Here is a 72089-nt window from a genome sequence, read left to right on the forward strand (position 1 = left end):
TATGTCACAATGGGTTTGGTATAGGGTAGAGGCATAGTACAGGAGGTGAGATTCAGACCTGGAATTTTGGTTCCTGTGTGAAGCTTTGGCCTAAGTGAAGCATGGCAAAGATGTACTGTGGTTGGAACTGGATGATCTTTGAGGTCTCTTCCAATCTAAACCATTCTGTGATTCTAACTAGCATTTCCATTTAAACTTTCCAATTCTCCAGTCCTGCACATGAATGGCTCTCTTTTGTCCATTTCGGAAGAAGTAAGAGAGCAAAGGTAAAACAGCAATCTGTCCTGCTTTAAACCAGACACAGGGACTCTGAGGGTTTCTTTTTCCTCAGTAATGTATACATAATGACTTCTGCTCTGAAAAGCCTCCAGTTCACTATGGAGGTGGAAAAAATAATGAAAGCCAGTGTTGACACTATACTGTCACTTGTCATCGGGTAAGACATCTCAGTATTTGGTAAGCTTTGAATATAAATTGTGGTATGCTTGGTCCTAAAGTTAGTGTACAATTGTTGAAAGGCAGAAACAGTCAAATATGTCATGCAGGAGATAGGAATACAAAGTAAGCATTTACACACATGGTCGCTCATACCAGCTATGAAACACCCTATAAAGGCTCAGCAATCTTTCTGAAAAACAGAATAACACCATCTTTCTGAAAAACAGAATTACTTCAATGTGACAGCTGCTATGTAGTCTTAGCTACCATGTCAGCTGGTTTTAACTAACTTTTGCAGTTCGTTTTTTTTTAATCTTAGCCAAAATTGTATCTTGAGGCAGAGGACGTAGGACAGGACAAGGGGAAGCCAAGGGGAGTCAGTGTGATTGTCGTTTGGCCCTTTAGGCTGCCTTGGAGTTGCTCCATATGGCACTTAGATGCTCATGTCTGCAAGGAATCTTTAAGCACACTGCTAAGGGCTAAAGAAATCATCAGGACCCCTGAATTTAAAGTGAGTTTAAAGATCATTAGCTTCTTTTTTTTTTTTTTTTAATCGCCTGTTTGAGAACGCCTATTGCATTTCACTCTCTGATTGCTGAAATATGCTATGGGATGTTGGTGGGCTTCGAAATACTGGTCTTGTGATCTCTTTCCTTATTTGAAAAACGACATCTCCTTTCAGCATGGCTGTTCTCATCTTTAAATGTATTATTTCTGCTGTGACATCAGTTCTGATTAGAGTTGGCTTCATAGCCAAAGGCTCAGAAAAAGCAGGCTGGACTTCCATCGAAGCTGTGATAAGATGATGTTTTGTCTTACTAGCTACCTTACCATGTGTCTTTTTGTATTTATCAGATGCTTAGGAGCCCCAAAGAGCATAGTTTTCATATATATCCCTTCAGAACATGCAGAAATAACAGAAGCCCAAAGCATATTCACTTGGGTTATCCTATTGTGTTTCCAAACCAGTATTAGAAACCTTGACCCTGATACTAGACAGACAATTAAATCCTTTTTTAACCTTTAGAGAATTCACATTTTCCCCCAATTTCCACACACATACCCCCCACCCTCACACACACTCCCCCTTTCTTTTAAATCAGATAAATGTCTGCTAGCTTCTTGTCAGTGTGCGAGGTTTCTTCTCCAATCTTTGCATAGAGTTGGTGAGTTTTCACCTAGGAACATATGAGAGGCAGTCCTGGGTCTAACTGGCAGGAGTGAGGATGCAGAAGCTGCAGGATACTGCAGGGTACTATATTTACAGAAGGTTGCAAGTTGTCCTTCATGGTTACAGCCGAGCCCACACAGTTTTAACACTGAAAAGAGTAAACATCTCAGCATTACTCAAAGTTACAACCAGGCAGAGGAGTCCTTGATGCTCTGACTCATATATCCTTAAGAAAGAGTGGAAGTTGCCAGGGATATATGAAGATACATGTAGAAAAATGTGTTGTAGAAATGGAAGGAGAAAAAGAAGGAATGTGTGGAGTGGGATATACAATGGCACTGCTGGAAAGGCACTCTTGAAAGAAGGTAACTCATGCCAGGGTTGGGGCATCCCTCAGAGTCTGAAAGCTGTGGGGTACCTATGACACCCCCACAGGGCCTGCAGCTTGTGAAAGAAGCCTAGAGGAAAGGAAACCAAATAAGTAGCAAATAGCAGGAGAATGAAAACTTTACTCACACAGCTCCACCTTCCTGCACCTCCTATCACCTCACCTAAGGGACTGGAAGGGAGGAGCCTGTTAACAGCAATATCAGGGCTAGGAAGCAGGGATAAGAGGTATGTCTGAAACAGATTTTGTTTTACACAGAAGTGAGACTTTTCATAAGTCTTATTGGAAGAGAAGAAAGGTTCCCTTCTCTTATCACTACTTTTGTTTTCATAGAATAGAATCATAGCATCATAGAATCAAGCAGGTTGGAAGAGACCTCCAAGATCATCCAGTCTAAGCTATCACCCAGCCCTAGCCAGTCAACTAGACCATGGCACTAAGTGCTTCAGCCAGCCTTTGCTTGAACACCTCCAGGGACGGGGACTCCACCACCTCCCTGGGCAGCCCATTCCAATGCCAATCACTCTCTCCAGCAACAACTTCCTCCTAACATCCAGCCAGACCTCCCCTGCCACAACTTGAGACTGTGTCCCCTTCTTCTGTTGCTGGTTGCCTGGCAGAAGAGACCAACCCCAACCCCACCTGGCTACAGCCACCTTTTGGGTAGTTGTAGACAAATTCTTTTCTTATTCTCAAAGACTTTATCTACGAACAAGAATTCTGCAAGAGGAGGAAACTATGCTGCATTCTTACCAAGGAATCACATCAAAGATACTGGGAAACCTTACACACTTTGGTCAGGAAACCTAGCTCATGGAACAGAAGACGGCCACAAGGTAGAAAAATGTGCCCTTTTTTTTTTTTTACCTCTGTGGAAAATTATATTTTTCACAATCTGTTCATTTCAAAGTCACAAATAGTAAATCAATTTTGCTTAGAAGTCTGACTCCAAACCATTTATGTAGAATATTAAAGATTTTTCCTGAAGAAGCTTTATAGGAAACCAAACACAATCCTCTTAGAAATAAAAATGTGATGTTATGAAAGGAGAATTAAGTAGTCTGTGAATGATTCCTTCCCCTCCAGATGGAAAGAAAAAAGATAGAGTGTTGAGAAAGCCTTCATGGATGGGCTGATTCTTCAGCTACAGACATAGCAAGATGAGAATTTGGATAAAAGGCTAAGATATAATATCTCAGTATATGCAGTCTTTAATACCAGATTGGACTGAATAAAATGAGCCTTTCATAAGCAACTACTTGGTCTTTATATTGCTCTGTGTGGTTTAGGTGAGACACTTTAAAAATGGTGTTCTGGGAAATAAAAAATGTACCACATATTGAGCATGCAAGAATATCTTCTCACTACAGTGGCTTAATTTCTGTTATTTCCCTCAGTACTCAGAGTTTATAGGCATAGTATTCACAAAGAACACATTTAATTCATAGTACAGATTGTCATGACGAGTGAGTGGACCACAAGATGGATAAAGAACTGGTTTGATGGCCACACCCAAAGAGTGGCTGTCAATGGCTCCATGGCCAAGTAGAGGTCAGTGACAAGTGGATTCCCTCAGGGATCAGTCCTGGGACCACTCTTGTTCAACATCTTTGTTGGTGCCAGGGACAGAGGCATTGGATGCAGCCTCAGCAAGTTTGCTGAATGACACCAAGCTGTGTGGTGCAGCAGGCAGGCTGGAGGGCAGGGATGCCAGCCAGGGGCTGCTGGACAGTCTGGAGAGGTTGGCACATCTAAGGGATGGCAAAGGGCTCAGGTCCAGCCAGCATGGGTTTAGGAAGGGCAGATCCTGCCTTTCTAACCTGATCTCCTTCTATGATCAGGTGACCCGCTGGGTGGATGTGGGGAGGCCTGTGGATGTGGTCTATCTGGACTTCAGCAAGGCCTTTGACACTGTCCCCCACAGCATACTCCTGGCTAAGCTATCAGCCCATGGCTTGGATGGCAACACTTTGTGCTGGATTAGGAACTGGCTGGAGGGCTGGACCCAGAGAGTGGTGGTGAATGGTGTCACATCCAGCTGGCGGCCAGTCACTAGTGGTGTCCCTCAGGGATCTGTGCTGGGCCCCATCCTCTTTAACATCTTCATAGATGATCTGGATGAGGGCATCGAGTCAGTCATCAGCAAGTTTGCAGATGACACTAAGCTGGGGGCAGATGTGACTGAGTTGGAAGGCAGAAGGGCTCTGCAGCGGGACCTTGACCGCCTGGACAGATGGGCAGAGTCCAATGGGATGGGGTTCAATAGCTCCAAGTGCAGGGTGCTGCACTTTGGCCACAACAACCCCATGGAGAGATACAGGCTAGGGTCGGAGTGGCTGGAGAGCAGCCAGACAGAGAGGGATCTGGGGGTACTGATTGATACCCACCTGAACATGAGCCAGCAGTGTGCCCAGGTGGCCAAGAGAGCCAGTGGCATCCTGGCCTGCATCAGGAATGGTGTGGTCAGCAGGAGCAGGGAGGTCATTCTGCCCCTGTACTCTGCACTGGTTAGACCACACCTTGAGTATTGTGTTCAGTTCTGGGCTCCCCAGTTTAAAAGGGATGTTGAGATGCTTGAGCGTGTCCAGAGAAGGGTGACGAGGCTGCGCCAGGGGAGGTTTAGGCTCGAGGTGAGGAGAAAGTTCTTCACTGAGAGAGTCATTGGACACTGGAATGGGCTGCCCGGGGAGGTGGTGGAGTCGCCGTCCCTGGGGCACTTTAAGGCAAGGTTGGACGTGGCACTTGGTGCCATGGTCTAGCCTTGAGGTCTGTGGTAAAGGGTTGGACTCGATGATCTGTGAGGTCTCTTCCAACCCTGATGATACTATGATACTATGATACTACTATGAAACCAACCTCATGAAGTTCAACAAGACCAAGTGCAAGGTCCTGCATCTGGGTGAAGGCAATCCCAAGCATAAATCCAGGCTGGGCAGTGAGTGGCTGGAGAGCAGCCCTGAGGAGAGTGACTTGGGGCTGCTGGTGGATGAGAAGCTCAACATGAGCCAGCAGTGTGCCCTTGCAGCATGCAGGGCCAACCAGAGCCTGGGCTGCATCAGGAGAAGTGTGGCCAGCAGGGTGAGGGAGGTGATTCTCCCTCTCTACTGCACTCTGGTGAGACCCCACCTGGAGTACTGCATCCAGTTCTGGAGCCCTCATTATAAGAGGGATGTGGAGATGTTGGTGCATGTCCAGAGAAGGGCCACGAGGATGCTCAGAGGGCTGGAGCAGCTCTGCTATGAGGACAGACTGAAAGAGTTGGGGCTGTTCAGTCTGGAGAAGTGGAGGCTCCCAGGTGACCTTCTTGTGGCCTTCCAGGATCTGAAGGAGGCCTACAAAAAAGCTGGACAAGGACTTTTTAGTCTCTCAGGGAGTGAGAGGACTAGAGGGAATGGAGCAAAGCTGGAGGTGGGGAGATTCAGAGTGGACGTGAGGAGGAAGTTGTTGAGCATGAGAGTGGTGAGAACCTGGAAAGGGTTGCCCAGAGAAGTGTTTGAGGTACCATTGCTGGAGGTGTTTAAGGCCAAGCTGGATGAGGCTGTGTCCAGGCTGCACTAGGGTAGGGTGTCCCTGCCCATGGCAGGGGGAGAGAACAAGGTGATCTTCATAGTCCCACTGGCTGATTCTAAGGAAGACAAACTTTTGAAGAAAGCATCCAGATCTCAAAAATGAGTAGAGATTAAGTAGCCTATGTTAAGCAACACAGGAGCATCTCAGAGCTGACTGTTTCCTGCTTATGAATTTACCTTTTTGGGAGCTTTAGAAAAGTGTCCTTTTTTTAAAATTATTTTTTAAGGGAATGAGCAAGGCAATCTGATTGATACTTTTCTGAGAATGCAGCTTTTGTGCTATTACTTCTCTAGCTTTCAAACTCCAAGTATTGCAGTAGTCTGACAATGCAATGTAATGACTGAGTAGATTTCTTTCAGGTTTTTTCTAGTGTATTATACCTTTAATATATATATGTATGTAAATAAAAAAATATCTGAAAGGTAGGTGTCAACTGGATGGGGGCATGCTCTTCTCACTGCTCAGCAGCAATAAGACAAGGAGCAATGGCTACAAACTGGAACACAGAAGTTTTCAGCTCAACATGAGGAGAAACTTCTTTACAGTGAGAGTCACAGAGTAGCAGGGTGAAGTTGGTCTCTTCTGCCAGGCAACCAGCCAGGCAGAACAAGGGAACACAGTCTGAAGTTGTGCCAGAGGAGGTCTAGGCTGGATGTTAGGAGGAAGTTCTTCACAGAGAGAGTGATTGGCACTGGAATGGGCTGCCCAGGGAGGTGGTGGAGTTGCCGTCCCTGGAGGTGTTCAAGCAAAGGCTGGCTGAGGCACTTAGTGCCATGGTCTGGCTAATTGGACGGGGCTGTGTGATAGGTTGGTCTGGAAGATCTTGGAGGTCTCTTCCAACCTGCTTGATTCTATGATTCTATAATTGTATGATTCTATACTGGAGCAGCCTGCCCAGAGAGGTTGTGGAGTCTCCTTCTCTGGAGACTTTCAAAACCTTCCTGGATGCATCCCTGTGCAAAGTACCCTAGGGGAGCTGCCTTGGCAGGGGGGTTGGATTCGATGATCTCTGGACATTCTCTCCAGCCACTAAAGTTCTACGATTCCATAATTCAGTACTTTATGATGCAGTGTGCCAAAACTCATAATATTTCACAATAATTCAATAACTTCAAAATTAATATAATGACTAAAGTACTTCAAGCTTCTCTACTACATACATATATAAAACAGCTAATGTACATGTTTTCAGAATAAAAAAATTCTGTCACAAATGAAGTTTACACTATAATTTAAGGTCTTACTGAAATCCGATTGTCATGAACAAATCTCTAATTGGAATCTCTAATCTCTAATTGGATCCTGATGGATAACAAGTTAACCATGGCACAGCAATGTGCCATTGTGGCCAAAAAAGCCAAGGGAATTCTGGGGTGTATTAGGAAGACTGTGTCCAGGAGATCAAGGGAAGTTCTCCTCCTCCTCTACTGTGCCCTGATGAGACCCCATCTTGAATACTGTGTTCAGTTTTGGGCTCTCCAGTTTAAGACGGACAGGGATCTGCTGGAGAGTGTCCAGCAGAGGGTTACAAGGATGACAGCACTACCTTATGAGGAGAGGCTGAGAGACTTGGGACTTTTTAGTCTGGAGAAGAGATGACTTAGAAGGGATTTGATAAATGTTTGTAAATATCTGAGGGCTGGCCAGGAGTGGGGGGACAGGCTCTGCTCACTTGCTCCCTGGGATAGGACAGGGAGCAATGGGTGTAAATTACAGCACAGGAGGTTCTGCCTCAACACAAGGGGGATCTTCTTTACTGTAAGGGTCACAGAGCACTGGAACAGGTTCCCCAGAGAGGTTGTGGGGTCTCCTTCTCTGGAGCCTTTCAAGGCCTGTCTGGATGTGTTCCTCTGTGATCTGTGTTAGATAGTATTGTCCTGCTCTGGCAGGGGTGTTGGACTCAATGATCTCCTTGGGTCCCTTCCAACCCCTAACATCCTGTGAGCCTGTAATTGTTTGGGTTTTATTTTCTTTCTCCCAGAAGATTTAGTATTAGATACAGGTATTTTTGGTAGCAAAGAGTATTCAAACACATTTTAGTCTCCTGCTACAAAGCACAAGTACTCTTCACATGATTTTGCACCTTCTGCAGTGTCAGCTTTCTTTTTCTTGGCAGCTTCAACATATTACCCTGAAATAGAAATTTGTAAATAGTTGTTGGAAACTCCACCACCACAACCACCACTCCAATTTCTTCTGGGCTTTTCTCATTTTTTCTTGAACAGACTAATTCAAGCTCAGATTTCAAGAGACGCCTGGGAACTGATTTGTCCTGATCAGGCCAAATTTTAGGTACTTAGATAAGAAAGGGAACTTTATAAAGTTTTACAAATACCAGTCAAAAAGATTAGCTGGACCCAGTTCTGTATTTTCCTAATGTCTTCAAGAGATGACACAAAAATATTAGTGAAATAGAATGCATTTTAAAATGGTGCTTAACCTACCAAAGAGCTTAATGCTTTTGAATGCTATTAAAGCAAAGTAAATAATCCCTTTGAGTTCCAAAACTTATCAACTAATTATTTGAATAAACAGGCTGCTCAGGTTCACCTTGAGAAGAAAGAACTGCACAACTGCTGTAATAGTATTGGATATGCTTAGTTTGGTTAGTTCATTTGTTGGTGTTCTGGGGCCGTTTGAGTTAGATTTCTAGCTCAAACATTAAAATATTCACAAGAGAGAAACTTAGAAGTAGAAGCTCTGAGGGGGGAGGCGAACATTCTGGAGATAGGCCATATAATGGCAACAATATAATTTCATTGGAGCATCAAGACCTTTGTGTCTAGAAGCACATCTATAATGGTTTGGGTGTTACCTGCTCCCCCACACTTTGGAAAAATCAGCCAGACTAGACTCAGTTGATCTGGAAATTGGAGAATGAAGCTTTATCTTTACATCTCAGCACGATATACAAGCAAGTATTTACAATAGATACAGCTATAGACAGAAATACACAGGTTAAAAAGTAATACAGAAACACAACAGCACTCCCAGAAACCAGAGTCCCTAGGAGGGGCTCTCAACCACCCTTCCACCTTCTTCCCACTCCTCTGCTTTACCCCAGAATTTGCCTTATGCTCAAGGTGAGATTGGAAGATTGGCCAGGGGATTTGGAAGCAGAAGGATTAGTCAGACAGCAAGTTAGAAAGAGAAGTGCAGCCCCAAAACCTGTGTTATCTATATTTATGGTCTTGTTCTTATGCATCTCAGCAAGCCTATGAGAGCAGCAGACATCACCATTGTTTCCTGTTCAGAGCCTATCATCTAATTCTTCTCAGCAAAATATCCCAGCTAGGCTCAAACTAGCACAACAGCTTGTACCTGCCCCTTGCTGCTTCCGACGCTTCAGCTGCGCCCATTGCTATATTCCCTCGCTGCTGTTTTGGCTGCTGCTGCTTTTGCTGCTTCACCGCTGCTTGACCCCCTCCCCATCCTCTTTAAGGTTATTATATTTCTCTAGTAGTTTATTTCTCTTTATACTGTTATATTAAAACTATAAGAAATACAATTTCATCTTTCCCTGACTTTCCAAAAAAAAAAATCTGTGCTGTGGTGAGTTTATTCCAGCGGGGGAGGGATCCACCCTAACCAGGACAAGTTCTGAGAGTGTTTCTTTTTTTATTTTCTTGCATGGAAGCATCATTAATATCTTATAGAGAAGCTAGGAGTGAATTTTGTGTTTGCTTATCTCAGTAAACAAGACTTGAAAACAAATAATGGCATCAATAAGAGATGGATCAGTATGATATTAGCATCTTCTTTATGTATAGAAAACCAGGTGCACTTTGGGGGCAATAAGTAGCACATACTTTCTCTCCACTGTGATGAAAGGTTTTAATGTTTCATCATCTTTGCAAGGATAGAGGTGAGGCTGACTGGCCTGTAGTTTCCTGGGTGTTCCTTCTTGCCCTTTGTGAAGCCTGGAGTGACATCAAGTCACCATGGCACCTGCCTCATTCAACAGCATGCCCATATTTTCTCTAATGTTCCTTTTGCCTCTGATATACTTGAAGAAACTCTTCCTGCTGACTTTGGCATACCTTGACACCTCTCTCAGTAACCTGCTTCAGTCTTTCACCTCTCTCATTGCTAAAAGTTTCTTCCTTGTATCTACACTAAAGCTATACTCACAACAGGCTCAGCTGAAAAGTCTGCCCTCATCTTTCTTAGAGGCCTCCTTTAAGTACCATTCAGCCTTCTCCTCTCTGGACTGAACATGTCCAGCTCTCTGAGCATCCTTTCACAGAAGAGGTATTTTATCCCTTTGATTATTTCTGTGGCCCTCCTCTGAACCTGCTCCAAATGATTCATATCCTTATTGTGCTGAGGGCTGACTCCCTTGCAGCCTATGAAGAAGCCTGCACTAGAGCTGATATTTCCATGAATCCTATGGAGAGAGCGATGCCAAAGTAGATATCCATGTTGCGGCCCATGAAGGACATTGCACTGGAGCAAATGGATATGCAACTGCAACACTTAGAGAGCTCACATTGGAGTTGGCTTAGACTGAAAGACTGCAGCCTGTGAAGAGGCCCTATTCTGGATGAGGAGGTAAGTGTGTAGAGGAAGGAGCGGCAAAGAAAAGCTGTTATGTGCTGAGGACACGTCCCGTTCCCCATCCCCCCTCTACTACTCAGAAGGAGACAGAAGAGTCTGAAGAAGCTGAGCTTGGGAAAGCAGGGAGGAAATATGTTCTATTAATTTGTTTCTCACCACTCGCTGGCAATAAATTAGTTTTCCCTAAGCCAAGTCTGTTCTACCCACAAGAGTAAACGGTAAGTGATGTCACAGAGTCATAGAATTGTCACGCCAGTAAGGCACTTCAAGGATCATCTAGCTCCAAGATCCCTGCCATGGGCAGGGACACCTCACACTAGATCAGGTTGCTCAGAGACACATCCAGCCTGGCCTTAAAAAATTCCAGGAATGGGGCCTCCACCACCTCCCTGGGCAACCTGTTCCAGTGTCTCAATATACTCATGGTGAAGAACTTTTTCATAACATCCAATTGGAATCTACCCACTTCTAGCTTTGCTCTATTCCCCCCTAGTCCTATTACTACCTGACATCCTAAAAAGTCCATCACCAGCTTTCTTGTAGGTCCTCTTAAGATACTCCAGTCAGGCTCTTGTCATTGATGCCCAATGACAGGACAAGGGGCAATGGATGGAAGTTGAAGCATAGGAGGTTCCATGTAAACAATGTGTTTTCAATGTGAGGGTGACAGAACACTGGAACAGGCTGCCCGGGGAGGGTGTGGAGTTTCCTTCTCTGAAGATATTAAAACCCTTCTGGATGCACTGCTGTGTGATCTGGTACAAGTGATCCTGCTCTGGCAAGGGGGTTGGACTAGATGATTTTTTGAGGCCCCTTTCAACCCCTAATGTTCTGTGATTCTGTGATGTCAGTTTGATGCTCTCCCTGAACACCTTAAGAACACTTACATTTTTGCTGAGAAGGGTTACATAGTAGATTGGATTGGCTTTCCCATCACTGGAGAAGCTTATTCTTTTAGAATATGAGGCCAAGTTCAAAGTCAGTATAGGGAGATGATGATGTCAACCTGGCCTATGAAAATTCTTTTTAAGAAGTTTTGGGATACCTTTAAAATGGTAACAAGACTGACAATCTAATGCAACAGCCTCCAATAGAAGTGCTGGATGACTGTCTTAGGGAAACGAGAAAATACTACTTCTGCATTTGCAGTATTTTCTGTTCTTCTGTATTATTCTCTATGAGTGATGAGTAATTCCCTATGATGATGAGTAATATTATTTAATATCAGTCTATTAGTCACATGGTCTGTGTTTTTTAAATGTATTTCCCATCAAGGACGCAATTTGCCTATACTCATTATTTCTCATCCTATACAAGTTTTTTTCCCACAGAACCTTAAATTTGTCTTACATCTATCAGCTCAGGCAGCAAGCTGAAGTCTCTACTTGGGGAAACTTGCAGGGGACCAATTTTGGTTTTAGCAAGATCTGAAAAAAAACTCCACTCAGAAAATATAGGGAACACTGTGTGTGTTTGAAGATCATTTAGATATGGTGTTTGGGGATATGGTTTAGGGGTGAACTTATGTACAGTAGGGTCAATGGTTGGACTTGATGATCCATGGGGTCTTTTTCTGTGATTCTGTGTGAGTTCTTCATTCACAGTCTTCATCAAAGAAAATTGTTAAGCAGTTCCTTCAGTTACAGCTCATAAATGAAGCTGTAGAAAGGACCACAATACAGTAAATTACATGAACCTGTTTTGGGGACTGTAGCCAAACCTCCCATACCTGCTACTCTGTAGGACTTTTGCTTAAATGAAAAATATTCTTAATTGTTTGTGTTAACATTTTCTTTAGACAAGGTTTAAGGAACAGAGTAGAAAAATGAAACAGTGTCAGGGTGAACTACTGCCTGTCTCGTGTGTTTGTCGTAAAGAAGGGTAGATTATCAATCCAAAACCTAGTTAGGAGACTGAAGGCCCAAAATGTGAAGAAAGAGGGGCAGACAAAGCTATAAGAAGAGTCAAAGACTAATCATGACAAAGGGAAATGTCTCCAGTTCACAGACCAAATAGTCTTGCTGGAATACCTCTGGATAGCTCACAAAGGCCTATCATTTTCTTGATGCTTTTTAAACAAATCCTGTGGTAAACTGTTGCTGCACAGCCAGCTATAGTCAAGTATTTTTGCCATGGGCTTTCAGCAGGTTAATTTACCAGACGCTTACCTGTGAAACTCACTCTAGTATCAAGAGATATTTCACTTGGAAATGGGTCAAGAACTGGCTGGAGGGTCCAGCCCAGAGAGTGGTGGTGAATGGCACAACATCCAGCTGGCAGCTGTCACTAAGGGCATGCCCCAGGAATCAGTGCTGGGCCCAGTCCTGTTCAATATCTTTATTGATGACCTGGACCAGGGGATTGAGTCCAGCATCAGTAAGTTTGCAGATGGCACAAAGCTAGGAGCAGGTGTGGATCTGTTGCAGGGTAGGAGAGCCCTGCAGAGGGACCTTGGCAGGCTGGATGGGTGGGCAGAGGCAAAGGGGATGAGATTGAACAAGGCCAAGTGCCTCGAACATGAGCCAGCAGTGTGCCCAGCTGGCCACGAGAGACAATTGCATCCTGGCCTGAATCAGGAAGAGTGTGGCCAGTACGACAAGGAAGGTTATTCTGCCCCTGTACTCAACACTGCTCAGGCTACACCTTGAAAACTGTGTCTAGTTCTGGGCTCCTCAATTCAAGAGAGATGTTGAGATACTGGAATGTGTCCAGAGAAGGGCAATGAAGCTGGTGAGTGGCCTTGTGGGAATAGAAAGTGAGAAGAATAATAACAAATGAACGGTGGCCTTGGTTCCTAGCAGCTGCTGGCTACCTTATCTCAGAAAGATAATGGACATTTCATTAAAGAGGAAAACAAGGTGTGGTTTATGCAGACAGACTGGGCTGTTCTTGCCTAATTATGCTAATGTGTGAGTGTGTGCTCTAATGCCCAAGACTATATAATGAGAGCCAAAATGATCAATAAGGAGTCTCTGGCATAATTCACATTGAATTAGTCTGGAGTCCATGTGGCATTGCTTGTGATCACATTGATCTGTGAGGGCTTTGACCATGTCTTCTGCAGCAGTTGACAGCTGCAATGTCTGGCATCCCAACAGTGGGATTTGACCTTCCTCTAAAAGCTGTAAATTCTCCTGGTGAAGATGTGTGGACAGTAGAAGAGAGAGAGAGAGAAGAGGAAGTAGGAAGCTGACCGAAGCGGTCTCTGCCCCGGGGACCAATTGAAGATACGCACCCTGATCAGGTGAGCAGTCGAGGGGGAGAAGGGGATCCACGCTTGAAGAAGAAGCAGTGCGTGAAGCTCCCCCCAAATTTTTTCTCTATATGAGAGGTGTCTCTATGAGACATTGAAGGCTGTATTTTGCTGGACAAAGGAACGATTGTTTGATCCCCCAAGGGGCTTTGAAGTTGCCACCTGGGAGACGGTGGGAAAGGCCCTGAAGAAAAGAAACAAACCAGGGCTCCAAAAGAGACTGTAAAACTCATTCTTCCATGGTGATTGATCTCTGACACCCTGACATCTATGACAGAATTGCTGCCGCAATTAGCATTTGCAACTTTCGCTCCCAAAGGGAGCAGTGGAACTTCCACTGTTTGAGTCCCCTTCTCAACACCGCAACACCGCAAAGCTCCTGCTATGGCAAGGAACTGATCAACCAAAACAAAAGTGTGAAAAGCAGAGGAGAACTTAAAAGAAAAAGATCAACTGACAGGGAACCGGACACCATTCCGGAGTGCCCTTGTGAAAAATGGTTCCCGTGTCAATAAAAGAATGGCAAAGCAGAATATAAGAAAATGAGAAAATTAAAATATGTCACTATGTGAATGGCAGAGCAGGGAGTGTCTGAGCTAACTAATTTGGAGACGTTGGAACCTACGAGAGATAACAGAAAGCGCTGTGAAGAGATAGCCCCCTGTGAATAGGGGACATGAACAAAACAGGGGTGTGCCAGAGCTCACTGAGCAAGGCTAGGGATGAACGATAACAGAAACCACCATGAGCAGGGTAGATAAGAAGACCGTAAAGCAGGCAACTGTGATGACGCAAATAGCTGAGTCACAAAGACACTTGAGGAAGACTCGTTACTTCAGCCTCACGACCACCAGAGAGAACCCCAGGCGGATTAGCACGCATGCGCAACAGTTCCAGGAAAAAAATGCAACTGTTTTCGGGAAATGATAAAATATGTATTACACTGCTTTGTGAATATGTATGTGAGCGGGAAATAAAAACCCTGCAGCTGCATGTGTACAGTGCGCAGCTGTGGAGATAAATTCCCCTGCGCCCAGCGCTGCTCCTTGCTTGCCAAAATAAAACTCCTTAAACTTATCTCTAAGTTTTTGGTGGCTCAATTTTAACATCCTCCACTCTTCGTCCTCCTCCAGTACCGACAGCTCCAAGGGAAAGCAGTCCCTGTCTCAACCCTTGCCGTCCTCCACACCGCTGATGCCCGTGGTTTGCCCCTAAGAAGACAAATCCCAATCTCCCGGGTTGAGACACACAGCTGAAAGACCTTCCTGACAGACTCTAGAAGTTGGAAGGCTAAGAATGAGCCAGTGGAGAGAGTGGATGAGTACAATGCTAATTACTTGCCAGCACCCCCATCTCCTTTTCGTTAAATCCTACAAGGCTTGCCCCAGGGCTATGTCCCATGTCCCTTAATATCCCATTGCTCAGGACCGGGGCTGTGGGACCTGTGAAACGCTTCCAGGAGCATTTCCTGCGGTTACGGGGGCTCGGGGGGGAGGGCAGTGGGCTCCGTGAGACTGGAAAGTAATTGAAAGGGCTAAACAGATGATAAACAACTTACGGGCTCCTGACTCAGTTTCACTCAATTGTTACCGCAGCATTTATTTACAGCTCAGTTATTAATACCATACTTACTCCCTCTCAGCAACTACAATTTTTTGCAGCCTATACAAAAGGCAGAACACAGACCCCTTACACGGAGTTCAACTGTAAAGGCTTCAGGGATCTAGGCCATTTGCATATGTAAGCTATCAAACAGGCCTTTTTTGAGCCAAGGTGTTACAAATTACCATGACAATGGCACACAGAGCTGTGTTAAAGGTCTCGCAGAAGTGAAAATGGCTGGTCGAGACTACCGACAAAGGGGATGGCACCTGGTGGGTCCTGGCAAAGATGGGTCAAACCGTGGCAACATTCCAGCAGGAGACACCACAGCACCACCCCACTTCATCTCAGATCGCATCATAAAGTTTGCGGGAAAAAAAACCCCAGAGACTTAAAAGCTCTGAAGCAACAGGAGCTTGCAGGGTGAGCTGGTCCTTGGTTTAGCTTTTTTTTTTTCGGGTTTTCCTTGGCTCTTTTCACCTAGCACAGTTTGCGCCGTCCCTCCCCCCGCGGCGGAGCTCAGCGGGGCCGTTTTCCGCCTTCCCGATCCCTCACTTGGGCGCACGGAATGGCCTGGCACTGGGAAGTGCCCCACCCCCCCCCCGGCACCAGCTCAGCGGGGTCCCCTCCCCGTCTTCTTGCAGTTTATCTTCTTTGGCGGCTTCTGCAGAGAAGCACTTCGCATTTAAAGGCACAGTGCTGCTTTTGTGATAACGTTTTGTGACCCAAAATCCTGATAACGTTTTTGGCATTTGATTGTAATAGATTTTAGAGTTTAAGAGTTTACTGGATAAGAGATTAAGTTGTTAATTGTAATAGAATATCATAATTGTAATAGAATATTAAGTTCTGGAATAATTTTAGCAGGGTAATCGTGATAAGGCTTAGGTAATTAGAATAGAGTAGGTAATTAAAATAGAGTATGTTAAGTAATTGGCAGCTGAAACATAATCAATAGTTAATATAATGAAATATTATGGTAAGAAGTTGTTTTGTGAGTATGTTGATTATTCTCCTTTTGTGATGACTGATTCAAGGTCTTTTTCTGGGTACCTTGGTATTTCTAAAGATCTCTATGTAATGTAATATCTTCTTGGATTTCTTTTTTTTTCCCTCAGTACTGATTTTAAGTGGTTTTAACTTTTACTTAATTGATTTCTTGCATTTATAAAGTTAAGGCTAAGAGTTTATAATAGAGATATTATAGGATATAGGATAATAGGAACGTTATAGGATATTTTTTCTTAGAGTTTTTCTTTTTAAGGATATGGATCATGTGAAAACAAAACAAAAGAGAGGTAACATGGTTGTGATACTGGCAATGTTAACATGGCAAAGATTATTTGATTTAGTTTTCACACCAAATTAGGTGTTGGTTTTCTGTGGCATAAAATGATGCCACACTTCAAAAAGATGGCTTGTAACAGGCCACTGAAATTATTCAAAGATACCATCATGCTTATGCAAGTTTTATGCTCAGATATTTTACTTAGCACCTGCTTATGTTAATTTGACACCATTGCATTAAAAAAAAAAAAAAGAGAGAGAGAGAGAAAAAGAGAGAGAAGGAAATTAAAAAATTCTCCAGATAAATCACACAGAGAAGTTCACCCTAGAGAAGGCCAATGGATTTGTTAGCCTAGGGAATGAATGTGCTTGGGTTTGTTTATGTATGCTCACAGGTCTCTTTGATGGGTACCAGGTTGTCATGTTCAGTCTGTTTTTTGGCAGTGAGCAGAAGTCTTGCTCAGGTGGCTGCGGCAAGAAACCGAAATGTATACTGACATATGTATACTTAGAAATGGTTGTGTGTGCATAGGCTTTGATCATGCTTAACAAATTTAGGTATTTCACAAGCTTGCAGCAATTCTGTTTTAATGATTGGGCAACTGTAAAAATGGAAACCAGTTCAATCTCTGTTATTAGGGCCAAACCTACTCATTGGCAAATATGAGGAATACCTATCTTCTGTTAGCAATGTTTAAGGTGCTGTGTCGTTATCTTTTGTAAGAACCCTACAGTGAATAAGAAGCACTGCCTGCATTTTGAAACAAAAAGGGGGAACTGTGGGAATAGAAAGTGAGAAGACTAATAATAAACGAGTGGTGGCCTTGGTTCCCAGCAGCTGCTGGCTACCTTATCTCAGAAAGAATAGATAACGCACATTTCGTTAATGAGGAAAACAAGGTGTGGTTTATGCAGACAGACTGGGCTGTTCTTGCCTAATTATGCTAATGTGTGGGTGTGTGCTCTAATGATCAAGACTATATAATGAGAGCCAAAATGATCAATAAGGAGTCTCTGGCATAATTCACATTGAATTGGTCTGGAGTCCATGTGGCATTGCTTGTGATCACATTGATCTGTGAGGGCTTTGACCATGTCTTCTGCAGCAGCTGACAGCTGCAACAGGGCCTGGAGCACAGCCCTGTGAGGAGTGGCTGAGGGAGCTGAGAATGTGCAGCCTGGAGAAGAGGAGGCTCAGGGCAGACCTCATTGCTGTCTAAAACTACCTGAAAGAAGGTTGTAGCCAGGTGGGGTTGGTCTCTTCTGCCAGGCAAGCAGCAACAGAATAAGGGGACACAGTCTCAAGCTATGCCAGGGCAGGTCTACGCTGGATGTTAGGAGGAAGCTGTTGCTGGAGAGAGTGATTGGCATTGGAATGGACTGCCCAGGGAGGTGGTGGAGTCACCGTGTCTGGAGGTGTTCAAGCAAAGCCTAGAGAGGCACTTAGTGCCATGGTCTAGTTAATTGGCCAGGGATGGGTGATAGGTTGAACTTGATGATCTTGGAGGTCTCTTCCAACCTGGTTGATTCACTGATTCTACAAATGAGAAAGCAGGAGTAACAGGTGGAGCTGTATATTTACTCTTTGATAGCTAGTTTCAAAATATGTCTTCTTCATCAGATGTCTTATATTATTTAGAAGCATCATATATTACTTTAAGTGTTTACTGGAAATCAACAGAATGTCAAAAACGTCTTTAAATCAGTATATTGCATTGTGTTTCTTGGAGCTTGACAAATGGAGATGGTAAGAATAAGAAACAGAAAAAAATTCTTTAGCCCAAATATTGGCTTTTAACTCCCCAAGCTATATAATATATGGAGAATGTTCCCACTGGGTCTTGGATATGGGGATACAGAATACAAACCTCCCTGGAAGAAGGGGGAAGTAAAATTAGGGTGAGGTACATCTCACTAGTGTCTGTTTCCATGTTTGGACTAGGTGTTCTCATAGCCATTAAAGTGAGTTGTACAGGGTTGACCCTCCTGGGGGGAATGATCTTGAACCTGATCCCCAGGAGGTCTTGATCCCTCCCCAAGAGTGGGTCTGAACACTGCCAGGTGATGATTAGCCCACTCCCCCTTCCTGCCTATGGACAGGAAGCAGAGGGACTTCCTGTTCTTTCTCCCTGCCTGTCTGCTTGCATCACCATTCCTGTTCCCTGCTGCTTATTGTTTCACCACGTGGCCATCATCACCACGAGGTGGGCAAAACCCATTGCCATCAAATCTGATTGTAGATTTACATGTTTTGTACCTTGTTTTCCCTTCCCTATACCTTCGTAACTTCCTTACCTCATATACCTTGTATTTATTGTTAAACTTCTTTTAGCTTCCAAATTGCAGTGAGATTATTTATTTGGGTCTGCATACCTCCCTCTCTCTCTCCATCTAATTCCTTTTCATTTGGGATAGAAGGGGGATGAGGGAAGGGCATCCTATAAATTGTTATTGGTTCTATCAACTATATTTGAGTCTCTGGGAAATTGAAATTAGAGATACGAGTGGATATCAAGGGCTTAATGCATTAGCCTTCTCCTTGGCATCATCTGGCCATGATCTGAGATTCTACAGGCGTGTTCTGTGGGTTCCAGCTGTCCCTTCAGAAGGGCAAGGCTGCTCATAGGTCCTGTGTTGTACCTGCTACGTTCCTGGTGCTAAAGATGCTTACAGCATTTTAAATATCTTTAAGTCACCCTTGTATAGGAAATTGAGCTGAGACCCTAGCCAGTACAGTCAATGAAGTCTAAAGGTGTCTGCTGATCTCTACCTTAGGACAGTGTGAATGTTGTTTTTACTCTTACAGCGGGATCTCTTTTTTTTTTTTTTTTTTAATATAAGTATCTGCAGTGTAGCTATCTAAAATCAGAGGAGCTGATTCCCAACCTGCCAATCTCATGTTTGAGTGGGTACTCACAACATCTGTGGCTAGCTCTTGAAGATAACCTTTTATTACTCTATCATATGTCAAGACTGACTAGTAGTATTCCCAGACTAGATTTCCAGAATTCAGTTTCCAAGTGCAATGGGAAACAGCAATGTTTTATCTGCAGAGCCTTATGGAATGGGCTGTGCTTGTTTGTGCTCAGTTGTGACTGAAGTGCTTTTGGAACACTCAGGGAGAAATTTGTGTTCTTAGAGAGATGATTATCAAAATCTTGAGTCTTGTCAAATTTCATATGTCACCAGACTGAAGGAAAAGATATTTTTTTATAGCAATTGCTATGCTTGCATGTCAAAATCATATTTTCTCTTGTGAATATGGAGCTTATATACACAAGTTTTAATGTCACTTCTGCAGAAGAATAGTAAGAGAGAATCACTGCTTAGGCGAGCTGAACTGGCTACTCAGGAGGGATAGACAGGGCAGGTGGTGTGGAGGGTGTTTACTGTATGCATGGGATTAGTTTGACTCTACAGCCCTTAAAGTTAGTTTGAGAGGTCTGGGTAAGAGCATGTGGGTGAGGATTAGGGGGATGGAAAACAAAGAAGATGTGAGTATCTACTATCAATCACCCAACCAAGATAACAGCACTGGTGAGTTATTTTGTAGGCAGTGGGGAGAAATATCTGTATTGATAGTCCTTGTGCTTATGGGGTTTTTTTCACCTTCCTACATGTCATCTGTGAATACTCTGTGAATACTATAATGTCACTGCTGGGACAAGTAAGGGTGGAACATTCCTGAAGTTTATTGAAGATCTAGTGGTGTACTCCAAGGATCAGTGCTGGGCCCAGTCCTGTTCAATATCTTTATTGATGATCTGGATGAGGGAATTGAGTCCAGCATCAGTAAGTTTGCAGATGACACCAAGCTAGGAGCAGGTGTGTATCTGTTGGAGGGTAGGAGAGCCCTGCAGAGGGACCTGGCCAGGCACAGGATGGGTGGGCAGAGGCCAATGGGATGAGATGTGACAAGGCCAAGTGAAGGGTTCTACGCTTTGGCCACAACAACCCCAAGCAGCACTACAGGATGCAGACAGAGTGGCTGAGAGCAGCCAGGCAGAAAGGGACCTGTGGGTACTGGTAGATAGTAGCTGAACATGAGCCAGTAGTGTGCCCAGGTGGGCAGGAGAGCCAATGGCATCCTGGCCTGGATCAGGAAGAGTGTGGCCAGTAGGACAAAGGACGTTATTCTTCCCCCATACTCAGCACTGGTCAGGCCACACCTTGAGTGCCTCAATTCAAGGGAGGTCCAGAGAAGGGCAACAAAGCTGGTGAGGAGCCTGGAGCACAGCCATGTGAGGAGAGGCTGAGGGAGCTGGGGGTGTGCAGCCTGGAGAAAAGGAGGCTCAGGGCACACCTCATTGCTGCCTACAATACCTGAAGGGAGGCTATAGCCAGGTGGGGTTGGTCTCTTCTGCCAGGCAACCAGCAACAGAACAAGGGGACACAGTGTCAAACTGTGCCAGGGGAGGCATAGGCTGGATGTTAGGAGGAAGTTCTTGCCAGAGTTCTTGCAGGAAATGTGATGGCAGAAGGCTCTCTTGGCCATAGTGATCACAAAGAAATTAAGTTTTAATTTTGTGGTGTAATGAGAAAAATGTCAGCATTATTGATACCCTGAACACTAAAAGAGCAAACTTTAAGCAACTCGGGGAGTTATTTAGCAGTGTCTCTGGGGATCTGCTTTTGAGGGTGTAGGAGTCCATGAGATCTGCTCAGTTTGAAAGAACCACCTTTTAAAAGCACAAAGGTAGGCAATCCCATCATGTTGAAAGGCAAGATAGGGGGGAAGAAGACCATCTTGGCTGGACAGGGAACTCTTCTTGGAAGTCAGGTGGAAAAAACAGTTATCTCTAGAAGCAGTATCAAAGCTTCACAGATAACTATAGAGCTGTGGTTCACACAGGGAGGGAGAAATCGTGAAAGGCTAAAGCTCAGTTAGAGTTGGAACTAGTCAGTATTCTGTCAGACAACAACAAAAACCCAATGCTTTTTGAAATATGCTAACAGCAAGAGGAGGTCTTGTCCTGGAGTCCTGTATACCCCTAAATTCCTCTCCCTCTGTGGCTTGAAAGGGAGAGGAAAAGGTGCAAAAAGACCTGTCTCTCCCCCTGCCCTGCTAACAGCAAGAGGCCCTTCTGGCACAAAAGGTGCCCCGTGCAATGCCCGCGCTGGAATCGGGCTGTGATTGGCTGTGGTCTTTGCGCCTAGGAAGTGGTAACTCTGTTCTTTGTCTAGGAAGGGTATAAATATTGGGGGACTTCCTGCCTTGGGGTTCCCACCTTAGAGTTTGCTCCCGCCTGAGCATTTGTGCCTGCCTGAGAGTTCTCGCCCCCTCCTGGATAGATTCTACAGAAGGAGCCCCTGGCACTCTGCATCGAAGGATGCCTTCCCACCATTATCACCCTTTAAGCAGACTCAACAGGTCTTAAGGACTCTCCTATGGCTTCTGAAAGAGAACCCGGGAGGACAAGTAGCTGGACCACCCTTTTCAGCCAGCCTGACTGTGAATTATTGTGGCTCAGCTTTATTATTAAGTGGAAACACTATAATTTAATAATTAAAGCCTTTTCCAACTTCTGACTTCCAAAATAGTCAAATTATCTATGGTATCCTTGTAGATCTTCTCAATTGAAACTGAAACTGGTAATTAAAACTAAATTAATTTCTGTATATAGTTTTGGGGGTGGGTTTTCGGGAAAACAAAATAACTCTGTTTTTATATAAATTCCTGACTTGGCCACATTAATTCCCTGCCTCCACAACAGCTCTAAGGTAAATATAGGACTGATGACTGATGAAGAGGAAATCAGATAAAAAATGAGCATGAAGAAAAGAGAGACATTTCATGTTTTTGCTGTGCTTCACTTCTCAATGATCTTGGGCTGTTTGGTCCCATAAGTTAATTACTGCAAGAGCAGTAAATTCCCTATTAGAGACACTCAAATTATAAGGGGACTCTTCGAATATAAGCTGGATGTTCATAAATCCAAGAGGCCTAATGAGATTAATTCCAGAGTCCTGAATGAGTCAGAATCCCTCTCAATTCTCTAATAAAAAACACCTCTGGATACGAGCCAAATTTATTCCAGATTATCAGGACAATAAACAGATTTGTTGATTTCCACACAGCTCTTTCTCTGCCCCTTCCCCAGGCTGAGGCCAGCAGAATGAGTGGAGATCATGCAGGTGACCCAACTGCCCTCAATCAAGCTGCTTCTGAAAGAGCTGCATGGATGCAGCACCGTGAGTGTCTCTCTTGTCACTGTGTATGGCACTTGCTTAGTGTTGAATTCTCACTAGTGTATTTTGAATGATCACTGACAAGCATTTGCTCCATGGAACACACATCGTGTTGATTTCCTGATCTATTTCTTTTTAATTATAAGGTCGCATAGCATCAAATCAAATGTCTCACAGCAGCCAATGAAAACATAATTGCTTGTATCAGCAGAGGTTCTAAGTGCACAAAAGAGGTAACTATCAGGTTAGTTTGACAATGATTGCTTAACATCACTCAATGTGGATCAACATCAACTGCATTACTTTCATTTAAAATTTTATTTACTCAGCTCTGTATCATTCCATTTCTTTTGCCTGGGATTGAAGGCCTAATGACAAGGCTGAGCTTCAACCGTCCTTCCTTCCCCTGTCCTTTTTGTTTGTTTGTTTCTTCTTCCTTCGGATTGCCTGCCTGCCCTTCCTCACTCATGCCATTTCCTTCTTTCCACATACACTCAAGACAGACTCACACAACAGCCTGGGCTTCTTTTTTAATTTCTCCACAGTCTGCTTCATGCAGAGAAAGAGATAATGGCTCTGGATCAAGCCAGCTGAACTCCAGCTCCATCTCTCTACCAACAATCTAGAGCATCCCAGCAGAGCTGGAATTGGGCAGCACAAGTCTACAGCTCCATGAGCTGCATTGTTCTGCTCTGATCCACCTCTCCATCTTTGAGACACCGGTGTTATATAGACAGCTACTCACCCAAGAGGGCAGCTGCTCTATCTTTTGCAGCTGGCAAAGCCAAATTCCTTCTAGTTCTCCACGAGAGTGCCAACACCACCTTCTACCTAGACATTACCTGAAGAAGAAAAGAGTTGGCTCAAAAAAGTTGCAGTTAAGGAAACTCTGTTTCTGGACTGTCACCAGTGTGCATCCTCTCTCCTCCATCCCATAATGAGAGAGTGCCATTCCACCTGGACCACTGCCTGGACTGGAGGTAACATGCTTTTGTCACCCTCATGACAGTGATACCAGGAGACCTGTAGAAGAGTGGGACTGACACTAGTACAGGCACAAAGCATCCTGGGGCTCAATTCTAGGGCCAGTTCTGCTCAGTATTTCTATCCATGATCTGGATGCAGGAGCTGAAGGCACTGTCAGGAAGTTTGCTGACAATACTAAACTGAGAGATGCTGTCAATGCTCTTGAGGCCTCATGCCTAGCAGTGTTTAGAGGCATTTGGACAATGTCCTTAATAGTGTGCTTTAACTTTTTGTCAAGCCTGAAATAGTTAGACAAGTTAGACTAGATAATTGTCAGGCAGTTAGACTAGATAATTGATGTAGGTTACTTCTATCTGGATTTTCATTTGTATTCACTTTTGATCTTGCAGCTTCAAAAGCCACAGTCATACAGCATACATTCTCCTACACATACCTACACACAGTTATCAGAGATACCAAGAGTAGATTCGTCTTTTCAGATGGTGCCTGGGAGCTTACTCAAGTTCTTAGAAGCAGGTCCCATACCATCGTTTGATCTCCTCTATCGTCCCTTTGGCCTTATGCTCAGCTGTAGAATGACAAGAAGGTCCATACTTGTATCTGTGTCCAGACTGCAGTGGTGCCTACAAGTAGGCCTTCTGATATAGGAGGTGATGGTAGGGGATTACAAAGCATTCTTTTGCCATGTAAGATCCTTTCAGGAGATCATTGCAGTCAGCATATAAGTGCTGAATGTGTTATTCTCCTGCCTCATAGGAATGTGGTTCTGTCACCTGGCCTTCACTACTACATTATTTTTATACTTAAGCCTGCTATCCAGACTCTCTGTATAACCAGTGGTGAAATATAGTCACCTTAGGGGGAATGTATCTTCTATTCAAGGATGAGAGCAGACATTTTTGGAAGGTACCAGTCGGTCATAGTGTGCAGGGTTAACCCTCCAGGGGGAGTAACCTTGAACCTGACCCTAGGTGGTCTTGACCCCTCCCCAGGGGTGGGTGTGAACACCACCAGGTGATTGGTGGTTAGCCCTGTCTAAAGGCCTATAAAAGCAGAGGCACTTCCTGATCTCTCTCTCTGCACTCTCTGCCTCCCTGCTTACCAGCATCACCATCCTGTTCCTGATTCTCTTTGTTTTACCACGTGGCCATCACCCATGAGGCGAACAAACCACTGCCATCAAAATCAGGTTGTATTTACACATTTTGTATTTGTTTTCCCTCCCCTATACCTATGTAACTTCCCTATCTCAGATACGTTTTAAAATTTATTGTTAAACTTTTTTTTTTTTTAAATTTCCAAATCAGAGTGAGATTATTTATTTGGGTGTGCTTACCTTTTCCTCTCTCTCCGTCTAATTCATTTCTTTTGGGAAAGAAGGGGGAAGAGGGAAGGGCACTCTATAAATTGTTATTGGTTCTATCAAATATATTTGAGTCTCTGGGAATTTAAATTAGTACCCAGACACATAGAATCAATCAGGTTGGAAGAGATTTCCAAGCTCATCCAGTCCAACCTATCACCCAGCCCTATCCAATCAACCAGACCATGGCACTAAGTGGCCTATCCAGTGTTTCCTTGAACACCTCCAGGGATGGCAACTCCATCACCTCCCTGGGCAGCCCATTCCAATGCCAATCACTCTCTCTGGCAAGAACTTCCTCCTAACATCCAGCCTAGACCTCCTCTGGCACAACTTGAGACTGTGTTCCCTTGTTCTGCCAGGCTAGTTGCCTGGCAGAAGAGACCAATTCCACCTGGCTACAACCTCCCTTCAGTTAGTTATAGGAAACAGTGAGGTCTGCCCTGATCCTCCTCTTCTGCAGGCTGCACACCCCCAGCTCCCTCAGCCTCTCCTCACAGAGCTGTGCTCCAGGCCTCTCACCAGCTTTATCACCCTTCTCTGAACAACTTCCAGCACCTCAACATCTCTCTAGATTTGAGGAGCCCAGAACTGTCTTCAGAGCCTGTACAGCTGTAGAGTGACAAGAAGGTCCAGTTTTGTGTCTGCATCCAGACTTCAGTGGTGCCTTGCTTTTGCGACATAAAATGGTGGTGCTTTGCATCAAAGCATGGAACACTTCATATGCTGATATCAAGGTGGAGTCAAAAAGTGATGTTAAATGGTGCCCTGAAGTTCATGTAAAACACCAGTGGCAGATTCTGATGGAGAGATAAAATATGTGTGTGTTCTCCTACCCCACTTGTCAATCTCTGAATGTCTTCAAACATTCACAATTGCAAATAGGCATAGCATGAGAAGTGGGTGTTGTAGTCCTGGAAACTTGTTTACTGCTTCTCCAAGAGACCTTACAGCAAGAAGGGAACACTCTTTGTCATTTTCTCTATTTGCTTCCCTTCCTCTCTTCCTCCCTTCCTTTATCCTTACCTCCCCACTCCCCCCATTTCTTCTCCATTTCCTTCCTCCCTTCTTTCCCTCCTTCCTTCTCTTCCTTCCATCCATCCTTGGGGGCTACTATCTAGCCTGTTTTGCTGCTGTCTGACCTGCACAACGAGGATACTGACAATACCAATTTTCCTGAAGCCATTTGAACTCTGTAGGTGTAAACCACTCCAGAAATGCAAAGGATTATTGCTAAGTATTTTTGCCACTATTTTTAATGTCAGCTGTTCCAGCTTAAGCTCTGTACTTTAAGGGAGCAACGTCACAGAATAACCAGAAATTAGTGAACAAAGGGAAAAGAGATTAATAGCTCAGACATGTAGAACCTGCTTCTCTCAGCAACTGTGCCTCAGCCCCTGGACAAGCAGTCAGGTTCAATGTGTATGGCGAGTTTCCAGGGCTTGAGGGCTTGAATTGATGGGCTGTTCTTCAGAGTGCTGTCTCCCTAGGGCAGGAAAAACTGGAATGTAAACAATTAGATGGCTGCTCTGCACAGGGCTGTGTGCACTGATTAGGAGATCCTGCCTGACACAGAGGAGCGTCATTGCCTGCAGTGGTATCTGCTCCTGTCACTATCGGTGTGCAGCAGGTGACACTGGAGGATGAACCTGGGCTGAGATGCCTACAGAGTTAAAGGAAGGTGGCAGAGAAAAGAGGAAGATACGGCTGACAACTGTAACTAACCCTCCAGTGTCTAAATGAGGAGAGGCAGGGTGAGGCAGCTGCATGTGGAGTCAGTGTGTCACAGTGCAGCTACTGCAGCGGAATCAAATTCTAAAACAAAGATACCTACTTAAATCCTCTTCCACTACAGAAGTCTCCATCAGAGTTAAATATTGCAACCAGGTCTTGGTTTCTGCCTTCTACCTCCAAGAGCACCCCACAGTAATCAGAACTAAAAGACATATTATGAAAATCTCTATCTTCTTCACATCCTCACAGTCACCATTGTTACAGTCCAAGGAGGGATGAGGAAGAAGACATTGTATGAGTAGCTAGACCTAGACAAAGAGAAGTGTGGCTGCTGTAGGAAGCTTCTTTTGGGATTCACTTAAACAACACCTAGCAGAGAGCAACATATATCGGTAACACCTGACTGCTTGTGCCTCCTGGCCTGCATCATGAACGGTGTAGCCAGTAGGACAAAGGAGGTTATTCTGCCCCTGTGCTCAACACTGGTCAGGCTACACCTTGAGTGCTGTGTCCAGTTCTGGGCTTCTCAATTCAAGAGAGATGTTGAGATGCTGGAAGGTGTCCAGAGAAGGGTGACAAAGCTGGTGAGGGGCCTGGAGCACAGCCCTGTGAGGAGAGGCTGAGGGAGCTGGGGTTGTGCAGCCTGCAGAAGAGGAGAATCAGGGCAGACCTCATTGCTGTCTACAACTACCTGAAAGGTGGCTGTAGCCCAGTGGGGTTGGTCTCTTCTGCCAGGCAAGCAGCAACAGAAGAAGGGGACACAGTCTCAAGTTGTGCCAGGGGAGGTCTAGGCTGGATGTCAGGAGGAAGTTGTTGCTGGAGAGAGTGATTGGCATTGGAATGGGCTGCCCAGGGAGGTGGTGGAATTGCTGTCCCTGGAGGTGTTAAAAAAAAGCCTGTCTGAGGCACTTAGTGCCATGGTCTAGTTGATTGGCCAGGGCTGGGTGCTAGGTTGGACTGGATGAACTTGGAGGTCTTTTCCAACCTGGTTGATTCTATTATTCTATGATGCTGATGGTTCTCTGTCTGGGAGGCAGGTGCAAATAATGTTGACATAGTAGCAAACTAGGAAAGTATTTAGGAAACCCATAGGCAATGTCAGAGAATGGCTACGTCACTTGGGAATTGACTGCACTGAGCTTGTCACCCCTGTGGCTTGTCTTGGAAGACTGGTCCTTCATCCTTTTTTGTGTCATCTTTGACACTGCATAAGGCAGCCCTTATGAACAGTTCAATCAGCTGTGTATTAGACAGCTGAAACTAGAAAGTCACAGAAAAGCTGTGGAGGAGCAAGCGTTCACTCCATATAAATGCTATGGAAATTGTGAAATTTTAATGTATTTTTCCTCTTAATATTATGAAATTGGATTGCAAGAAATATCAAATGAAAAGCAACAACTAGAAGATATAAGCTGTTAAATTCTGTGGGAATATTGTTTAAGGAAGGGAGTAGAAGTAAACAAGTGTTTAATACTTTAATTTTCACTGATTTTTTTTTTCCAAGATCATGTCACACAATAAATGACACTTCCAGCAGTACAGATGTCTACATTCCCATGGCAAAAAAGATCTAATTTTTTTTCCCTTGCAGTTGTTTTCCATCCACATGTAAATTGAAGACATTTTGTTAGAATTGGATTAGGCTGTTTAAAAAAATACCAAAAGGGGAATTCTTGCCACCTTTCACAAAGACAACAAATTATTTAATGAAGGTCAAGATGAATTCATAAACAGAAGACACCACTGCCCAGGTGGCCAGGAAAGCCAATGGCATCCTGGCCTGGATCAGGAAGAGTGTGGCCAGTAGGACAAAGGAGGTTATTCTGCCCCTGTGCTCAACACTGGTGAGGCCACACCTTGAATGCTGTGTCCAGTTCTGGGCTTCTCAATTCAAGAGAGATGTTGAGGTGCTGGAAGGTGTCCAGAGAAGGGAGACAAAGCTGGTGAGGGGCCTGGAACACAGCCCTGTGAGGAGAGGCTGAGGGAGCTGGGGGTGTGCAGCCTGCAGAAGAGGAGAATCAGGGCAGACCTCATTGCTGTCTACAACTCCCTGAAAGGTGGCTGTAGCCTGGTGGGGTTGGTCTCTTCTGCCAGGCAAGCAGCCTGGCAGAACAAGGGGACACAGTCTCAAGTTGTGCCAGGGGAGGTCTAGGCTGGATGTTAGGAGGAAGTTCTTGCCAGAGAGAGTGATTGGCATTGGAATGGACTGCCCAGGGAAGTGGTGGAATTGCTGTCTCTGGAGATGTTCAAAAAAAGCCTGGCTGAGGCACTTAGTGCCATGGCCTGGTTGATTGGGTAGGGCTGGGTGCTAGGTTGGCCTGGATAATCTTGGAGGTCTCTTCCAACCTGGTTGGTTCTATGATTCCCGCCCCCCACCCTGTCAGTTAAAATTTACCAGACCAGCTCAGATGGCTTGGAAGTGAGATAAAGGTATATTTAGAGTAAAACTAAAATAGCAAGTCCATGTATACAAGATACTTCCATGAATTTACAATTATACACAGTTTAGAAATAATACAGCAATCTGGACTTCCCTCCTGAACAAAGAACAGACACCCAGAAGGGGCCCAATGCTGCTCTGTCTCTCTCTCCAGACAGAAAACAACCAGCAAAGCTTATGTGTTATCTGTTAGCCAAGGTTTGGAAAGCAGTCCTGTGGAGAGGTGTCGTGGATGGGGTTTCTCAGTGCCTACGCCGATTTGGCGGAGGGGAGAAATTAATTAATGCGAGAGGATATTTATAAAAATAGAAGTATTTATTAACTTCCAATGTTTCAACTCTCGCCACTCCCCAACCACTGAACTTTAATATTAACAGGGTTCTTTACACTGTTATGGAGACATTCTAGGATATATATCTACAGAACTTATTAATAACTGGCAAACATTCAAACGGTCCAACTATTAACAGACAGAGAGTTTCCCCGTGGCTCAATGCCGCCTGAGGACTTATACTGTTTGCCCAGCAAAGCTGAGCTGAAAACTGCTCTCTGCTTTATGGCAGAGGTAATAGAAATTACAGAGGCATCTACTCATGATTCTTATCAATTACTAATCACCCTCTGGGGCTGCATCAGCCTATTGCAAATGTCCAATTCTTCAGGATCTCTGCCTGTGGACTTTTAGGCTGGAGTCCTCTGGTGTCAGGGGAAATGGCAGGCTCTGGCCTTACTGCTTCTGGATCCTGTTGGCTCTCTCTCCTGGGGTATGCAGGCAGGATCTCCAGGTGCAGAGGCAGGATTCTGTGCAGTCTGAGCACGGGTCCAACTCTTGCTCCTCAGGCCGATCAAATGCAGACAAGTGGGTCTGCTCCCAGCAACCTGCGGCAATGTGCACACCAGGCACTCATACAAAGGCAGGCATAAGGCTGCAAGGAAGTACGCACACAGGCAGGCAGGCAAGCATGTGGCAGAGCTGCAAGTAATGTGGGGAAGGCTGCACGTGAGCCTGTGCACCCCTATTTATCAAATGTGGGCTGAGAGTTATTGGTCTCATTGGCCACTCGAATGAACCAATCAGGTTGGCAGTCAGCCCAACCCTACCACATTGGGTAAAACCCACAAGCCTGGACTCCAAATATGGGAATCACATGGGCCTAGCACCAGGCAGCCCCAGCTGGGTGTGTGGGGACTTACACAATCAGGTGTCCCTTTGTTCTCGTTTACCCCTGGTGCAGGCAGAGCCATGTCCAGGCAGAGCAGGCATAAATAAGCCTGCTTTCGGGCCTACAGGCCCCCCACAACAAGAGGGACCTGGGGGTGCTGGTGGATAACAAGTTACCCACGGCACAGAAATGTGCCCTTGTGGCCAAGAAGGCCAATGGGATCCTGGGGAGTATTAGGAGGAATGTGTCCAGCAGTCCAAGAGAGGTTCTCCTTCCCCTCTACTCTGCCCTGGTAAAACCTTATGGAGAGGGTCCAGCAGAGGGCTATGAGGATGATGCGGGGGACTGTAGCACTGCCTGATGAGGAGAGGCTGATGGAACTGGGGCTTTTTAGTCTGGAGGCACTGAGAGGGAATTCAATAAATGTTTATAAATATCTGAGGGCTGGCCAGGAGTGGGGGGACAGGCTCTGCTCACTTGCTCCCTGGGACAGGACAAGGAGCAATGGGTGTAAATTACAGCAAAAGAGGTTCTGCCTCAACACAAGGAGGAACTTCTTGACTGTAAAGGTCACAGAGAACTGGAACAGGCTCCCCAGAGAGGTTGTGGGGTCTCCTTCTCTGGAGCCTTTCAAGGCCTGTCTGGATGTGTTCCTCTGTGATCTGTGTTAGATAGTATTGTCCTGCTCTGGCAGGGAGGTTGGACTCGATGATCTCTTTGGGTCCCTTCCAACCCCTGACATCCTGTGAGCCTGTGAACAGGGAAAACCCCTACACTATATATAAAAACATAACCCCAAATTACAGGCAGTCACCTCAAAATAAATAATGATTTTTAAAAATCCTTGTTTAGTATGAGCTGGGACAATAATACAGCACGAGAGTTGCTTTTCACCTTTCTTTAATAACTACAGGTTCTGTACATATATACTTTAAAAAAATACTAAGAGAAAGAGAAATTAATAGGGACTTTGCTGTTTTCTCTGACATGAGAAGCTCTCAGGTCTGTCCTTCTTTGCACCTGTTAAGCCTCACTGAAATCAATAGGGTTGAACTAATGTAGTTGATTACAGAGTTTGGCTCATAACCTATCTCCTGTTAGCTCACAGCACTGTATCCCACAGGTTCCATTTATAGAAGTAGTAGCATACTCATTACTACTCTGGGGATCATAGTGTTGGCTGTTTAGCCAGACAAGGAACATGTTGGTGAAAATCATGGGCAGAGTCATGATATGGACCAATGTGGTTAAAGTTGTGCTCCCTACAGCCCTACAATCTGCCACAGTGTGATCCAGACCACACTGGAGAAGGGTGGAGCTCCTGAACACCTGCAATTCATTGATGACATCATTGTATGGGGTGAGACAGCAGAGAAGGTCTCCAAGAAGGGTGAGAAGATTATTAATATCCTTTTGAATGCTGGTTTTGCCATCAGGAGGAGCAAAGTGAAAGGGCCTGCCACAGAAATCCAGTTTCTAGGAGTTCGATGGCAGGATGGCTGATGCCATATCCCTATGGATGTGATGAGTAAGGTGGCCACTATGGTGGAACCCACTAACCAGAAGGAGACACAACCCTTCCTGGGGTTTGTGGGCTTTTGGAAGATGCACATTCCCAGGTGCAGCCAAATTGTGAAACTCCTCTTTGACGTTACAAGAAAGAGAAATAACTTTGGGTGGGGACTTGAACAGCAGGTGGCATTTGACCAAATCAAATGAGAGATGGTCCATGCCATGGCCTTGGGACCAGTTCTGACTGGCACAGAGATTAAGAACATTCTCTACACAGCAGCCAGTAGGAATGGTCCTAGCTGGAGCTTATGGCAGGAGGCTCCTGATGAAACATGAGGCCGCCCACTCGGGTTCTGGAGCAAGGCGTACAAAGGCTCAGAGGCCAATTATACCCCCACAGAGAAGGAAATCCTAGCTGCCTATGAGGGACTTAGAGCTGCTTCTGAGGTGATTGGAATGGAGTAACCACTCCTTTTAGCTCCAAGGCTTCCAGTCCTGACTTGAATGTTTAAAGGGAAAGGTTCAACTCTGCACCATGCCACAGATGCCACTTGGAGTAAGCGGATGGCTCTGATAACTCAGAGAGCTAGGATGGGGATTCTCGAGCGCTCAGGCATTGTGGAAGTCATCACCAACTGGCCAGAGGGCACTGACTTCGGAAAGACAACAGAAGAGAAGGCAGTGGCCCATGATGAGGAAGCGCCCCCATAGAGTGATCTTCCAGATGAGGAAAAGACATATGCTCTGTTCACAGACGGATCCTGCCATCTTGTAGGCAGCAAGCAGTAAAAGCCATCCAGCTGGCCCTGGACACTGCAGAGTGAGAACAGTGGCCAATGCTATACATCTACATGGACTCATGGATGGTAGCAAACGCCTTATGGGGGTGGCTGAAGGACTGGAAGAGAAATGACTGGCAGAGTAAGGGGAAGCCTATTTGGGCTGCTGACCTCTGGCAAGACATATCTGCATGCCTGGACAAACTGTCAGTTAAAATCACATCCCAAAGAGCAGAGCCACTGAAGAACAAGAGCACAACCACCAAGCTGACTTGACTGCCCACATCTCCCAAACAGACCTAGACTGGTAACACAAAGGTGAATTGTTCCTAGCTTGGTGGGCTCATGACTCTTCTGGCCACCAAGGAAGAGATGCCACATACCAATGGCCTCATGACAGATCCATGGACATACCCATGGATGCCATAGCTCAGGTTATCCATGACTGTGGCATCTGTGCTTCCATAAAGCAAGCTAAGTGCATGAACCCTTTGTGGTACAGGGGACAGTGGTCAAAATACAGGTATGGGGAGGCCTGGCAGATCGATTACATCACTCTGCCTCGGTCTCGCAGTGGCAAGCAGTGTGTGCTAACCATGGTGGAGGGAAGCACGGGGTGGCTGGAAACCTAGCCTTTACCTCATGCTACTGCCCATAACACCATTCTGGGTCTGCAGAGCCACATCCTGTGGAGACACGGTACCCCAGAGAGAATTGAGTCAGACAATGGGACCCATTTCAAGAACAACCTCATAAGCAACTGGGCAAAAGAACATGGGATCTAAAGGGTTTACCACATCCCATACTACCCACAGGATAGCTGCAGGAAAGATTGAGCATCACAATGGCCTGCTGAAAACCGCCCTGAAAGCTATGGGAGGTGGAACTTTCAAAAACTGGGAGAAACACCCAGCAGAAGCCACCTGGCTGGTGAACATCAGGGGATCAGTGAACAGAGCTGGTCCTGCTCAGTCTGCCCTACTGCCCATAGTTGAGGGAGATGGAGTTCCTGTGGTCTGTGAGAGGAATCTACTGGGGAAAATGTGTGGGTTGCTCCTGTTTCTGGGGGCAAACCTATCAAAGGGGTGGTATCTGCAGAGGGTCCTGGTCACACATACTGGGTAATGCTTGAAACTGGTACTATCGAGTGTGTTCCACAGAGAAACCTCACTCTAGCTGAAAAGGACTAAATCTCAGAGCTGGTTCCATGTAATCTTGTATCATAGTTGTATAATAATTATATTATAGTTTGTAAGTGATTATAAGTTATTTTTCTAGTTACACCCTCACCACAACACATCCAACAGAATCTACACCACATAAGCAGCAATCCAGAGGAATGCTACAGCATTGCATCACAACACGGCGTCCAGCAGAACCTACACCACACAAGCAGCAATCCAGAAGAGTTCTACATCATCAACAAGGTGTCCAACAGAACCCTGTACGTGTTTTTCCCTGATATCCTACAACAGAAGACTGGCCCTGGTTTCCCTCCAGAGGATGTCTACAACCATCTTACCTATGCCTGTTTCTCTGATGCCCTATAGTGAAAGACTGTTCCTGATGTTTTCCTTCCAGAGGGAAAAGACTTTTTCCTGAGTTTCTCACAAGAACTGTTCCTGTTTCTCTGATTCTTCTTGCATGTTCCTGTCCTGCTCACACCTCACTCACCAACCTGCACCAGAGAAGCACATTGCCCTGGGATACAGCAGGACACCAAGAAGGACTTAAGAACTCTTAATACATGGACACATTTTCCTATCTTTGGAAAAGGAGACTGTTTGCAGGAAGGTGGAAATGGTCTGACCAAGAGGTGGAATGTACAGGGTTAACCCTCCAGGGAGAGCAACCTTGAACCTGACCCTAGGTGGTCTTGCACTCTCCCCAGGGGTGGGTGTGAACACCACCAGGTGATTGGTGGTTAGCCCTGTCTAAAGGCCTATAAAAGCAGGGGCACTTCCTGATCTCTCTCTCTCTCTGCTCTCCCTGCATCCCTGCTTACCAGCATCACCATCCTGTTCCTGGTTCTCTTTGTTTTACCACGTGGCCATCACCCATGAGGCGGACAAACCATTGCCATCAAAATCAGGTTGTATTTACATATTTTGTATTTGTTTTCCCTCCCCTATACCTTTGGAACTTCCCTATCTCAGATACCTTTTTAATTTATTGTTAAACTTTTTCTTCTTTTAACTTCCAAATCAGAGTGAGATTATTTATTTGGGTGTGCTTACCTTTACTTTCTCTACATTTAATTCCTTTCTTTGGGGAAAGAAGAGGGAAGGGCACTCTATAAATTGTTATTTGGTTCTATCAAATATATTTGAGTCTCTGGGAATTCAAATTAGAACTGAGGCACTTTAAAATGCTGCACAGACATTAATTAATCAATCCACCTTATTGATAATTTTATTCTCTCCTAAAATGCTAGAGAATGGCAAGCATACAGAAGAGGGCACTGAAAACATTTTACTTCCTTATTTGTTCATTGTTACTGCAGTGTAAGGCAGTCTGATAACGTTCTGAAAGAATGAAAGTGCATAGGAATATACTGCAACAAAATTCTTGCTAGTGCTCTGCTGTCTTTCATAATGATCTGTGTTGGTTTGGGTGTTACCCACCCCTCACTCTTATGAAATCACCCAGACTAGACTCAGGTGAGCTGGAAGTTAAAGAAGGAAGCTTTACATTTACAGCTTAGCACAATATACAAGCAAGTTATTTACAACAGATACAGCTACAGACAGAAATAGACAAGTTAAAAAGTAACACAGAAACACAACAGCCCTCCCAGAAACCAGAGTCCCCAGGAGGGGCTCCCAACCACCCTTCTACGTTCTTCCCACCTCTCTACCTTACCCCAGAGTCGGCCAGGGGGGACAGGAAGCAGAAGGATTAGTCACACAGACGGCAGGTTAGAGAAGTGCAGGTAGCCAGAGTTACATTTATGTTCTTGTTTTTATACGTCTCAGCAAGCCTATGAGTGCAGCAGACATCGCCATTGTTTTCTTTCTACAGCCTATCATCTAATCCTTCTCACCAAAATATTCCAGCTAGCTTCAAACTAGCACATGATCCTAGCTGAATGGAGTCATGGGTCAAGAAGAAATAGCACAAGAAAACTGCAATTCTTCCATAAAAATATAAATCCTTGCTATCTGAACATAAAATTTGGAAACTACATTTGTATAGAGAATTTCTTAAAACACCATGTGTGATTCATTAGCTGATAGTCTGTGGGCAGCAAGCTGCCAACTTAGATTTACCTCTTTCATATCAGTCATTAACAGAGTATTAAAAGTACAGCAAACAAATGGAGTGTCTAAAATTCTTTAACAGGAGAAATGGAGGGGGGGAGGGCTTAAAAGAAGTTCAGCTAATTTTTTTATATAAAACCTTGTTTAGAAGCAATAGAACAAATTATCAAAATAAATAAAAGCAAATCCTGGTAGTGTTTATAAAATTCTAGTTCCTACTTTACAGATTAGAGACCAAGGCATGGGGCCTCAACCACCTCCCTGGGCAACCCATTCCAGGCTCTTTCTGCTCTCGTGCTGAACAACTTCCTCCTCACGTCCACTCTGAATCTCCCCACCTCCAGCTTTGCTCCACTCCCCCTAGTCCTGTCACTCCCTGATACCGTAAAAAGTCCCTCCCCAGCTTTTTTGTAGGCCCCCTTCAGATCCTGGAAGGCCACAAGAAGGTCACCTGGGAGCCTCCTCTTCTGCAGACTGAATAGCTCCAACTCTTTCAGTCTTCTTCTATCGATCTCAATGAGTTTTCACTCCAAACACAGATGTTGCTGAAAGCTGAGCCAGTATACAACCTAACTTTTCTGTATCTGATCCCTGACATATATTTGATAAACTCAGGAAGTGAGGAGACTGTCTAACCACTATAGGATGGAATCTGACGTTCCAAGCCTCGTATTGTTGAATTTGCCAGGTATGTACAGCCAAAAAATCAGTCTGAATAAAACACCAGCTGGAAAGAATTGATCATCTCAGCCTCTACCCACAAGAAAGTTTTCCACAGCAAAGGTTGATGATGTGAACATTTTATTATTGTCTGAAGCAGATAAACATCCATCAGAGAGAGAAGGATCTAAAACAACCTTTGATAATCAAAACTTTCTCATGTATCAGTGACTGTTGCATTGCTTTCAACATCACCTTGCTTGTATCTGGAAGTTTCTGCTACCTCTGCTTTGCAGAATGGCAAATCAGTACTTGATGAGCAGAAATGTATGGCTGGGTGTATTTAGGTAAGCATCAGAAACTCTAAAGTTTTTAAGAAACTTCATCACCTTTGTGCAAAAATCAATTGGTAAAAAAGTGATTTTTTTAATGAGCCTGTTGGAGTAAAGATTGGTAACTCTCATTAAAAAGAGAGAGCTGCTGAAAATGAGTCTTTTATAGAAAAGGATCAGGTTTACCTGAAAACATTGACATTATTTGTTCATTTACAAAAAGTTTTGCAATTTACTTTATTACTTCCATTCTCTCTGAGCTTTTGTACTTCACTAATCATGATAATATCCAAGACAGGCTTTAAATTCCTATTTAGAAGTCTGACGTTTGGGTTTAAAGCTCATCATTATGGCCTCTCTTTGTGAGAATAAAACAGAGAAAAACAGGTACCTCTAGGTAGTGAGTCATTTCATCCTAAAATAAACCAGATGAATCATCCTCTGGAGGCACCTATTTCTATGCTAGGAAGCTTAGGATGACTGGTTCAGACTTTGACACTGAACTGCTAGATTCTAAAATGAAGTCCAATGAGTCCCACACTCCAGGGGCTCATCTTCCAACTAGGCAAGTTTGAGAAGTGTTGTTAAACTGAATGGTCCAAGGGAAACTGAGGTCAATGTTCTACTCAAACAGTGCTGCTAACAAGTGAGCCTTTTGGTCCTCCTAGATACAAAACCACTCACAGATATTGCCACTCCACTTTGGAAAGCTCAGTGTGTATGGTTCAGCCTATAGAATCATAGTTCAAAACTTTACAATCCCTACTATTGCAAAAAATCTTGGCATGTGTCTGGGTTCTAGTTTAAATTTCCCAGAGACCCAAATATATTTAATAGAACCAATAACAATTTATAGGATGCCTTTCCCTCTTCCCCCTTTTTCCAAAAGAAAAGGAATTAGATGTAGAGAGGAAAAGGTAAAACACATCCAAAAAAATTAGTCTCACTTTGATTTGGAAGTTAAAAGAGAAAACTTTAACAATAAATAAAAGGCATTTGAAGTAGGGGAGTTACAAAAGGTATAGGAAAGGGAATACAAGATATAAAATATGTAAATACAACCAGATTGATGGCAATGTTTTTTTTTTTTCCTCATGGGTTATGGCCATGTGGTAAAATAAAGAGCAGCAGGAACAGAATGGTGATGCTGGCAAGAGAGAGAAACAGGAAGTTCCTCTGTTTTTATAAGGGGTCTAGACAGGAAGCGGGAATGGGCTAACCACCACACCTGGTAGTTCTCAGACCCACCCCTTTACAATATGGCATGAACCAAGCTAGATGTAGATTAATGTATTTGGGGCACTAAGCAAACCATGGCTTTCTGCATCCTTGAGCTGACAGGCAAGTGTGCATACATTGCACCTAACAGATTCCTGTTTTGCTGGCGCTAGGTTTTTTTTTTTCCTTTTGGAAGAAGAAATGTTTCTAGCTCTCAATATGCTTTCCTTGACTCTGTGTGGGAGTTTATAAGGAAAGGAAATTCTCTTCAGAAATCTGGCCAGAAATTAAGAAAGCAGCATCTGTTAAACACTACAACATTAGTGTGTAGCTAAAGTCGTTTAATGATATGGAAGTACTAGATGAGACTGCTGTCTGAGGTGGCAATCCTGAGTTTCCTTAGATGAACATCAGAATCATAGAATCAGTCAGGGTTGGAAGGGACCACAAGGATCATCTAGTTCCAACCCCCCTGTGATGGGCAGGGACACCCTACCCTTGAGCAGCCTGCACACAGTCTTATCTAGCTTGCCCTTAAACATGTCCAGACATGGGGCCTCAACCACCTCCCTGAGCAACCCATTCCAGGCTCTCGCCACCCTCATGCCGAAGAACTTCCTCCTCACATCCAGGCTGAATCTCCCCACTTCCAGCTTTGCTCCATTCCCCCTAGTCCTGTCACTACCTGATAGCCGCAATTAAGCAGAGTTAAAATGATCAGACATAATTTTAACTGTCAGAACTATGATTTTTGTGGACTTAATACTGAGCAAGTGCAAGTCCCATTTTCAAAACACTTCCCAAATAGAACAAAATGGGCGTTTTTGAAGAACCAGAGTGAGACCCTAGGTAATCCTGTGTCTTCTGGAGCTCAGAGTTTAGTCTACATCCCAGTCAAACTGAGGAAGGTAGAATCCATGCCTTGTATCCTCCCTCTGCATTTGCTTGTACTTGTCATTGTTATCTGTAACACCTTGACTGCTGTGCAATACTTTGCAGCCATCTTGCTTATGCTTTCACAACCTAGATCTGCCTGAATTTGCTGGCTGGTCAAGAAACTCAGAGTTTGAAGACCAAAAATACCTTGTGTCTACTGTCAAAAGGTTATGGTAATTTATGGCAGCCACTGAGAATAACCATGCCAACATACACCTCTCTTCTGGCTGGGTGGTTGGACTAGATGATTTTGAGAGGTCCCTTCCAGCCCCTCTCATTCTGTGATTCCTCAGTTTAGCTGCAAGGATGCTGCAGGACACAGTGTCAAGAGCTTTCCTGAGATCAAAATAAACCATATTATCTGTGCTACCATCATCTGTCCACCTGGTTATATCCCCAGAAAAGGCTAGTAGGTTGGCCAAACAGACTTTCCCTTGGTAAAACCATGTTGACTGCTCCCAATGAACTTCTTATTCTTGCTATGCCTAGAGAAAGTGCCAAGGATAAGTTACTCCTTCACCTTTCCAGGGACAGAAGTGAGGCTGATCTGTCTATAATTACCTGGGTCCTCCTTGCCCTCCAATCCTCAGGCACTTCTGTTCCCTACATCTTACCAAAGGTGATGGAGAGTGGCCTGGAAATTAATACTGCCAGCTCCCTCAGCACATGCAGTTGCATCACATCAGGACCCATGGATGTCCAAGTTGCTTAATCAATCCCCAACCCATTCTTCAGCAACCAAGGTAAACTCGTAGTTTATCCTGACTTGCTCTGGGCCCCCATTGGTCTGGGGCCCTTGAGGACAATCTGCAGCATTATAGACAGAGACAAAAAAAGCATTCAGTAGCTCTTCCTTTTTATCATCAGTCACCAAGGCACTCACCTCATTTAGCAGAGGGCCTACATTGCCTCTAGTGTTAGTTTTTCCTGCAATGTATTTGAAGGAGCCCTTTCTGTTGTCCTTGACCTCTCTTGCAAGGTTTAATTCTAAGGAGGCCTTAGCTTTCCTAGTTGCCTCCCTATATCTCCAAACAACAGTCTAAAATTCCTCATAAGTGGCCAGCTGCTCCTTCCATGATCTGTAGATTCTCTTCTTACACATGATTTTGCCCAGCAGTTCTTTGTTTGACCACTCAGGTCTCCTGGCTATCTTTCTTGGTTTCCTAGCCTTTGGGATGTTCTGATTTTGAGCTTGGAAGAAGTGATCATTGATTTTAACCAACTACCTGGGGCCCCTTTATCTTCTAGCACCCCATTCATGAGATTTCTCCTAACAATTAAGTCCAAAGTTGTGATCCTGCTTGGTATTCTGATCCTACCACATGAGATCCTGAACTCCACCATCTCATGTTTATTATACAGGTTCGCAGGCTCACAGGATGTCAGGGGTTGGAAGGAACTCAAAGAGATCACTGAGACTCACCCCCCTACTAGAGCAGGACAATACTATCTATCACAGATCACAGAGGAACACATCCAGATAGGCCTTGAAAGGCTCCAGAGAAGGAGACTCCACAACCTCTCTGGGGAGCTTGTTCCCGTGTCCTGTGACACTTACAATAAAGAAGTTCCCCCTTTTGTTGAGGTGGAACCTCTTGTGCTGCAGCTTACACCCATTGCTCCTTGTCCTGTCCCAGGGAGCAAGTGAGCAGAGCCTGTCCCCCCTCTACTGACTCACAGCCCTCAGATATTTATAAACATTTATCAAACCCCCTCTCAGTCTTCTCTTTTCCAGACTGAAAAGCCCCAGGTCCCTCAGCCTCTCCTCATAAGCCATGCCCTCTAGTCCCCTCATCATCCTTGTAGCCCTCCACTGGACCCTCTCCCACAGATCCCTGTCCCTCTTAAACTGGGGAGCCCAAAACTGAAGGCAGTATTCAAGATGTGGTTTTACCTCAGTATTCAAGATGAGCTTTTTACTCTTCCTAATACACCCTAGGATTACACTGGCCTTCTTGGCTACAAGGGCACATTGCTGTGCCATGGATGTTCTCCACCAGCACTCCCAGGTCCCTCTCCAGAGGGCGACTCTGCAGCAGATCACCTCCCAACCTGCACTGGTGCAGTTTATTATTCCTCCACAGTTGCAGGAGTCTGCACTTGTCCTTGTTGATCCTCATTTGGTTCCTCTATGCCCAGCTCTCAGACTGTCCAGGTCTTGCTTGATGGCAGCGCAGCCTGCAGCTGTATCAGCCAAGCCTCCCAGTTTGGTGTCATCAACAAACTTCCTGAGCAGACACTCCGTGCCCTCATCAATGTCATTACAGCCAAGGCTGCCCTCAACATTCTCTCCATAATTTTTGAGAAGTCATGGAGAATAGTAGAGGTGTCTGCTGACTGGAAGGAAGCCAATGGCATTCCAATCTTCAAAAAAGGCAAGAAGGAGGACCCAGGCAACCACAGACCAATCAGCCTCACCTCGATCCCTGGAAAGGTGGTGAAGCATCTTGTTCTGGAGGCTATCTCTAACCACATAGAAGAAAAGAAGGTTATGGGGAGTAGCCAACATGGATTTACCAAGGGAAGATCTTGCTTAACTAACCTGATAGCCCTCTATGGTACCATGACTAAATGGGTAGACCAAGGAAAGGCTGTGGATGTCATCTACCTTGACTTCAGCAAGATTTTTTATACTGTATCCCACAACATCTTCACAGATAAGCCCAGAAGATGTGGCATAGACAGCTGGTCTGTGAGGTGGATTGAAAACTGGCTCCACAACAGAGTTCAGAGAGTTGTCATAGATAGCACAGAATTAAGTGGAGGCCTGTAGCCAGTGGTGTTCTCCAGGGATCAGTACTGGGTCCACTTTTGTTCAATACCTTTATCAATGACCTGGATGAGGGCATTGAGTGTAGCCTCAGCAAGCTTGCTGATGATACAAACCTGACAGCCTGTCAGGCTATGCTGCCATCCAATGAGATCTGGGCAGGCTGGAGAGCTGGGTCAAGGCAAATCTTATGAAGCTCAATAAGAACAAGGGCAGGGTCCTTCATATGGGGAGGAATAACAACAGGCACCAGTACAAGTTTGGGGCTGTCCTGCTGGAAAGCAGCTCTGTGGAGAAAGACCTTGGAGTGCTGGTGGACAGCAAGTTCTGTGTGGAACAGCAATGTGCCTCTGTGGCCAAGAATCGTACTGGGGAAAGGCTGTGCATGAACATAAAATAAAGCAATGCTCCTTTGGACTTTGATATTTCTGCAAGGTACTTGAGGTTTGTACTAAAGCCTTATTGATCCTGGTGTTCTCCAAGACCTCAGTGAGCCCTGCCTCTGATCCTTTCTGTTTTCCTGTTCTCTTCCAGAGTGAAGGACTCCTGTGGAATAATATACTGTGGCTGCTTGCTCAGTGCTGAAGGGCCAAATGAGAGTCTTTGTGTACTCCCTCCTTGCAGACATGCAAATAGCTTTAGATGTGAACAACCAAAAGCTATTCCACACTTTACCCACCTTTGCTTTTCTTTGTTTACCTCTTAAAAGGTTGCATCATTGACCAGGAAGGAGATGTTTAAAGCAGAATTTTTTGTTATATTCGTTAAGTTTGAGCAAGACAAAAATCCCTGTCTTTTCCCTGTATTCCTTTGGGTTTCACTGTGGTTACTCATACATTAATACAGCAACATAAAACCAGATGCTTATTGATTTAAAACTGGCCTATGTATATCACACTCATGATATTTTTTGGCATTTATGTTTCCTAGTCCATAATGTATGTTTTACTCTAAAGACCAGCACTATCACAGACTAAACCATTGCACTATGCCAAAAGCAGATTTACCCAAATTGAAGGCACCTGCATTGTCCTAATATTGGGATTGATCTATTTATGTCAGGTGATTTGCAGAAACACAAAGTCCCCTTTTACAATTATCTCTGATGACTGTGTGTAGGTATGTGTGCTTCTAGTATAACCATGGCTTTTGCAGCTGCAAGATCAACGAAGAATGCAACAGAAAATCCAGACAGAAGTAACCTACAACAATTACCTAGTCTAACTTGTCTGACTATTTCAGGCCTGACAAAAAGTTAAAGCACACTACTAAGGACATGGTCCAAATGCCTCTAAACACTGCTAGGCATGAGGCCTCAAGAGCATTGACAGCATCTCCCAGTTTAGTATTGTCAGCAAACTTTCTGACAGTGCCTTCAACTCCTGCATCCAGATCATGGACAGAAATACTGAGCAGAGCTGGCCCTAGAATTGAGCCCCAAGGAACGCTGCTGGTAACTGGCTGCCAGCCACATGTAGCCCCATTCTTGTCTGCAGAGTGCCACTGGACGTGGCTGGCATAACTCTTGCCAGTGACAGTGCACCTGAATACAGCAGCAGCACTTCTGCCTGTTTGCTGGATCACAAGCCACTTGGTCAGCAGCTCATAGGTGATATGTGGCTCCAAATAAGAAAGGGGTATTCAGAGAGTCAGAAATTGTAATGGCTGCTTTCGGGAGGATGTACACAAGATCTCTTTAGTCATCTCTACTAATACTTGTCAGAACAGTAACTTGTTCATTTTTAATTGATTCTAAGCTTTATGGGGAAAGCATCTCATCTTCCTACAAGACTGTATTTGTACAGTGCTTCTGAGATGCAGCTTCTGTTCAGCCTCTACCTGACAGCAAACAGCCAGCTACTACAATCAGCATCCTCTGATGATACCAACTCTGAAAGCCTTTGGAAGAAAGCACCACAGCAGTCCCATTGCATTATAGAAGAGAATCAGTAAAAGTGACCATGCCTGTCACCTCCACTAGGACATCCAGAGGCAGGATCCAATCCTGGGCTGGTCTCAGATTTGGCCACACATAAATGGCCAGGTTGACAGCAGTCATCCTGGTGATGTTATGCAGCAAGGATGACAAGTGCTTCAGGACCAGGAGGTTGCCTTTGGGCAATTTGTTGGACACCCTGAGGAAAGAAGAACAAGAGATTAATAAAGTGGATGATGCCAACACAAGTATCCCCAGGCTGATGTCACTCAAACTCATGTGCAGGAGGGCTCCCTGGCCATACTGGCTTTCAGCTCCTGCTCTCAGCACGAACAGAGCCCAGGGCTGCTGGGCTCCATGTAAGTGGGGTTCACTTCGAGGTGCACAGGCTTTCTTTCCATCTGGACCTTCTCTTTCCTGTCCAGGGCCTCCCAGAGGTCCCATGATGCATGCTCGCCAGCTGCTACCCAGAAGATCCTCTCCATGGAAAGTCCATTCTGCTGTAGGAGAAGCAGCAGGTTCACATTCCTTAAGGGCAAGAGGTGGTACTGAACATGAGCCAGCAGTGTGTCCAGCTGGCCAAGAGAGCCAATGGCATCCTGGCCTGGATCAGGAGGAGTGTAGCCAGTAGGACAAGGGAGGTTATTCTGCCTCTGTACTCAGCACTGGTCAGGCCACACCTTGAGTGCTGTGTCCAGTTCTGGGCTCCTCAATACACAAGAGATGTTTAGGTGATAGAAGGTGTCCAGAGAAGGGCAATGAAGCTGGTGAGGAGCCTGGAGCACAGCCCTGTGAGGAGATGCTGAGGGAGCTGGGGGTGTGCAGCCTTGAGAAGAGGAGGTTCAGGGAAGATCTCGTTGCTGTCTATGACTACCTGAAGGGAGGCTGTAGCCAGGTGGGGTTGGTCTCTTCTGCCAGGCACCCAGCAACAGAAGAAGGGGACACAGTCTCAAGGGCTGTGAAGATGATTAGAGGACTAGAACGTCTTGATCATGAAGAAAGGCTGAGGGACTCTGAGCCTTTTCAGTCTGGAGAAAAGAAAGGCTGAGAAGAGATTTTATTAATGCTACAAACAAAAGAATGTGTGTCAGGAGGATGGGGCCAGACTTTTTGTAGTAGTGCCCAATGACAGGACAAGAGGTAATGTTCAGAAACTTGCATATTGGAAGCTGCATCTAAATGTGAGGAGGAACTTTTTTAAGTCAAGGATAGTCTGCCCAGAAGAGTGGTGAAGACTTCATGTCTGGAGTCCTTCAGAGCCCACCTGGACTCTGTAGTGCGGAACATGGTCTGGTGGGGTGTTTAGACTTGATGATCTCAAGGTCCCTTCCAACTGCTATCATTCTGTGATTCTGTGATTACCTCCTACTGATTAAGCAGGGAGCTGTTCTGAAGATTAGTGGAGCAGCTAACAATGAGAGAAATGGGTAGGTAAGATTGGGCTTTCTTAACTCCCTGCCAAATTATCATAGGATCATAGGATGTTAGGGCTTGGAAGAGACCCAAAAAGATCACCGAGTCCAATCCCCTATTATGTGCAAGTAAAAAACATTCTATTCATAGATGTGACTGTGATAGCAGGTATGTGGGATGATGGAATGCAGATCATAATTATCAGATTGTATGGGACAGTATGTAGCTGCTATGTGGGAAGATAGAGGTCAAGATTAACTTGACTATTTAGGGGTGGACTGCTTAGTGGCCTGAAGGGATAAATGTAGGGAAAGAGATTCAAGTAAGAACACAGTCCAATGCTCAGTGGTGGTTCATGAAAATCAGACAATAATTTGCAGTTATTTCACAAGTATATTTAAAAACTTTTACAGGAACATTCCCAACCATAGATAGAAGTCAGAAAATCAACGTAATGAAGAAACAAGGAAAAGGCCAGTAGCAAATGCACATTCAAAGCTTAGTTTAAATATTAATTTTTGCAAATTTTGAGCCAGCAGTGTGCCCAGGTGACCAAGAGAGCCAATGGCATCCTGGTCTGGATAAGGAAAAGTTTGGCCAGTAGGACAAGGGAGGTTATTCTGCCCTTGTACTCAACACTGGTGTCTCGGGTTCTAATTCAAATTCCCAGACTCCAACAAATTTGATAGACCCAATAACAATTTGTAAAGTGCCCTCCCCTCTTCCCCCTTCTCTCCCAAAGGAAGGGATTAGATATAGGGAGAGAGAGAGGTAAACACACCCAAATAAATCAACCTCACTCAAAGTTAAAAGGAGAAGTTTAACAATAACTTAGAAAGGTATTGGAGGTAGGGAAGTTTACAAAGGACAGGGACAACCCGAGTTGTGTGATGGTGGCTTTGTCTGCCTCTTGTCTGCCATGTGGTATGGTGGTATGCAGGCAGGATGTGTAGAGTGAGGTGTGTGGCAAGAGAGAGAAAGAGGAACAGGAAGTGGGGGGAGTGGGCTAACCATCACCTGGTGGTGTGACCCACCCCTGGGGAGGGGTCAAGACCCCTAGGATCAGGTTCAGGGTTACTCCCCCTGGAGTGTTAACCCTATGCAACTGGTCAGGCCACACCTTGAGTACTGCGTCTAGTTTTGGGGCCCTCAATTCAAGAGAGATGTTTAGATACTGGAATGTGTCCAGAGAAGGGCAATGAAGCTGGTGAGGGACCTGGAACACAAACCCTATGAGTAGAAACTGAAGAGGCTGGGGATGTGCAGCCTGCAGAAGAGGAGGTTCAGGGCAGCCCTCATTGCTGTCTACAACTACCTGAAGGGAGGCTGTAACCAAGTGGGGTTGGTCTCTTCATCCATGCAACTAGCAACATAGCAAGGAGACACAGTCTCAAGTTGTGGCAGAGGAAGTCTAGGTTGGATTTTAGGAGGAAGTTTTTGCCAGAGAGAGTGATTGGCATTGGAATGGGCTGCCCAGGGAGGTGGTGGAGTCACCATCCATGGAGGTGTTGAAGCAAAGCCTGGCTGAGGCACTTAGTGCCATGGTCTGGTTGATTGGATAGGGCTGGGTGCTAGGTTGGCCTGGATGATCTTGGAGGTCTCTTCCAACCTGGTTGATTCTGTGATTCTATGATTCTCAACCTAAGTGAAGGTGAATGCCTCCAAGAGACATTCAAACTCACAGACAGGTAGAGTTGGAATCTCAGTATCCAGAACTGCTGCATCCTATTATTGGTTCACTATATCTTGGCTATACTGTTACTGTCAGTGTTTTCTTCTTTAAGGACATACAGCAGTTCCATTTCCACTACTGCGGTGGGAACTGAACTGGATGTTGAAGCAAAAAAAGGGCAACTTCCTAACTTCCTTTTATGCCACATTTCTCCTTTTCTAATAAATGTTGTGTCTTTATTACACCTGGAATTCCAAACACCTATTTTCCTGCTTTGGCAGGGGAGTTGGACTTGATGATCTCTGCAAGTCCCAACCTCTAATGCTGTATGATTCTGTGATCTCCCTAGGCCTTCTAAGACTCTATCAAATTATGTATTAAGAAGAAATAATCTCATAAAACAAAACAAAAAAAAAAGAGATAATGGACTAGTAAATAATTATAAAAACAAATGTTAAGAGAAGTTGAACTGATCCTCTGTGCAGGAGAGCACTTTATTTTTGAGAAGTACGGCTATGCCTAAGAACTTACAGTTTTAAATCCTTTCATGGCAGTCAATTTGCCAACAGACAATAAAGCTGCAGATTAAACCTGGATTAATCTTCTACAAAATGCAGCAGACAGCTTTCAGTCTGCTTTTGACACCATCCTTTTACTAGGGGTGGGGAAGTGCCATTAAAACTTTAAGTTATCAAGGTGGGGCAAATAAACCCTCCTTCCTGCCCCATCACATCTCACCTTTCCCCCTTGTCTCCAAGGGCATATGCACATATTTGTTCATCCTTCTCTTGTTGCTTGAGCTCTAATAATGTACCAAGATGTCTTACAGACCCCAGCTATGTCCCACCTTGAGCAGAGGAGTAGATGTGTCTCAGTTCAGTACATTTTTGCCTTATTTCTTTAGATGCATTGAAGTATGTGAAAAAAGAGCTTATATTGCTTTTGTGTATGAATCATAGAATCAATCAGGTTGGTAGAGACTTCCAAGATCATCCAGTCCAACCTAGCACCCAGACCTAGACAATCAACTAGACCATAGCACTAAGTGTGTCATCCAGGCTTTGCTTGAACACCTCCATGGATGGCGACTCCACCACTTCCCTGGGCAGCCCATTCCAATGCCAATCACTCTCTCTGGCAACAACTTCCTCCTAACATCTAGCCTGGCACAACTGCAAACTGTGTCCTCTTGTTCTGTTGTTGGTTGCCTAGCAGAAGAGGCTGACCTCCACCTGGCTACAGCCTCCCTTCAGGTAGATGTAGACAGCAATGAAGTCTGCCCTGAGCCTCCTCTTCTCAAGGCTGCACACCCCCAGCTCCCTCAGCATCTCCTCACAGGGCTGTGCTCCAGGTCCTCACCAGCTTCATTGCCCTTCTCTGGACACCTTCTATCACCTAAACATCTCTTGTGTATTGAGGAGCCCAGAACTGGACACAGCACTCAAAGTGTGGCCTGATCAGTGCTGAGTACAGAGGCAGAATAACCTCCCTTGTCCTACTGGCCACACTGTTCCTGATACAGGTCAGGATGCCATTGGCTCTCCTGCCCACCTGGGCACACTGCTGGTTCATGTTCAGCTACTATCTACCAACACCACCAGGTCCTTTTCTGCCTGGCTGCTCTCAAGCCACTCTGTCCTTGTTTCTCACATCAGAAAATCAGAAATGACCTACAATCACCTGTATTTTTAGAGTAGAGAGGTGTTTAAAAAGAAAATGGAAAAAAAAAAAAAAAAAAAGAGAAACCACCGAGGATATATTGCAGGGGAAATATTCAAGACAGGAAAAAAATATTTGACTAGGTCCCATTAAGGTTAAGGAGCCAACATGTTCCTCCCTGTGGTGTCCAATGTGATTGAGGTATAGGATTGTCACACTTGGATGAAATGTGTCATTCAAGGCTTAAGAAGCCTATCTATCTATATTCTATGGCTGTCGTTATCACAGCTGCTGAGTGCCTTACAGGCTGTAATGTATTTATCCTCAGAACAGTTCTGTGAGTTGGGTAGGTCTCCTGCCACTCTGGGGTTTATTTTTCATGGCTATATTCAATCTCTCAGGGTTTAAAAAAAGAAAAAAAAAAAGAAAATAAAGAACCCACAGTTTGAGGATAAAGAGTTGCTCATCTGACCTTTCAGTAATTAAGTTTTTGGTACTTTCTCCCTATTGCTCAGTCTACTCTACATCATTTTCAATAGCCCCTTGGTCTGAAGCACAAGAAAGAGATCGTCTTGCCAGGGGCAGGGAAAAACCTGCTTCCTTACGCTGAATTTCAGAATCACATTTAAGAATTCCCAGAAAACAGCCAAGATAGAAACACAGAATCAGTCAGGGTTGGAAGGGACTACAAAGACCATGCAGTTCCAACCCCCCTGCAATGGCCAGGGACACCCTACCCTAGAGCAGCCTGCACATAGCCTGGCCTTAAACATCTCCAGCAATGAGACCTCAAACACTTCTCTGGGCAACCCTTTCCAGGCTCTCACCACTCTCATGCTCAACAACTTCCTCCTCACGACCACTCTGAATCTCCCCACCTCCACCTTTGCTCCATTCCTCCCGGTCCTTTCACTCCCTGATATCCTGAAAAGTCCTTCCCCAGCTTTCTTGTAGGCCCCTTCAGATCCTGGAAGGCCACAAGAACGTCACCTGGGAGCCTCCTCTTCTCAAGACTGAACAGCCCCAACTCCTTCAGTCTGTCCTCATAGCAGAGCTGCTCCAGCCCTCTGAGCATCCTCATGGCCCTTCTCTGGACACACTCCAGCAACTCCACATCCCTCTTGTAATGGAGGCTCCAGAACTGGATGCAGTACTCCAGGTAGGGTCTCAGCAGAGTGGAGTAGAGGGGAAGAATCACCTCCCTCCACCTGCTGGACACACTTCTCCTGATGCAGCCCAGGATCTGGCTGTCCCTCCAGGCTGCAAGTGCACACTGCTGGTTCATGCTGAGTTTCTTGTCCAGCAGTACCCTCAAGTCCCTCTCCTGAGGGCTGCTCTCTAGTCACTCACTGCCCAGCATGAATTTGTGCCTGGCACTGCCTCAACCCAGATGCAGGATCTCGCACTTGATCTTGTTGAACCTCCTGAGTCTGGCTTGTGCCCGCCTCTCCAGCCTGTCCAGCTCCCTCTGGATGGATCCCTGCCCTCCAGCCTGTCTGCTGCACCACACAGCTTGGTGTCATCAGCAGCTCCTCTCATCAGAGTACTGGAATCTAAGTATGTTCACCAAATCTTGAAGACTGTATGTCTCCTCTTCCTTCCTCCTATTGTGCACCAGAGGTCCCCTCTCCTAAGTCCTCATTTGAATCACTCTTTGTCAAATGTTTCTTCTTAATTTTCACCTTGGCAGGCACCAAGGTGACCTGTGCTGAGACCGACTTTGATGACTCCACTATCAGTTTTGAATTACTGGGGGTCTGGCCTGAGGCCTGTGAGTTCAAATCTGCCTTAGGGCTAGGTTTTTTTTCTTCTGCCTGGGGAGTCGAACTGGCTGAATTAGTGTTATTAGTTGAAGTAACATCTTGAGTTTGGGTAGTTTCCTGTGTTCTTGGCATAGAATCATAGAATCAACCAGGTTGGAAGAGACATCCAAGATCATCCAGTCCAACCTAGCACCCAGCCCTAGCCAGTCAACTAGACCATGGCACAAAGTGCCTGATCCAGTCTTCTCTTGAACACCTCCAGGGATGGTGACTCCACCATCTCCCTGGGCAGCCTATTCCAATGGGAGATCACTCTCTCTGGCAGGAACTTCCTCCTAACATCCAGCCTATACTTCCCTGGCATAACTTGAGACTGTGTCCCCTTCTTCTGTTGCTGTTTGTCTGGGAGAAGAGGCCAACCCCCACCTGGCTACAACCTCCCTTCAGGTAGTTGTAGACAGCAATTCTGCCATGTTATAATTTTTGGTAGGAACATTCGCAGCTTTCCCAGAATGGAGGGAGTAGTGGTGGTCCACCCTTGCTCTGCCCCTGAACTATCACTGTTTTGAGTTGGATTGCCATTTATGTCACTCTGTTTACCTTTTGTCTGAGACACGAGCCTCTTCTTTTTACTTCTTAAAGGCATCACACTTGAGTTTCTCACACATAATGTTAAAATTATTATAAAATTAAAAAATATAGTACCTATGATCACACACAACAGAAATACCATGGTCTGACATGAACAAAATTCTGAACAAGGGTCAGTCACCTGAGTCTTAGGTAAAATTACTCTCATTAGGGCTGCAGATAAAGCAGAAGTAATACTTCCATTTCCTGTAATGTTGCTGGTGAATGCCCCTGTAATGTTACTGGTGAAAGACTCAGTGATGCTAAACCCAGTATAGCCAAGGATGAAATCCCCCCAACTCCAAAAAATGGATGTGAGTTTAGCTTTGATCATTTTCAAAATTAGATAATTAAAAGTAACCAATTTGGGCTTTGATCCAATTATAAACAAGAAAACAGATGATAGACCACACAATAGCCCCCACTAAGTAAAACAGCTTTATTAGTTTCATTCTGATTCTCAGAGATAATAAACAATCATTCAAAATCAATTTGCCCTATGCTGGAGTATCAAAATAGAGGATGAGATGGTTTGGGTGTTCCCCGCCCCGCCACACTTTGGAAATCACCCTGGCTAGACTCAGTCAGCTCTGGAAATTTGAATGAAGCTGTTTATTTACAGCTTAGCTCAATATACCAGCAGATATTTACAGTATATACAGTTATATACAGAAATATACAAGGTAAAAGGTTATACAGAAACACAACAGCCCTCCCAGAAACCTGAGTCCCCAGGAGGGGCTTCCAACCACCCCTTCACCATCCCCCTACCCCTCTCAACCTTACCCCAGTCCCAAGGAAGAATGGAGTTTCAGCCAGGGGTTTAGGAAGGAAAGTGGATTAGTCAGAGAAATGGAGGGTGAGGTTAGAGAGAGAGATCCAGCTTGGACCCCCCCAACAGGAGAAGTGCTTTATCTATGTTTTGTCTCTTGTTCCTATACATCTCAGCAAGCCTATGAGGGAAGTGTACATCACCATTGTTTTCCTTTCACAGCCTGTAATCTAGTTCTTCTCACCAAAACATTCTAGCTAGCTTCAAACTAGCACAATGTCTGCCTTTCTAAACTGTAATTTTTAGTTTTGTTGGGGAGCAGCAAGAGCAACAAAGCCAGTGTTTGCCTAATCTAATTGTCATCTGGAGGTATTGAAACCCATTTCTGTCCGGTGTACACACTGAGGGCATGTAAAGCAACACTGAGTTAGAAAACTACAGAAAAACAAAAGTACTTAACCATTTCTGCCTGATAGTGGAAGCCTGTTGCGTAGCCAGCAAAAGGCATAAATACCAGTTTAACACTGAGATTAAGTACTTGGAAACCAGGCTACTCAAATGCCTAAGTGCCCTGGATTTTCACAGCATGTAGCAGTGTTTTGGGGAAATCTCAGTAGACCCTAAGGTATGCTAAATCAGCACTTTATTGAGAATATGCAGGCAGTAATGATGGCTGTGTTTCTTTGGGGGGTTTATAGTAAATTAGATAAGTAATATGGAGTCCTAGAGATGGGGAGAGGAAAAAAAAATAAGATAAAAGACCATTTATATTATTTTGGTTATCAAGCCATGAAAGAGATACACCTGCACTTGCTTCCTGGCTGGAAGGAAGAGATTCAGGTTATTTATCTAAAAAGACATTTTTACATTTTGGTATGTTCATACATTTTTTCCTATAAAGGTGATTCAATAAAGTATTTGGATGTTTTCTTCTTTAACGTGATCTTTTACCACCAATCAAAGTAGTAGAGTGAAGAACTGGGGGGCTTAGCTATATATCTTATACAGACTGATCTGAACTTCCATGTATGCTAATTACAAAAGCAAGAATATGGGGACAGTTATGTCAGACAGTATCTACAAGCCCTGTGAGGAGAGGCTGAGGGAGCTGAGAGTGTTTAGCCTGCAGAAGAGGAGGCTCAGGGGTGACCTCATTGCTGTCTACGACTACCTGAAGGGAGGCTGACTGAAGCCAGGTGGGGTTGGTCTCTTCTGCCAGGCAACCAGCAACAGAACAAGGGGACACAGTCTCAAGTTGTGCTGAAGGAGGCTTAAGCTGAATGTTAGCAGGAAGTTGTTGCCAGAGAGAGTGATTTGCATTGGAATGGGCTGCCCAGGGAGGTGGCGGAGTTGCTGTCCCTGGAGCAAAGGCTGGATGAGGCACTTAGTGCCATGGTCTAGTTGATTGGACAGGGCGGGGTGCTAGGTTGGACTGGATGAGCTTGGAGGTCTCTTCCACCTGGTTGATTCTATGATTCTATGATACTGTGCTTTGTTGTGAATTTCTATGACTGCATTCATGTATCAGTGATTCCTGCAGAAACATAGAGCTAAGGAACTGGGATGATCTGGGTCAGGCTATAAAATGAAAATCCATTTAGAGTTGAATTAAAACGTGATCTTACATGAGGTAGTTGTGGTGAGCTATGTACTCTGGGTAAGCATCTTCGCAATATACATCATTTGTCATTATAAAAATCTATATTCTGTGTGGTCCCAAAAAGTCTAGAATCTGGAAAATGGACATGGACATGGTAAGATGGCATGGCCTGTTTGCAATCAGAGTGTTTAAACTCCTTGTATGTGCATTGAATTTATTAGCAATCTCTGAAACATAGAACAGGCTTTCAGAAGGAAATACATAAGTCATATATTGCTGTTCTAGTGTTTTGTTTGAGTTTGTTCCTTTCTTTCTGATGAGAAGATATATCAGTATCTTAATAGTTCTCCAAAGCCAAAAGAAATCTGGAATTCTATATTAGAAAAGGAAAAAAAGCAGAAATAACCTTTCTTTTTCCACCTCTAATTTTGTATTGCATGTACTTACTAGACATAGTCAGACAAAGAACACTTTCTGGCATAGGATATGATAGGAACTTTGCGAACAGCTGCACTAAAATTCCAAGAGCCAGTATGTCATAGATAGAATTGTACCAAGATGGAGTGATTTTGCTTTTCATCTCACAGAAGTTCTGTTCTTTGCCACCGACCATAACCAAATAAATCTGGAAAATCAAAGCAAAGCTGCACAGTTTTACCTGGTTTCCAATCAAAACAGATTGACACAGAAGGCTTAGGAACTAGAACTGTATCTTAAGCTTGCAAATTGCCCACAGAGGAAAGATGAATGGTGTCTGATAAGGATTTCAGGAAAACTGCTTAATACATTCCTAGTTACATCATATGCTAGAAAACTGCTGAGAAAGGCTGAACACATAGCACTAGGGGACAAGTGTTCATCACATTTTTATACATGCAATGCTTGCCAAGAAAACCAAGCCTCCTAAATAAAGTACATGCATGTATGCTTTAATGCAGCCTTATAAAGCCATTCGATGTTATTTTTAATAGGTAGAAACATTTTGGAGAATAACTAAGATCTCTATGTGAGCACTGATAATTTAATATCAGAAGAGTATTTGTTGTGAATTTTGAGGCTGAAAAGGCCTTTGTATTTTAACAGGCAAGTTGACCACTGTAGGGGAATGTGCTGGTTTGAGACTAACGGAAATATTTTACTGAGTGAAATTAAATCCTTAGCTGTGAAAAGAAAGAAGAAAAACAACATGTGCCCGACATCACCATTCCTCGGCTGAGAAACACAAGTCAAAATATAGGTAAGGCACTCATTGCTCACACAGTGCTCAGCTCTCACTTTTGGCTGTGCCTTCTTTCTGGCAGTCTGGTCTCTGGCTGATTCTGCCTTTAACTCTCTAATCCACCTAACCCCTTTTTCCTCCAACCTCCTTGATGTCTTTTTGACATCTCACCTCAGATCTCCAGATCGATCACATGAGATATACATGGGTTGATCTGGTTATTTCTGAAGGGAGGGAAAGAGGGAGGGGGCAGAGGGTTTGGGTTGGGAGCCCTCCTGGGGACTCTGATTGTTTCTGGGAGGGGTACTGTGTTTCTGTGTTGCTTTTCATTTGTATATAACTGTATATATTTGTGTATATGTGCCTGTATATTGTGCTAAGCTGTAAATTCATTCTTTAAATTCCAGCTATCTGAGTCTAGTCTGGATGATTTTCTTAAGTGGGGGGTGTGGGGGGGTGTGTGTGTCAGGTAACTCCCAAACCATCACAGGCAAATACTCCTTTTTCCCCAGCATAGCCTCTGGGGAAGATCCTAAATGACCCAATAACATGTTTTATCTTTGCTTTAGTATTTATACAGCTTCATTATACTCATACCTGAAGAGCTGATTGATCTTTAGAATTCTATCTGAGCTGGAAAATAGTCTTTGTTCAGATATATATGCAGAGATAAGTCACAGATGCATGAGAGATCCAAAAGAGAACTTCACTGATGCAGTGTCACATACTACACTGTCTATAATATTGGTACCCAGGAGAGCCAAATGCTTAACTCTGCACTGGGGAGCCTGTGGAGAACTGTGGATGTCAAAAGACATCACCAAAACATTCATCATGCATCCACCAGATGTAAGGACACAGAGACACTAAAGCTGGTCCCTAAGAAACTGCTGAGAAGGACGTACTATCACCCCCATAACTACACAGGATTTTAAAGTTATAATTGCACCTGTGGGGGCATAATTGTTTGGTTGTTTTTTTTTTAACTGGTGTAGTCACCCTCTAATTCAAAATATCCAGATGCTTAAACCCAATTCATCTCCCTGTGTGACTGTTCCATATACCAGGCTTCAGTTGACTTTTAAGCTGCTGCTATTCACACCATCCTGCCTCATGCCAGCTTTGAAATGAAAGTGCTGGCTGAAGTATTACAGGACTTGAAACTCTGATTGTAACATGAGAGATTTCCTGTTCCGTTTGCTGCTTTTGGATTCCAGGTTTTTGGGTGCTGGCTCTCCTCCACTGAGAGGGCAGACAGAGAAGAACGTACATAGTGGTTTTAGCTCTCTTGCTTCTGCTTGCTGCTGCTTTCTGCTGTGCTTTCTCTGCAAATAAGCTACGGTAATTGTGCGTTGTATTATGGCTATTATTGTCTCATTTACTCAGTAAACTCTTACTTCTTTATCTCAAACCAGAGCTCTTTGGTTGGTTGGTTTGGTTTGTTGGGGGCGGGGGTGTGTGTTTTGGTTTGTTTAGGGTGGGGGTGTGTTATGTGCTACTTTCCCTCACTTCTGCCTTGTGGAGTAACAGGCAGGTTAACCTGTTCCCGTTGCTTTAATCTGTTATACTGCACAAAGAACTGAAGATATAATAGGGTAGCGATGGTAAAGACTAGAGAGGAATGCATAACTAAGAGTTTGGACAAATAAGCTTGCCACAGTAGAGTTCCAAGCCTTCTTCAAAGAGTGCTTATTTTTTCCAAAGATTGCATCATTAGAGTAGGGATCAAAATCCTATTCTGTGCACATTCTTTTCTGCATATGGAATGAAAGAGAGATGCATGCACCAGCTTCGTAGAACTTTACAGAACTCCAGTGCTGAATAAAAACTTGGAAATCTTCATCCTGATGATGTTCTCAAGGTCATGGAAATCTAGATCAAAATAGAACCTTTAGCCCTGCCTCCAAAAGTTGAGGCCAAGACTGTAGTATGATCATACATTACAGTTTTTCAGCATAATCATACATGTGTCTGTGCATGTTTGGCTCTAAACATCACCTTGATTACTTGTCATCTTGCTTACACATCATTCCAGTTTTGTTAAGTTGATGATCTGGAATACATTTAGGAACAAGGCTATTAATATGTGTAAGTATTAACAGGATTGGGTTGAGAACTGTCCAAGTAAAAGCCCAACTAATATTCTAAACTGGACAGATGGAAATGATATGCATTTGGCAGGCTTCTGCATTTTCCCCTCAAACAGGTCACAACTGCTTATAAAACAGGGTTTTACTGCAGCATTCACTTACATGATTTATTTTTCCTACACTCAGAGTTTATAATTCATTTGCTCTATTTCCTGTCAGTGTTTTCTTCCCTCTCTTTACAGAATCATAGAATCAGTCAGGGTTGGAAGGGACCACAAAGATCATGCAGTTCCAAACCCCCTGCCATGGCCAGGGATACCCTACCCTAAATCAGCCTGCACACAGCCTCATCCGGCCTGGCCTTAAATACCTCCAGCAATGGGACCTCAACCACCTCCCTGGGCAACCCATGCCAGGCTCTCACCACTCTCATGCTCAGCAACTTCCTCCTCATGACCACTTTGAATCTCCCCACCTCCACCTTTGCTCCATTCCTCCCAGTCCTTTCACTCCCTGATATCCTGAAAAGTCCTTCCCCAGCTTTCTTGTAGGCCCCCTTCAGATCCTGGAAGGCCACAAGAAGGTCACCTGGGAGCCTACTCTTCTCAAGACTGAACTCTTTCAGCCTGTCCTCATAGCAGAGCAGCTCCAGCCCTCTGATCATCCTCATGGCCCTTCTCTGGACACACTCCAGCAACTCCACATCCCTCTTGTAATGGAGGCTCCAGAACTGGATGCAGTACTCCAGGTAGGGTCTCAGCAGAGTGGAGTAGAGGGGAAGAATCACCTCCCTCCACCTGCTGGACACACTTCTCCTGATGCAGCCCAGGATCTGGCTGTCCCTCCAGGCTGCAAGTGCACACTGCTGGTTCATGCTGAGTTTCTTGTCCAGCAGTACCCTCAAGTCCCTCTCCTGAGGGCTGCTCTCTAGTCACTCACTGCCCAGCATGGATTTGTGCTTGGGATTGCCTCCACCCAGATGCAGGACCTTGCAGTTGGTCTTGTTGAACCTCCTGAGGTTGGCTTGTGCCCACCTCTCCAGCCTGTCCAGCTCCCTCTGGATGGATCCCTGCCCTCCAGCCTGTCTGCTGCACCACACAGCTTGGTGTCATTCAGCAAACTTGCTGAGGGTGCACTCAGTGCCTCTGTCCATGTCCTTGACAAAGATATTGAACAAGATGGGTCCCAGGACTGATCCCTGAGGGACTCCACTTGTCGCTGGCCTCCACTTGGCCATGGAGCCATTGACAGCCACTCTGGGTGTGGCCATCAAGCCAGTTCTTTTTCCATCTCGTGGTCCATCCATCAAACCCATGTGTCACCAGCTTGGAGACCAGGAATGTGGTGTGGGACAGTGACAAAGGCCTTGCTCAGGTTCAGGTAAATGCCATCAGTTGCTCGCCCCTCATCTATTCATGTTGTGACCTGTTCATAGAAAGTCACCAGGTTTGTCAGGCAGGATTTGCCCTTGGTGAAGCCATGCTGGTTGTACCCAGTCACCTCTTCACTATTCTCCTGCCTCAGTAGTGCCTCCAGGAGGATCTGCTCCATGAACTTACTGGGCACAGAGGTGAGACTGACTGGCCTGGAGTTCCCTGGCTCCTCCTTCCTACCCTGTTTGACAATGGGAGTTATTTGCAATTAGTTTATACATCTACATATATTCTTATGCATAAATAAACAAAAATGTTCTCTCCCAAATACTTGGTGTTTTCCTGTGAACAATTTATCCTCTTTTTCTTGTATCAAAATATTTAGATAAAATTGGGAAGATATTCAATTCTAGCTGCCAGGAAGATTGCATTCTGTCATATTATGCTAAATATTATGACCAAAGAGTCATGACAGCAGGTGAAGTCAGAATGTGTAATATTTACTACACACTTATACTACAAATCTGAGAACTAAATATTACATGGAAGATAAAAATAGGTCAGAGGAAGATTTATTTTTCTTTTTGTTTTTAATTCATATAGAGAATTTTCAGAGCACAGGGCCTTTTCTTCATTGTGGTTGTCTAGTTATGCCAATGGATCTGGGGTGAACCGATGTAACTCAGGGCACTCTCTCTTATACTTCATCTTATTCCACTGTGGAAACTGGTCCAGTGGTAAAACTTTGTACTGAAGCAAAATTAGAAATTATTTGAATCTTATCTCTGCTTCAGCTCACCTCACTTTGCAGGAATTTATTTTATTCATAGAACCAACCATAGAATCTAGCAGGTTGGAAGAGACCTCCATCATCCAGTCCAACCTAGCAACCAGACCTACACAATAAACCAGACCACGGCACCAAGTGCCTCATCCAGCCTTTGCTTGAACACCTCCAGGGACGGCAAGTCCACCACATCCCTGGGCAGCCCATTCCAATGTCAATCACTCTCTCTGGCAACAACTTCCTCCAAACATCCAGCCTAGAGCTCCCCTAGCACAGCTTGAGGCTGTGTCCCCTTGTTCTGCCAGGCTGGTTGCCTTTTTGCAGAAAATTCTGCTGATTTTCTATGGCAAATAATTATTTCATCATTCTGACTTTGGTAGTACACTTCTACAAGTGAATGGAGATACCAGCCCAGATTTTGTCTCAGTTGATCAGCAGTAGCAGAACTCAGGGCCTTCAAGGAAGGCTTCTAAAAACGTTTCACTAGAGTAGATTTGAGTAAAGAATTGCTTCCTTGAGTCTCAATTAAAGTCAATAAAAGGCCTCCTATTGATCACACTGGGAATTGGATCAGGGCCTATATGCTTTCCTGTGCTCTTGGAAAAGCTCTTTTCTGCAGAATGGTTCTTGCCTTTAAGATAGGACAAAACAGAGAGGAAGGGATGTCAAGGCATTTTCTTCCACTTGGAAATTTGCAGTAAGCAAAGCCCCTGCAAGTTCTGCTTCAATGCCAATGCTTTTCTGTAGACCTAATGGGCTGAAGAAAATACCTATGCAAGAAACCTTACCTCATGTTTCTAATATTGAATATGAGCTTTTTTTGAAATTACCTGGAGCAAGTCTTGCCATCTGCATCTGTTTCTGCATTGAAGAAAATGAGACTGCCCCAAGGAAGAAGTTGTAGTTTTCAACAGTGTCATTTTCCAATTAAAAAAAATATCTCTTCCATAGGCACCAGATGACTTAGGGTTTTGCCTCTGTTCTTAAATACATATGGAATGGCTTAGATTGGAAGGGACCTCAAAGATCAGCTAGTTCCAACCCCCCACCATAGGCAGGGACACCTCCCACTAGAACAGGTTGCTCAAGGCCTCATCTAACCCACCTTTGAACACCTCCAGGGAGGGTGCATCCACAACTTCCCTGAGCATCCTGTGCCAGTGTCTCACCACTCTCACTGTAAAAAACTTCCTCCTAACATCCAGTTTAAATCTCCCCTCTTTCAGCTTAAACCCATTACCCCTCATCCTGTCATTACAAGACCTTGTCTATAGTCCCTCCCCAGCCTTCCTATAGGCCCCCTTCAGATACCTGAAGGCTACTACAAGGTCTCCTTAAAGCCTTCTCTTCTGCAGGCTGAAGAGCCCCAACTCTTGTAGCCTGTCCTCACTGCAGAGCTGCTCAAGCCCTCTGATCACCTTCATGGCCCTCCTCTGGACTTGCTCCAAGAGATCGATATCCTTCTTGTGTTGGAGGCTCCAGAACTGCACACAGTACTCCAGGCGGAGTCTGACAAGAGCAGAATGAAGGGGGACATTCCCTTCCCTTGACCTGCTTACAATGCTTTTCTTAATGCAGCCCAGGATGTGGTTGGCTGTCTGGGCTGCATGTGCACACTGCTGGGTTGTGTTGAGCTTCATATCTATGTATTCAAAATATCTATGTATGCTCAAAAAGCTCCACTTTCTCCAATACAAGAAAATTTGTTTCATTTGCTGCAGAAGTCTTTTTCTGTTTGTTTATTTGCAGGACAATACACTTGTAAGGATTGTCAGTGAAAGCCTTCATTGATCCAGCAGGCTGTTTCATAGATTAAATAACTAGCTTTTCTTGCAGCTTGCATCAAGTTGGAAACTGTTAGTAGCTTTGCCAAAATGAACTCAGTAAACACAGTATAGTGAAGACAAAGCAATAGCAGCGTAAGTGGAATTATCTAACAAGCTCGTTTCTCTCCAGAGAACTCTATGGCTATGAACACGTGGTGGTGACTCCATTTTCTTTGTGCTGTTGTCTCAGTTCTAGTTTAAATTTCCCAGAGACTCAAATATAGTTAATAGAACCAATAACAACTCATATGATGCCTTTCTCTCTTCCTCCTTCTTTCCCAAAGAAAAGGGATTAGATGGAGAGAGGATAAGGTAAAGTACACCCAAACAAATAGTCTCACTTTGATTTGGAAGTTAAAAGAAGAAAAATGTAACAATAAATAAAAGGGATTTGAGGTAGGGAAGTTACAAAGGGTATAGGGAAGGGAAAATAAGATTCAAAATATATAAATACAACCAGATTTGATAGCAATGGTCTTGTCTGCCTCGTGGGTTATGGACACACAGTGAAACAAAGAGTACCAGGAAGCAGGATGGTAATGCAGGCAAGAAGAGAGGAAGAGAGAGAAACAGGAAGTTCCTCTGCTTTTATAGGACAGGAAGTGAGAGTGGGCTAACCACCACACCTGGTAGTGTTCGGACCCACTCCCAGGGAGGGATCAGGACCACCTGGGGTCAGGGCCAAGACCACTCCCCCAGGAGGGTTAGCCCTAAGCAAACAGGATGCTGTACAAAAAATTGCGTTACTGTTTTGAGGAAGAACCATGGGTATCAGAAGAAGAGATGAGGAGAAGCAAGCATGATGAAGGCCAATCGAAATCTGTTCATTGCATTCCAAACATGTGTTTTTATACCTTTGATCAGAAGGCTACAAATTGTATTGAACTGCAATTGGTTACATGTACTTGCATCAGAAATTACATACTAATTGGCGTAGACATTCTTCATATTCTCTCAGCAACACATATATTGTGTCTAAGCATTCTGTCATGTGGCCGTTTGAGCTGATTCTCTAGCTCAGACATAGGGGAAAGTTGAACACTCCAGGGATAGGCCACATAAATGGCAACAATAGATAAATTAATACAATTTCATTGGAGCATCAAGAGCTTAATGTCTAGAAGCACAGCTTGTTCTGCCCCTTCTCCCGCTGGCTTCTGATGCTTCAGCTTTGCCTATCTCCCTGGCTGCTGTTTTGGCTACTGCTGCTTCTGCTGCTTCACTGCCGCTTGACCCCTCCCCCATCTCCCTTAAGTTTATTGTATTGTTTTTTTTTTTCTTCCTTCTCTAGTTATTATCTCTCTTTACATTGTTATACTATAAGAAATACAATTCCATCTTTCCCTGACTTTCAAAAAAGGGTCTGTGTTGTACTGAGTTTATTTCTCCCTGGGGGAGGGATCTGCCCTAACCCGGGACATGTCAGCAGAGATAGGCAAAAACTACAGACTCCAGCCTTACATTTGTTTATATTTGTTACACAATTCTCTAAGGTCATTCCAACTTTCTATCAGTACTCATGAGCTCATGCACTCTCACCTGTCCATGGCTTAGGTTCCAATATTACAAATTCCAATAGCTGTACCACAGTCAGACAATTCTATTAAATCACTACATTTAATATTACTATATCCAACAGAACGGCAACAGTTTTCAAGACTGTCTTTACTACACAGCAAAGGTAGAACAATAGATGAAGTGCTAACCCCAGAGTACTGCTATGTGAATAACCAGTTTTTCTGGCAGTTCTCTATTTGTTTTAGGTTGACCTATAATTTGTCATTGTCATGGTAGGCCTGATAGACTCAAAGTAGGCTTAATACATGTCCTGGCTTGCCTAGGCATGTTTTTCTGCTCCACGAGAAAAGCAATTGTGGGAAAGAACACAAAAGAACCTGGAGCCACTAAGTCTAAGGACTCTGGCCTGCTCAGGCTTGTCTTGGTCCTGTGGTAAACAAGGTACACACACTTAGCTTGTGCCTGTCTTATGCAAGGCCTATGCTTTTCCCAAATATGGGTAAAGCAAGCCTATGGCTTTATCTAATATGGTAAGGTACGGCTAACTGCCATTCTGATTGGCTATTCTTTGTCCAAAGGCCCATTGATCTCAGCCCACATTGATAAAAGGAGATATTCAGGTAAACAACATGCTCTGGTGTGTTCTGCCGTTCTCTGCCATTGTACTCATGCCTGCTGTCACCTGCTGCCATTGCCTACTGCCCTGTTGTTTGCCTGGAAACTCCAACGTTGTGAGTTTACCAGGAACAGACTCTAAATGCCTCCATGTGATCAGCCTGCAGGCCAGTGTGACATTGTGCTGAGACTGCACATCACAAGGCATTCTGCCTGCACCTGAAAATGTTCTGCTAAGACAAGAAGTCCTGAAGATACACAAATGGTCCAGAGGAGCCAGGAGACAAGGTCAGAGATTGTCTGCCTCCTTTCCCCAGAAGCCTGGGAAGAATCAAGTCTCAGTGGACGACAAGACAGAGTTCCCTGAAAGCATTTGGATACTGTCTGGGTCTGTGGCTAACCCCTGAGAGTTGGGTAATAATAATTTTGTGAGTAATTACTTAAAAGCTTCTTTGTAATTCTCCATTGCCTTCTGTCATAAGCAGAAGGAGTTCCTTGAGTCCATCTAGTGGGCAAGTGGTGTATTGACCACAAGCGGCATTAGACCACAGGAATCTTTTCTTCCAGTTCAATTAATGTTTATATATTTTGCTGTTTATTACTAGATTTAGATATTATCTGTAAAAATATTTCCATGACCATGCAAGAACCTGAATATTATTAAAATTAGTAGTTGGGGGTGGTGAGAGTTCTGAATAGCAAAAATAATAAACAATATTAATTTTGGAAATTATATAATCTCACATTAATTATTTTCCCTTTCAATACAGTCATACAGAGTATTCAGCTAGCCAGTCAGTGCTGAATGATACATTTCTTCAACACAGTTGGCATTTCTTTGAACAGCTTAAATTTTAAAGTGAAATCTGATTTTGTTTGAAAAGTTTGGAAGATTTAAAAGGGGATTTCCCCCCCCCACCCCCAAATTCCTAAGATTTTGAAACACCTGTTTTGTACCATGTTTCCCCATCAAAATGTAGGGGAAGAAAAAGAGATCCAGGGGTTGGGAGGAGGGTGGACAGTGGGGATGGAAAAGATACCATATTGTGGCTTCCACAGGGCCATCAAGTAGTTTTAGTTTGAGGATCAGAACTGCTCACACAACCATGCCCCTCCAAAAAGCTGTGGTATCATGGTTTGCAATGTATTATGCATTCTTTTCAATCTCTCATTTGCTCAGCATCCTTGTAGTAGCTACAAGAATTGCTAACATCAGAACAGACTGCGTCCTCAGTGCAGGCTGCCTTTAAATGTCTGGGGTCTGTCTGAATAAACAAATGGAAAGGAGAAGGAATCAGCACTGAATGATCTTCCAGTTTTGTATGAATTACTAAGAGAGCTAGATACTCCCACTGCACATGGCTCAAAGGCTATACACAGGGAATTGTGCTATTTCCAGTTTTGTAGTATTAAACACAGGAAAGTCCCTTTATAGTTCAGCTTCTTTGGTAATCCTTGCTTAGTGATGGGAATATATATGAACCTAAAATGAGACTCTGTGCTCTTTTAACTTCCCTTTTTCCTGCGTACGCATTCCTCTTTAGCCAAAGAAACACCAAGAGTGGGATACATGTCAGGATGATCCCTCCTGATCTGAGGAGACTAAAAAATAGGAACCTAATTCAAAGCTTGTCTCCATAGGCTTTCTTTATAATTAATAGAAAGACAGAGGTACCTTCACAGAAGGATTCATTTCAGATGAATTGTTCTGATGCCTACATTAGGACAAGATGAATAGCTTTCTGAAGATGCCTATCTTTCCCCATTGATTTAAAAGGGATCCTAGTGTGACTTAGATGCCTGAGGTAAGTGAGATTAATCTCATCTTGGACCTAAAAGGAGAATATGGTTTCATTTCCACAAATGTTGCATAGACTTCACCAAGACTTGGGAAATTTCCGTTACAGATCGATAATGTTCTGTACTAAGCATTTTCTGAAGAACACATTTATAAATATTTGCTTAAGGTATTCCTTAGTAGCTTTTATAGAAGGGAGAATAAGAGAACAGGACCTTCCTCTTTCCCACCCTGCCCTCAGCAGGATGCTTTTGACTACCTGCATTTACATTTTGCTTGACTGACTGAGCCAATTACTAGTATGCAGAAAAGCAGTCCTGAACTTCAAGGAGGGCAGGATCATCAAAAAAAATGTGCCTAACATATATAAAAGGGAAAATGATGACTTTATTAATACATTTCAGTAGTCAGACTAGGATGCCAGAGTGAGTGAATGAATGCTACCTTTGAAAGCCTGTGCATGTATGCTGGTCTAAGGAGAGTCTTAACAACGGGTGCAATTACCTTTTCCACCATGACATATCATTAGTTTTCACTTTAATTGTCACACTAGTCACTTGACAAAGATTCATTTGAAGTTTAATACTACATGCCAAGCTCTGGAAATACTTGTGAAGTAGAAAGAATTGTCCCTTTCCAGAGACAAGGGCTGCCAGATCCCCATGCCAAGGCTTAATTACACATAGATTTACAATGTACTGCTACTTCTAAGAGATAGTGCAGTAGCTAAAAGTATGTTTCTGAGTGGGAATGGCAAACAAAGAAAGAAATGAGTCCCTGAGTCATCTTTTTTTCAGAGACAGTGGGCAAGGGGAAACAGTATGTACATGCTGCCAGAAATCCTTAAATGCAAACTGATAATTATACTGTACAGAGATTCACATTTTTAAAGTTGCAGTGTTTGTACAAATAAGATTTAAGTGCAGTAGAACTGATGCAGTCAAGGTCTTCCTCGTTGTTCCAGTCCCTCCCAGCAGCTGGGGTCAGCAGTAAGGACATGGAGCACATGAAGTATGGTTGGCCACAGCAAGCCCCAGATGCTAAGCTAGGGATGATATCTTTTCAGTAGCTGCATCTGGCTCATTGGCAGGCTCTACAGGCTGTTCTGTTGGCAGGCCTGGATTTGCCTCTGGGTCTGTCATCTGTCATGTTGTTACACTGTTGATGGGCTTTCTCTGCTGCCTTTCCCTCCCAGACTGCATTTTCCTTTCAACCACTTTTGTTGATGAGGATTCTACTGTCGTTCCAATGTTTGAGGACAAGGGGGTGGCAGTACATTGCTAAGATGCATAGTTCAGAGTGCAAGATGAGGACAGCATCCTCAGAGTCAGAAATATGCTTGGCACATGCTAGTTAATGTATGTTTTAAAATACAGCCTTACAGAGTTGGAGTTCACTTGCAGCCTATTTGTTATGCTTTGCTGCTAGTTAGTAATTCAGGGCTACAGTGACTCACATACCCTTGTTTTTAATTATGCACTTTTGTTTCATTGTGTACCTGGTGATGGCATATACAATTGTTGATTAGCAGAGAAGTCTTAATGAGAGAGGTGCAGCTTAGTGTGCTGGCCATAAAATAAATATGAAATGCATCACAGATTTCTCCAGTCTCTGCTGCATGGTGCATAATAACTTGAAGAAAACAGTTAAAATAAAATATTAATGGGCTAGCAGAACTGGGATAACAGCTCACTGTTAACATGCCCAGTAGTGAGAGAAAATTACAGGTTTCATTGTGTATGCTGCACCATCTGCCTATACAGAGAGTCTAAGCCGTAGGCTCTCCCAAGGGAAATAGCTGTGGATAAGTTATTCAATTAGAACAGCATTATTGGCCAGCTACCTTGGAGAATTGGGCTGATGATGTTGTGATTATCCTACTCTACATTCCTTCATGTTCCAGACAGGCTGCATTGCTTTGCAACTTCCTTAAGTGTTCACTCAACTGTACAGTAGGTGAGCAATTGAAACAGGCAATATCAGAGATGCCTGAAAGAAAATCAATTTTGAATGAACTTTCTCTGCTTAGCCACAGCCTACATATTCTGAGTCACATTGTATTTCTGTGGACTTCACTATAATGACAGAACTTGCAGTGGGAGGAAAAAGAATTTCATTGAGTGCATTTAACCTGTGTCTGGGCACCACAATTGATATGGCAGGTTACAGAAGAGTACAATGCTCCTTCAGGTGTGACGTTTGTATTATTGACTCAGAAGGTTTCAAAGGCTACAGTAAGACATATTTTTTTGAAACTGCTTTGGTTTTTTGTCATCAGAGTTCATTTTTTTCCCCTGTTCTTTGAAAGCTCAGGGTGAATTTCTTTGGTGCTGTTTTGTTGCTTTGGGTTTGGGTTTTTCTTTGTTGTGGTGGTATTTGGAGTTTTTGGGTGCTTTTTGGCAAAACAGAATGAATCAGCGTTAAGGAGGGGTTTGAATCTGGGTTAGAAGTGAATTGTAATGTAAAAACTATTAAAAAGTTTATTAAATATATAAAGCAAATTTGCCCAAACTTATTTACAATTCACAGACACAGATTCAATCATGCGGTTGGTAAAATTCTTTTTGCAGAATGTATCTATACAGTCAGATGAAATTGAAATGATTTAGGAAAGGGTTTTCTTAGAAAATGATTATAACTGGAGAGTCTTGCAGCACAAACTGCCACTGAAAGGTTAAACAAAAACTTTCAAAGACTTGAGTAAAGAGAGCTGGTTTATTTAAGTGATTCTTCCCCAGTATTCAGCACTGGTCAGGCCACACCTTGAGTCTTGTGTCTAGTTCTGGGCTCCTCAATTCAAGAGAGATGTTTCGGTACTGGAACGTGTCCAGAGAAGGGCAACAAGGCTGGTAAGGGGCCTGGAGCACAGCCCTGTGAGGAGAGGCTGAGGGAGTTGGGAGTGTGCAGCCTGCAGAAGAGGAGGCTCAGGGGTGACCTCATTGCTGTCTACAACTACCTGAAGGGAGGCTGTAGCCAGGTGAGGTTGGTCTCTTCTGCCAGGCAGCCAGCAACAGAAGAAGGGGACACAGTCTCAAGTTGTGGCAGGGGAGGTCTAGACTTCAGCCCATTTAAGGAACTAAGTCAGAAAGTTCCTTGGGAAAGAGCCCTTAAAAACAAAGGGGTCCAGGAAGGTTGGACCTGCTTCAAGAAAGAACTCCTGAAGGCACAGGAGCAGCTGTGCCACTGAGCTGGAAGACGAGCCCATGGGGGAGGCAGCCAGACTGGATGGGCAGGGAGCTGCTGAAGGAATTAAAGATTAAAAAGAGAGTGTATCACCTTTGGAAAAGAGGGGAGGTGTCCCAGGAAGAGTTCAAGGAAGTTGCTAGGTCTTGTAGAAAAAAATTAGAGAGGCAAAAGCCCATTTAGAGCTTAGGCTGCCACTGCTGTCAGGGAAAATAAAAAATGCTTCTTTAAATATATGAATGGCAAGAGAAGGGCCAAGGACAACCTCCAGTCTGTGTTAGATAGAGAGGGGAATATAGTGACAAAGGATGAGGTAAAGGCAGAGTTGCTTAACACTTTCTTTGCCTCAGTCTTCAATAGTGGGACAGGTTGTCTCCAGGACAGCTGGACTCCTGAAGTGGCAGATGGAGTCAGGGTCCAGTATAGTCCCCCTCTAATCCATGAGGAAGAAGTAAGGGACCTGCTGAGCCACTTGTGTCCTCACAAGTCCAGAGGACCAGATGGGATCCATCCTAGGGTGCTGAGAGAGCTGGCAGCTGAGCTGGCCAAGCCACTCATTTACCAACAGTCCTGGCTCACTGGAGAGGTCCCCAAAGACTGGAAGCTGCCAATGTGATACCCATCCACAAGAAGGGTCAAAAGGAGGAACCAGAAAACTACAGACCTGTGAGCCTGACCTCAGTGCCAGGCAAGGTGATGGAACAGGTCATCTTGAGTGCCATCACAAAGCACCTACAGGATGGCCAAGGGATCAGGCCCAGCCAGCATGGGTTTAGGAAGGGCAGGTCCTGTCTCACCAACCTGATCTCCTTTTATGGTCAGGTTACCTGCCTGGTGAATGTGGGGAAGGCTGTGGATGTAGTCTACCTGGACTTCAGCAAAGCCTTTGACACTGTCTGCCACGAGAAGCTCCTGGCCAAGCTGGCAGCTCATGGTTTGGACAGATTCACTCTGTGCTGGGTCAAGAACTGGCTGAATGGCAGAGCCCAGAGAGTGGTGGTGAATGGTGCCACATCCAGTTGGCAGCCAGTCACAAGTGGTGTTCCCCAAGGATCAGTGCTGGGCCCAATCCTTTTCAACATCTTTATTGACGATCTGGACGAGGAGACTGAGTCCAGCATCAGTAAGTTTGCAGATGACACCAAGCTAGGAGCAGGTGTTGATCTGTTGGATGGTAGGAGAGCCCTGCAGAGACCTGGACAGTCTGGATAGGTGGGCAGAGGCCAATGGGATGAGATTTAACAAGGCCAAGTGCCAGGTTCTAAACTTTGGCTGCAACAACCCCAAGCAGCACTCCAGGCTGGGGACAGAGTGGCTGGAGAGCAGCCAGAAAGAAAGGGACCTGGGGGTACTGGTGGATAGTAGGCTGAAGATGAGGCAGCAGTGTGCCCAGGTGGCCAAGAGAGCCAGTGGCATCCTGGCCTGGATCAGGAACAGTGTGGCCAGTAGGACAAGGGAGGTTATTCTTCACCTGTACTTAACACTGGTCAGGCCACACCTTGAGTCCTGTGTCCAGTTCTGGGCCCCTCAATTCAAGAGAGATGTTGAGGTGCTGGAATGAGTCCAGAGAAGGGCAACAAGGCTGGTGAGGGTCCTGGAACACAAACCCTATGAGGAGACACTGAGGGAGCTGGGGGTGTTCAGCCTGGAGAAGAGGAGGCTCAGGGGTGACTTCATTGCTGTCTAAAACTACCTGAAGGGAGGTTGTAGCCATGTGGGGGTTGGTCTCTTCTCCCAGACAATCAGAAATAGAACAAGGGGACACAGTCTCAAGTTGTGCTGGGGGAGCTATAGGCTGGATGTTTAGGAGGAAGTTCTTGCCAGAGAGAGTGATTTGCCGTTGGAATGGGCTGCCCAGGGAGGTGGTGGAGTCTTGTTCTGTTGCTGATTGCCTGGGAGAAGAGACCAATGCCCACCTGGCTACAGCCTCCCTTCAGGTAGTTGAGATCACCCCTGATCCTCCTCTTCTCCAGGCTGCACAACCCCAGCTCACTCAGCCTCTCCTTTTGCTCTAGCTTCCCTCATCCAGGCATGTTAGACTCTGAACTTTTCCAGTAACATGGACTTCCTGGAGAGATCTGACCCTAGGAAGACTTACTGAAACAAAACTGTATTCCTAGAAAAGACACCCTGTGTAGCAGAGACAGAGTTGGTTGTACTGATGACAGAATTTTCTCATGGAAGACTCAAGCTAATCTGCTTGCATGGCTCTCATTTTAACGATACTGGGGTGTGCTGTGTCAGGAAACTGGGAAAAAATGTCTGCAGCTGAGGAAAAGACTGGAAAGTTCTGAATGGATCCATGGCTGAGTTCCTCTTCTTTGAGTGACTTCAATTATAAATGAAGTTCTAGGTGGGTAAGACTCAGGCTGCCACTCATGCTCTCACATTTGTTCAAGCTTACGAGAAAGATGACCAAGATCCCCATACTTAAAGTATCAAGTCTTTCCTTGAACATGCCTGGCACTTACTGTTTTCTAATCAGATTCTTTGCTGTGATTATTTCCAAATCAAGATATTTCTTGTTCTTTAAATTCTAAGCTAAACTTGAGAGATTTTTAAGTGGTTTGTAGATGCATTCCCTGGAGGATTTCTTTGTACCTGAAATGCAGATTAAAAAAAAAAAAAAAAAAAAAAAAAAAAAAAAAAAAAAAAAAAAGTGGACTGTATCAGCTAGTTTAAAAGCAGCACTATTCAACAAAGGACATAGAATCAACTAGGTTGGAAGAGGCCTCCAAGATCATCCAGGCCAACCTAGCACCCAGCCCTGGCCAATCAACTAAACCATGGCACTAAGTGCCTCATCCAGACTTTGCTTGAACACCTCCAGGGATGGTGACTCCACCACCTCCCTGGGCAGCCCATTCCAATGTCAATCACTCTCTCTGGCAACAACTTCTTCTTAACATCCAGTCTAAACCTCCTCCGGCACAACTTGAGACTGTGTTCCCTTGACATATTACTACTTAGGCCATTGCAACTACTTATTAATGGAACATGCAAAAAAAAAATCTCCCAAGTTACTACAACAATCCTTTATAGGCTATAGGAGGAAGGTAGATGTCCCTACTGGGCAATATCTTTGCCAGCTTATCATCTGGGATGTCTATATATTATTCTAACAGGAGCAAACAAAGGAGCATGGAGAGCAAAGGAAATGGTACTTCTCCAAAGTACCTCTTCTTATTTAATGATTTTAAAATCCTATTTTAAAGTGTTATCCTTCTCTAAGTGTTGTACTTGGAGAGATTCCAGAGCTGTCTATAGTTAGTAATAAACAAGGCCTATTTTTTTTCACACATCTGTCTTTGAGAATTTTGCCATAATGGATATTCATGTTATTTTATTTCTCTGCATGCTTTCCCCTCAGGGAGAGTTCTGTATTTAGAAGCACATGTTAATTTAACCCTTGAGTAGAGCTGCAGCAAAAATGGTTTGCCCCCATGGGAAACTGGTGGTGATGGCAGAGAAACAAGCTGTCAAAGGTTGAGTGTATCCTGTTGTTTCTGTCACCTACTTATTTGTGTTGTTATGAGCATCAGTGCATATACATATTTACAAGCAGAAGTGGGTCTTAACATAGAAGTAAAAAAACTTGTTATTGTGTGAGTGAGATGAGCAGGACATCGGAGGGACTGGTGTCAAGAGAAATGTGAATTCATCATCTCACAAATGTCAGAAGCATTCATGTTTTTTAAAGATCCTCCATTTTAAAATCACCTCTAAGACTGTCACAAGAGGAAGAAGAAGAGAGAATAACAGAAGATTGCTGGAAAATTAAGTTGATTTTCTGGAAAAAGTACTGAAGAGTTCCATTTAATAGGAGAAAAAGCTCAAAATAAAAAGAGAAATAAACCAAACCAAAGCAATACAATCCAAAACAACAATCCCACAAACAAACAAAAAACAATTGGTATACATAAATGTCCTTAATTTTTAATGCAAGCTTACTCAGCATCAGAGAAAAAAGAACTATTTGGCTTAGGAAAACACTTTTCTCTCCACACTTGCTATTAGCTAAATGTCTTCCTGTTAGTTTTTATGAACACAACCAATTGTGCCAGCAAAAGGGACCCACATTTAGAGATCAAACCCTTGATCTTTAAATGCTAGGAAGATGAAGGAGGAGGGAGAGAACATATGGTAGGCACTCTCATGTAACACTTTTGGTGTGAGTATTAGTTTACAAAGCAGTCAGAAGGAAGTTAGCTATCTGCTAGCCTTGAGCTCAGAGGATATTTCTTGCTGATGTTCAGCTGACTCCACAGAAGACAAGAACTACTCGAGGTGATGCCCCTCAGGATTAAGGACAGAGTAATCCCTAAAAAAGATATGCCTGTTCTTGGATGAGACTTTGAGAGAAAGACTGTTTGAAGACTTGTAAAACATTCCTATAACTCAGTCATAGAATCAATTATAGAACTGACCAGGTTGGGTCATATGTGTCACTGAAGACTGTGTTGAATTTGTTGTAGACCTCTATAGATGATGGTGGGAAAAGTGGTTTAAGTGCATCCAGTTATCAGCTGGAAAGGGTAATGTACACAGGACATAGAATCGTAGAATGGTTTTAGGTTGGAAGGGACCTCAAGGATCATCCAGTTCCAACCCCCCACCATAGGCAGG

The 72089-nt window shown here is 44.3% G+C and overlaps 1 long non-coding RNA gene across 1 annotated transcript; it reads left to right on the plus strand.

The window, feature by feature from the left end:
• Positions 1-9686: 9686 nt before the first annotated feature.
• LOC135173873 (uncharacterized) lies at positions 9687-54273 on the plus strand. The gene is made up of 3 exons (XR_010301465.1): positions 9687-9818; positions 9913-10118; positions 54138-54273. It is a non-coding gene; the product is annotated as an uncharacterized LOC135173873 (long non-coding RNA).
• The last annotated feature ends 17816 nt before the right edge of the window (positions 54274-72089 follow it).

Source organism: Pogoniulus pusillus, chromosome 3 (genome assembly GCF_015220805.1).
Source record: "Pogoniulus pusillus isolate bPogPus1 chromosome 3, bPogPus1.pri, whole genome shotgun sequence".
Taxonomy (NCBI): Eukaryota; Metazoa; Chordata; class Aves; order Piciformes; family Lybiidae; genus Pogoniulus; species Pogoniulus pusillus.